The sequence below is a fragment of the Gopherus evgoodei genome, chromosome 12 (genome assembly GCF_007399415.2).
Source record: "Gopherus evgoodei ecotype Sinaloan lineage chromosome 12, rGopEvg1_v1.p, whole genome shotgun sequence".
Lineage (NCBI taxonomy): Eukaryota > Metazoa > Chordata > Testudines > Testudinidae > Gopherus > Gopherus evgoodei.
This window is the reverse complement of record NC_044333.1, coordinates 43,589,365-43,650,312: the sequence shown is the minus strand read 5'-3', so window position 1 is coordinate 43,650,312 and position 60,948 is coordinate 43,589,365. Positions and strand designations below refer to the sequence as shown.

The following is a 60,948-nucleotide window of genomic DNA, read 5'->3' as shown; positions in this document are numbered from 1 at the left end:
CTATCCTTCCTCCAGCTGAATAGTTCTCCTTTCAGCACAGCCTGTTGTCAGGGGAGACCCTTTAGCCAGTTCCTTAGCTACCCTACAAATCTTCTGCTGATCCTCGTATTCTCCAGCTTTACACATTTCCCATGTAGCATCATATCAGATGCTTTACTGAAATCCAAACTGATCCGTTTCCCTTGCCGAGAGAATGTTATTGTCTCAAAGAAAGCTCAGCTTAGTCTGGCACGATCTGCCTTTGGCAAACCCATGGTGCCTTTATCCCCTTTGCTTCATTCATTTAATTGTATTTTTCTTCAAAATTTGTTCTGAAGTTTGCACGCTATGAAGGGAGACTGATGTATCTGTAGTTGCCTGGATCACTTTTTTCGCTTTCTTAAATATAGGTTCTGCGGCTATTATTCTCTAGTGGTATGGTACCTCCCCAAGCGGATAGATTTGTTAACAACCCTTTCTACCAGACATGCCAGTTCTTGTGCCACTTCTTTGGGTATTCTGGGCTGGAGATTATCTGGCACCCATGACTAGACTGCGCTAAGCTCTTCAATGTTGCTTCCCTCCATTTCCACACCCTCATTGCCTTTAGCCATCTTGCCTTTGCCCCTACGGTTCAGCTGGACTGTTCTCAGTGAGCTCCCTTCTAGTAGCCCTGTCCCATGAGCTCTGTCTTTAAAAATCTACCCCCCCCCCCCATGTGAGGCTTTGTGGGTTTGGAGAAACGCCTAGGCTGGGGCTGAGTGTGAAGATGCTGGTAAACATCTGTACGAAGCACAGCCCATGGGCGTGCTCCAGACCTGGGCTGCTGTCACTGCAGGGCTTCCCAGGACAAGAGTAGCTGCTCTGGGGATGCTGTAGAAGTGAATGAGACAGGCCTGGAACAAGCCCTCTCTGGGTCCTGACACTGCAGCACTGTCGGGGGCCCAGGGAATAAGGCTGCTGCCTCCCCACCCTTTTTAAGGAGTGTGATTGCCACCAGCCAGCAGGTCAGACACTTTCAGGCCAGGAGCATAGACAACTAGGTGGCTAGAAAGTGATGGATGTAAAACCAACTACTGCTCCCCGCCAGTGCTGCCTGGCCCCTGCTGATGCTCAGAGGGTGGGGATAGGGTACAGCAGCGCTTTGCAATCTCGGAGATTCAGCTGCTAACAGTTTGTCCGCTGGCCTAGTGCACACCTGAAGTGGAAACATTTGTCACTAGGATGTTCCTACGGCTTCCTTAGGAACAGAACTAAGAGCTGAGACTTTTCAGTGTGGTCTAGAGGCAGAAAGGGTTGGGTAGGCCCATCTTTGTCTAAAATGTGACTGGTGCTTCCCCAGAGGACTAGGAAGGGTTATCAGTTTGGCTGTATGATGCTGTGAACAGCCAGGAACTTTGCAGCTGCTAAATGGTAAATTGACTGTCTCACTAAAGATCAGGAAGTGTAATAGTCAACCAGCTGGGCAAGACGGGGCTCGACCTGTCTGGCCTGGGCCTCTCTCTATATCACCCACAGCCCCTGTTCTCTGGGTGCCAGGTGGACACTTGTAATAGGGGATCCTAGGCAGAGCTGCTGAGTGGCAGAGCTGAGCTGAGCTCCACGAAGGGGAATCTGGTGACCAGGGTTGTAGACATTTAACTTTTACACTATTTATTGGAAATATAACTGTCCTGCTCCTTCATTGCTCCCCTTGGGCCATGCACGGGGAGGGAGCAAACGATTAATCAAGACAACAGCTGAAGTTATGTAGCAGAAACACATCTCTGGGGGATGGAAATGACAGCTGTGGGCTCATGCTTCAGACATGTCCAGCCTTCTCGGCTACTCCAGCCAGCCTGGTCAGCTGCAGGGCCTGCTGCTTAATTCCTAACAGGCCAGAGAGCTTTAGGAGCATCACTTCCATCATGGACTCATCCTTGTTTGCCTGGAAAGGAGGGAGGAAAATAAAAAAGGCTAATCCTCAGCTTGTCAGCAGAGCAAGTGGAGGCAGGGCCAAGCGACAGTCCTTACTGAACTTCGCTGGGTGCTAGGAGCCAGCTGTGCTGAATGTAAACCTTCTGCCTGCTTCTGAGTGAGGCTGCCTCCTGCCCACCCGCCACAGGCCTGGGGGAGAGCTTGGGTATGGAGCCCGAGATCTGTACCTACCCTGGCAGATGCTCGCTCTTCACTGAAGGTTGTCAGCAGGCCAGAAACAAAGAGGTTAATGACCACGTACAGCATGGATATGACACTGGTGGTGATCAGCAAGGACCCCAAGACTGGGTCTAAGTTGATAACCTAGAAGGCGGCAGCACAGAGCCAAAGGATGAAGGGGGCACAGTACAGAGTCATGCTTCCAGCTGGGCCTCTCCTTAGATACACACATGTGGAAGCCTGCACAAGCAGCTGCTCCCCGGGCCTTTTACAGAGGCCGTGTTTAGCTGGGGCACATGTAAATGTTGCCAAACTCTTCCAATCTGCACAAAGGTCTGTGCCTGTAGCACATGGCCCTGCGAAGGTGCATGTTCCAGTGGAGGCTGAGAGCTTCCTGTGGAGGGCCGAGCTGCATGCTCTCTCTGTGGGGAGTGTGCACTTGGCAGCAGCCCTGGGTGAGGAAGTGCCTGGTACCAAACCCGGGGTGCGTAACTGCACAGCTCCACTTCTGTGGGCTCCACCCTCCTGTTTTTCCTGCTACACTTGGATTAGATGGGCAGCAACAGGTCCTTGATTGCACTGAGCCCTGTTCTAGGGGAAACCAGGCTCTGGGCGCTCACCATGTCATAGTTAAAGATCCCGATCAGGAGCCCAACAATGGTCACAGACGAGCTGAAGAAAGTCTTGTAGTTCGCAATGCTCCAGCCAAACAGGAGGTTACACTGCTCAGCAATGAAGGAGGAGGACGGTGAGGGAGGATGGAAAGGGGAGCGTGCAGTGTGAACGTAAGAACGGCCACACGGGGTCAGACCAAAGGTCCATCTAGCCCAGTATCCTGTCTTCTGCCAATGGCCAGTGCCAGGTGCCCCAGAGGGAGTGAACCCAATCAAGTGATCCATCCGCTGTCGCTCATTCCCAGTTTTTGGCAATCAGAGGCTAGGGACATCAGCCCTGCCCATCCTGGCTAATAGCCACTTATGGCCCTATGCCCCAGGAACATATCTAGTTCTGTTCTGACCGGTTACAGTGGGGAATTCATGGCCCTGCTGTTTCTGCCCAGTGGAACATGCTCTAGCCCCCCTGCTTCTCTGTGCTCCCCCCGCCTAGGCCTACGCCAGGGCCAGTGCCAGGCCCCTGCAGAGCAACTTACTGCCATGGAGTAGCCCGCCAGCAGCACCAGCAGCATCAGCAGGAAGCCCAGCACCTCCTGCCAGGCTCGGCGCAGTGTGCTGCTGATCAGGTGCATTCTAGGGTTGAGGCACAGCAGGTTCCACAGCTTCCCCATGGCCAGGGCGACCAGGAAGGCCAGCAGGTAGGTGAGAGCAGAGGCCACTTGCGCTATCTCGTAGTAACTGACAAACCTGCCCCAAAGAGAGCGGAGCCCATCTGCACATGCCCCCAAGTGCGTCCCAGCGTCCCGCAGCCCCTGGCCCACCCAGCAGCAGAGATGGGGCCTCCTATGCCCAGCACCGGGCTGCGTTCCCCACCTGCCCCGGGGGTGGTGCAGTGCTGGTTCCCCTCAGCTGGTGGTTCCTCTGGGAGCAGGTGGATGGTGACTCGTGGGAAGCAGAGGTGCTGTGCAGGGGCTGGGAGTCGGAATACCTGCCCTCTATTCCCTGCTCTGCCGTGGGCCCTGTGAGCTGGCTAAGATGTCTGCCCAGAAGCTGGAGGTGTGGGGTCTAGCCAGGGGCTGGGTATTCGAGCAGAGGGGTGGCTGCAGTGTGAGTGGGATTGTACTAGGGCAGCAGGCTGCACATCTGTTGTAGCACACTAGCCTGATGAGAATTAGCACAGGGACATCCAGCTCCTGTGGGGTGTCCCTCTCAGCGCAGGGGGCCGGGTTATGGGGAGTTGGGATAGTTCAATACGCAATGGCTGTAAGACGGCACGAGAGTCTCTCGATGGCTCCATGTGTAGTTGACAGCTGGTTTCAAGAAGAGTGCCACAAGGGTCGGTCCTGGGGCCGGTTTTGTTCAATATCTTCATTAATGATCTGGAGGATGGCGTGGACTGCACTCTCAGCAAGTTTGCAGCTGACACTAAACTGGGAGGAGTGGTAGATACGCTGGAGGGTAGGGATAGGATATAGAGAGACCTAGACAAATTAGAGGACTGGGCCAAAAGAAACCTGATGAGGTTCAACAAGGACAAGTGCAGAGTCCTGCACTTAGGATGGAAGAATCCCATAGACTGCTACAGACTAGGGACCGAATGGCTAGGAAGCAGTTCTGCAGAAAAGGACCTAGGGGTTACAGAGGACGAGAAGCTGGATATGAGTCGACAGTGTGCCCTTGTTGCCAAGAAGGCTAATGGCATTTTGGGCTGTATAAGTAGGGGCATTGCCAGCAGATCGAGGGATGTGATCATTCCCCTCTATTCAACATTGGTGAGGCCTCATCTGGAGCACTGTGTCCAGTTTTGGGCCTCACACTACAAGATGGATGTGGAAAAATTGGAAAGAGTCCAGCGGAGGGCAACAAAAATGATTAGGGGGCTGGAGCACATGATTATGAGGAGAGGCTGAGGGAACTGGGATGTTTAGGCTGCAGAAGAGAAGAATGAGGGGGGATTTGATAGCTGCTTTCAACTACCTGAAAGGGGGTTTCAAAGAGGATGGATCTAGACTGTTCTCAGTGGTGGCAGATGACAGAACAAGGAGCAATGGTTCAAGTTGCAGTGGGGGAGGGTCTAGGTTGGATATTAGGAAACACTATTTCACTAGGTGGGTGGTGAAGCACTGGAATGGGTTACCTAGGGAGGTGGTGGAATCTCCTTCCTTATAGGTTTTTAAGGTCAGGCTTGACAAAGCCCTGGCTGGGATGATTTAGTTGGGGATTGGTCCTGCTTTGAGCAGGGGGTTGGACTAGATACCTCCTGAGGTCTCTTCAAATCCTGATATTCTATGATTCTATGACTGTAGCAACCCGTACTCCAAGGCTAGAAGGGACCGTTGTGATGCTAGAGTCTGACGGCCTGTACAGCCCAGGCCTGCGGCTTTCCCTCCAGCAATGCTTGCTGGAACCAGACTGTCTCTCCAGTCAGTCATGGGAATTGACACAGCCCCTGGTAAGATGTTCAAATGGTGAATTCCCTTCTTAAATTTTTACACCTTATTTCCAGTCTGAATGTGTCAGTTTCAACTTACAGCCGTTGGATCATGTTAGATCTTTGTCTGCTACACTGGCCCTGTTTTCAAAGCTCTCTTCCCCTGCAGAGACTTAGAAACTAATCCAGTCAGCCCTTAACCTTCTCTTTTCTAGCTAAATACACTGAGCTCTTTGAGTCTCTCACTCTAAGGCAGGTTTTCTGATCCTTCACTCATTCTCCTGGCTCCTCTCTGAACCCTCTCCAATTTACTAACACACTGCTTGAACTGGACACAGTATTCCAGTGCTGACTGCACCACTGCCAAATACAGTGCAGAGCTAAAATAGCCTCCAAGGATTGTATTAGCACTTGTGGCTGCAGTTTCACACCAGAAGCTCATGTTCAGACTGCAAGTCTTTTTCGAGTCCCTGCTTCCCAGGGTAGAGTCCCCCATCCCATAGGTGTTGCCTGCGTTCTGTGCTCCGGAGTGTACTACCTGACATCTGGCATTAGTGAAACACACACGGTTTGCTTGCGCCCAGCCTACCAAGCAATGCAAATTGCTCTGAATCAGTGACCTGTCCTCTTCTTATAGACTCATAGACTTTAAGGTCAGAAGGGACCATCATGATCATCTAGTCTGATCTCCTGCACAATGCAGGCCACAGAATCTCACCCACCCACTCCTGTAACAAACCCCTAACCTATGTTTGAGTTACTGAAGTCCTCAAATTGTGGTTTGAAGACCTCAAGCTGCAGAGAATCCTCCAGCAAGTGACCCGTGCCCCATGCTGCAGAGGAAGGCGAAAAACCTCCAGGGCCTCTGCCAATCTGCCTTGGAGGAAAATTCCTTCCCGACCCCAAATATGGTGATCAGTTAAACCCTAAGCATTTGGGCAAGACTCACCAGCCAGCACCCAGGAAAGAATTCTCTATAGTAACTCAGATGCCATCCCATCTAACATCCCATCACAGACCATGGGCATACTTACCCGTGTGACGTTATTGATATAATCTGGGACCATATAGAACATGGTTGCAACCAAGGTCCTGTAGTGGCACCAAATCTTATGTAAAGGGGGTCATATAAGGTGTCTAAGACCAGGTTATGGGTTGCTGATTATGATTATGCTGTCTGTATGTCTGTATCATTTTGTAGTTGAAGTTATGAGTATTGGATCTATACTGTCTGTATTTCAAACTTGTGCTGTGCTTCTGGGAAACATCCCAGACAAGTTGGTGTTAGCTCTGCCTAGCCTGCTTGATGGCCCATTAAGGACCATCAGCTACACAACTGACCCATTGAGAGGAGGCAGATATGCCTTGTAACTCAGCAGGGTGTGCAGGAACTTGCCTATGTGACTCTAGACTCCATTTTGCTGTAATTTTCCACAGTAAGAACAGAGAAGTGTTCTTACACCTGGAAGAGCCTATATAAGGCTAATGCCTCATCTCCATCTTGTCTTCAATCCTGCTTTTTACCTCTGGAGGGACTTTGCTACGAACTGAAGCTCTGCACAAAGGACTGATGACCCATCCCAGCGGGGGATGTCCTCCAGAGACTTGATTTGAACCTGCAGTTTATTCCATCACTGCTACAAGCCTGAACTAAGAACTTTGTCATTACTGTATGTAATTGATTCCTTTTAACCAATTCTAGCTCTCATCTCTTTTTCCTTTTATGAATAAACCTTTAGATTTTAGATTCTAAAGGATGGCAACAGCGTGATTTGTGGGTAAGATCTGATGTGTATATTGACTGGGTCTGGGGCTTGGTCCTTTAGGATCAAGGGAACCGTTTTCTTTTACTGGGGTGTTGGTTTTCATAACCATTCATCCCCAGGACGGGTGGCACTGGTGGTGATACTGGGAGACTGGAGTGTCTAAGGAAATTGCTTGTGTGACTTGTGGTTAGCCAGTAGGTTGAAACCAAAGTCCTTTTTGTGTGGCTGGTTTGGTTTGCCTTAGAGGTGGAAAAACCCCAGCCTTGGGCCGTAACTGCCCTGTTTAAGCAATTGGCCTGAATTGGCACTCTCAATTGGGTCCCGCCAGAACCGCATCGTCACAAGCTGCTGATAATCAAAGATCAATTGCCGAATTAATTACCAAGATTAGGCTATCCCATCATACCATCCCTTCCATAAACTTATCAAGCTTAATCTTAAAGCCAGATATGTCTTTTGCCCCCACTACTCCCCTTGGAAGGCTGTTCCAAAACTTCACTCCTCTAATGGTTAGAAACCTTCGTCTAATTTCAAGTCTAAACTTCCTAGTGTCCAGTTTATACCCATTTGTTCTTGTGTCCACATTGGTACTGAGTTTAAATAATTCCTCTCCCTCCCTAATATTAATCCCTCTGATATATTTATAAAGAGCAAGCATATTCCCCCCTCAGCCTTCTTTTGGCTAGACTAAACAAGCCAAGCTCTTTGAGTCTCCTTTCATATGACAGGTTTTCCATTCCTCTGATCATCCTAGTAGCCCATCTCTGAAACTGTTCCAGTTTGAATTCATCCTTCTTAAACATGGGAGACCAGAACTGCACACAGTATTCCAGATGAGGTATCATCAGTGCCTTGTATAACGGTACTAAACACCTCCCTATCTTTGCTGGAAATACCTCGTCTGATGCATCCTAAAACTGCATTAGCTTTTTTAACGGCCATATCACACTGGCGGCTCATAATCATCCTGTGATCAACCAATACTCCGAAGTCCTTCTCCTCCTCTGTTACTTCCAACTGATGTGTCCCCAATTATTTACCAGTCCCCCAATTTTGTGTCACCTGCAAACTTTATCAGTCAGGTGTTTGTCTTCTTCCAGGTCACTGATAAAAATATTAAATAGTGTAGGGCCAAGACCACTGAAGTTGCTTCCAGGAACACTCTTGCTCAGGGGGGAGTCCCCTTCACAGTTACATTTGAGAACTGTCAGGTAAAAAGTGTCTCATCCATTTACTGTCTGCCATGTTGATCGCGCATCACTCTAGCTTTTTAATAACACTGTCCTGCAGCACCATGTCAAAGTCTTCACAGACCCTATTACGTCAGCATCATGAATTACCTTTATCAACCAAACCTATAGTGTTGTCCAAAAAGAAAAGCTAGTTTGACAGGCTCCGTCTTCCATCAACTCCTGCTTCTGCAAAGCATGTTCTCTGCTCCTTCTCCCCAGGCTGAGGTGGCAGAGACAGTGGGGGATTATGGGATGGTCCCTGCAGCCCTGCTTGCCTGGTAAGATGGCCTCAGCATGGGGAGAGATGCAGCTGGAGGCCTACTCTGAGCTGTCCTGGGGCCACATTTTCACAGCTCCAGGGCAGAATATGGGGCAAATTCCAGTTGAAACTCATTCAGAGATGATTTTAGTAGCCTCCATCACCCACCTCTGTCCATAGGTGCTGGAAATAGGAGTGGTGCAGCACCTCCTGGCTGGAAGTGGTTTCCATTACATGCAGAGTTTACAGTTCTCAGCACCCCCACTATACACATTGTTCCAACATCCCTGTTTCTGTCTTTGAGGGGGAGAAAGAGCAGAGTCTCTCAGCCAGTCAGGCCTTGTCTGGCTGCCCCATAGCTACTCACATGAAAACATGGCTTCTTTGCAAGGAGGCTGACTGGCCAAAGGGTGAGAGCGGGATGACACCTGCCAGAGGAGGTGAGGCCTCCTCTGTTAGGTTAGAGTATGTTCCTCAGAGCACGGCCCCCGCACGGTGCCCTAGGATCCCCTTGCAGCCTGACTTTGTAAGTGGAGTGGGACATTGGAGGCCTGAGAGCCTGTTGGTGACTGAGCACCCTGCCCTGCAGCAAAGGGCAAGCGGCTGCATTGTGCCAGGCCAGCTGCTCAGGGGCCTGCTGCTCAACCAAGCCCTACTCAGCGGAAGCCAAGCTCCTTTCTTGCGGGAGCAGTAAGTTCAGGGGCAGGTTCTGGGTATGGAAGAGACTTGTCTGGCTTTGTGCTAGACATGACAGCATGTCCGCCCTGCAGGAGCTCCTGGCCCCACCCTGCTCTCTGGACCTTGCTCCCTGCCTCCGCTGGCTCACCTGCTCCGGTCCTGGTGATATTTCTCCATCACACTCTTCTGCAGGAGACGGCACTTGATGTACACACCAAATGCTGCCAGGCTGATGAAAATTATGCTTATGTCCAGCACATTTCTCTGGCTGCCGAAGTATCTCCACTTCTGCTGCTTCAGCCGCCGCCCCTGGACACAGGGGACATGGTCAGGGAGTGCTCTGTGAATCTCTTACTCGGTTGGTGCGAAGGCCCAGTGTGAGGGGCTCCGCTCAGCACAGAGCGAGAGGCCAGGCTCGGGCAGGGCCTGAGACGTGGAGTGGGCAGCCGGCAGAGCGCGCTAACGGCTCTGCGGAGTGGGAGCACTAGGCCCAGCTCAGGGGCTAGACACGGGCCTGTCGGGACACAGCGGGCGGGCCAGTGGCAATGTTTGTGCTGGGAGGACCGCGGGGTGGGGAAGGTCCCCCAGAGTGAAATTAAATGCTGTGCTCTGACCACCAGGGACATGCCACCTACTTGGAGCAAGGCCGGAGGGGCTGGTGAGAGCAGGAAGGCGCACGCCAGCCGGCCCTGCAGACGTCCTCCTGCCCTACCCCCCCGGCTCACCTGCACCCAGGTGTAGAAGAGCAGCAGCAGGACGTAGATGCCTTGTGCGCAGGTCAGCTGGGTCAAGCCGCTGCTGCTGTAGAGGCGGATGCTCTGCAGCTCTGCAGAGGGGAGGAAGGCACCTGAGAGGGACAGAGGCAGCGGGAGATGACAGTGCTCAGCTCTGGAAATCACCTCCTTCCCCTGAATCCCTTGGAGCAGCCCAGCCCCAAGCCTGCTGCCTGGACAGAGGGAGCTGGGCCCTGCTCGCGGCCCATGGGCAGGATAGCGCCTGCAGGGTTGGCTCCTGTTTCTCCTAACTGGTGTCCACTAGCTGTGCCAACTGGACCCTCTGCCAGCGGGAACTGACCCTGCCCTGGCTGCTGAGGGAGGCACCCCGCCGGCAGGCTAAGCTGCTGGAGGAGCTGGGTGCGCGGGGGCTGTTCTGGGCCAGCAGGTGCTCTTCTGGGGTGTGGGCTGCCAGGCCTGGCTTGCTGTGGGGCCACCTACCTGTCCCGGGGGTCTCCAGGAGCAGGGTGACCACACAGAAGAGGTTCACATTGGCGTTATAGACTGTGAACTCCACGAAGATGGCGCAGCTGCATCCATCCAGCCACTGGCTCCGCTCCAGGTGCTGCAGGACACTGCAGGGGCAGGGGGGCTATTAGAGAGAGAGGCTGGGAGCCGGGATGGCAGAACAGTGCCCCAGAGAGCAGCCAGCCTGGAACCAGGCCTGGAAAGAGCAGCAGGCCAGGAGCACTGGGGCAGGTACTAACGGCCAGTGATTCACCACTGATCCCCTCTGCACTGGGGGCCTGCTCCTCCGCCAAGGGGCCGTGTCCCCCACCAGACCCCTGGGCCTGCTCAACTGCCATGAGGCCATCCCCCGCCACTGGGGTCCTGGGGCCATGCCCCCCATCGGAGCCCTGGGCCTGCTCGGTCGCCCTGGGACCGTCCCCCACCAACCGGAGCCCTGGGCCTTCTTGGCTGCCATGGGGCCGTTCCCCACTCCAGACTCTCGGGCCTGCTCAGCCGCCATGGGGCCGTCCTCCCCCCCCCCCCGACCAGAGCCCCGGGCCCGCAAAGCCGCCATGGGGCCGTCCCCCCCACCGGAGCCCCAGGGCCGTCCCCCCACCAGGAGTTCCAGAGCCCTGAAATGCTCCCCACGCTGCCATTCTTTACAGCCCCCTGCCGCTACCATGTTGTGACGAACTGGGAATGTTCTTAATGTTTTCTCTGAATACTGTGTTGGTGCCTCAGTGTCCCCTATGCAGTTCTTAAGTATCTAGGTGGCGGAATAAGGGTGTGTGATTTCTACAGAGCAAACGGCCAGTGCCCCTAAATGCCTGGCACTCTGTCTCCTAGCAACTGATGGCCTGGGCCCCTCCCCTGCAAAGGTGCCAGCTGAAGGTGTTGGAGACAAAGGGATCAGGTGACCTCCTGGCCCGGGAAAGGGGCTGAGGACAGAGGAGGGGCTGGGAGGGGTTGTTAGTCTGGAGCTGGCTGGGGTCAAGGGTGGAGGGCAGACCTGGGGGTCTGGCTCACTGCCCCCCAGAATGGACCCGGCTGAGGGGTCCGGTTCGCTGTACCTACAAGCTCTGTTTTAGACCCTGTTCCTGTCATCGACTAAACCTCTGTGTTACTGGCTGGCTGAGAGTCACGTCTGACTGCAAAGTGGGGGTGCAGAACCCGGTGGCTTCCCCAGGACCCCGCTGGGTGGACTCGCTGTGGAAAGCGCACGGAGGGGCAGAGGATGCTGAATGCTCCAAGGAGAGACCCAGGAGGTGAAGTCGTGTGAGCTTCTTGCCCTGGAGACAGTCTGCTCCAAGGGAGAGGAGGCTCCCCAAAGTCCTGCCTGGCTTTGTGGGGAGCATCGCTCAGGGACTCCATGACACATGTCCCTTCAGTCCCTGGTGCCTGAGGCCCGGGATGGCTGCTCGGCACAGCACAGGGATGCACAGGGGGATTGCAGGGCAGGCCCAGCACCCTGCCAGCCTGGAGAACAGTTTGGTGAGTGTCTGTCCCCACAGCAGGAGGCTGCAGGGATGGCAAAGCGGAGCCAACCAGCTGCTTCTATTCTCACAGGTGGCACAGAGGGCATGAGGGGTGCAAAGGGCAGGCAATTTGGAGGAGTGTGACCCATGCGGGCTCTGCCCCCACCTGTGTGCATGGCTGGAGTTGGTTCCCAGGTGTGCCAGGTAGCCTCCTCCCGGGTAGAGGGACAGCTGCCCCCACACGGGGTATTCCCCCAGGCTCTCTGCGCCGTGGTTTACCCAGATGCTATCCTGTGCCCCCCTGCTCTGGCCAGGGGGACCCCAGCCAGGCCCGTGGCCCCCTGCGTCCTGCTGGCGGCAGGAGCAGAGCTGGTGCTGTGGCTGGGGACGGAGCTGCCGCAGTCGCACGCTGCCGAGGAGGAGGGCGTTTCCGTCTGAGATGAACCCTGCGGCACAAGGCGAAGGTGCCATGGAAAAGGTCTCTGATGAGTACAAGGCGCAGGGGCCTGGAGTGGCTGCTGCAGGCAGGGGGGTGCTGAGACACTGTGCCCCACTGTCTGCCATGGGCCCCATCATCTGAGTCACCCAGGCAGCCCCCCACCCTCAGAGCCTGTGCTGCACGTGCATCGTTCCAGAAAAACGGGTTGGATGGGTGAGTGTAAAGTTGCATCAGCCTGGCGCTAGGGTCACCACCTTTGAACTGAAAACTAATCAGCCCCCTGCCACAAGGCAACTCCGCACCCCACTTCAGCAGCCACTTACAGTATCCAGCAAGGTACACGTGTTGAGAACCTTGCACAGCTCCTCATGCACGCGTGCCTCAAGCCTTCTCGCACGCGTAGCACTGATGTAGTGGTGGTAGACAGCTGCTGTATTTTCGACAGCTCTGATTTGTTATGGCTTAAACTGGGAGGTGGGAACACCGCAGCATCTCGAGCTGGACACAGAAACTTTCCCCATTCGCTACTTCCATGTATTGTGATGAAAATGCAAAGCTTTAGACCCAGGTAAAACCACGGCAGATTAAATGAGTTTTCTGGCAAGTGGCAAATACATATGTAAGCAGAGTCAGGATGAGCACTACCCTGATATCTGGTGGTGAATTGTACCGAGTGTAGAAAGAATTTTAAGAATTTGCATTGGCATCCACCCTGCCCCCACTTAGCATAACCCCACAGCAGCTTGGGATGGGACTGCTTTGTGACAGAAATGACTCAACCTCAGTTGGGTGGTACTTGCTAAACATGGGACATGGGTTCCAAACCCCCATGAATGGAGAGAGGTTGGGGACTGGTGTGTGTACCTGATGGTATGGGCCCTTTTGAGGGCCTGGAACACCAATTGCATATTCTCCTCTCTCCACTGTTAAAGAGTAGAGCTAATTTAAATTCTATTAGGAGTCTATCTAGAGACTGCTGAGCTGAATTCATGTTGAGCCAATGGTGCACCAACACCAGGGCTCCCCTACTAAGAGTTGAAATCACTGAAAGAGCTGAGCTGAGATCACTGAGTGCTGTGTTAACTAGTGGGGGAGCCTGAAGACCTATCGTTAAGCGCCTGGCAGAGCAGAGCAGTTTGCAGCGTGTTGGAACAGCCCATGGAACAGTGAACGGAGTGAAGCGGTTTGCAGAGACAGCTGGAGGAGCGGCACAGCTGGTGTGGTGCAGCTGCTCGTGGTGAAGGCTGCAGCAGAACTCCACAGAGAGGCAGAGCAGTTGGCCCTGGCCCACGTAAGGTGCCGCTTTACACCCTGTGTGGACTTCCCCACCTTTCCACTCAGGCTGGGGGGGTAAAACTCTGCAGATAAATTCTCGAATTCTGGGGTGGCTCTGACCAGAGACTTTTGGGTTGTTGGACTTTGGGGTGATTGGAATTAAGACCCTAAGGGGAAAAGGACATTGCCAAACGTACCTGGGGGTGGGGGTTTTATTTTTTTTTTTTGCTTATGGTTTGTGTTTTAATCCTGTTTGTGGTGTTTCTCCAGTGGGATGCCGCATTGTTTCCTTCCTTTATTAAAAAGATTTTGCTACACTCAGACTCCGTGCTTGCGAGAGGGGAAGTATTGCCTCCTAGAGGTGTCCAGGGGGTGTGGTATGTAAGTGTCCCAGGTTACGGAGTGGGGGCTCGAGCCGGTTATGCATTGTGTTACTGAAACAGAACCCCTGGATACTGAACCCGGCCCTTGTTGCTGCCAATTCAGAGGGGCAGAAGGGTTACACATAAAAAAACGGCCAGGCCAGTCAAATTCCAGCGGGGTGGGAACCCTCCCTCCAGTCCAGTGTTGTTTAATCTTCTATCATTGCAGACCCCTGAAAACCGAGGCCTGGGGCCACGGCCCCCTTTGGAAATCAGAGCTGGTCCGTGGAGCCCTGGCTGAAAGCCGCTGCTCTAGAACAGCCTCAAAGTGGAATCCCCAATGGAGCCTGCAGAGCCCTGAAGAGCCTGGGGGCAAACGGTGCCTGACTATGCTGCTCTCTGGGAGCCCAGCCCCATGGGCCTCACTGCCAATGCCAGGGCAGGCCTGCAGAGGTGAGCAGCAGGGGAGGCACCACCTTGGGGGGCAATGATGGGGAGCAGCCCCTCCCCCCAGCCATGCCCTCGCTCTTCCACACCAAGTTCTATTGTCCTGGGGAGCGAGGCGCTCCCTGCTCCCTGCTCTGCCCATGTCTGCGTCCGCCCCAGGGGCAGGGCAGGCCCTGGTGGGTCCCTGTGGCATGGGTGGGGGAGGCGGCTCTCACCTGGGTGTGGCCCGTCAAGGCTGGGCAGGAGTGTGCCGCGCGCCCAGCCATAGAAGTCCCCCAGGCCGCGGATGCGGTGGAAGTTGGGTGTGATGCTCTTGCGAATGGCCTCATTGAAGTACAGCTCGTGGGGGCTCCGCTCCGTGTAGCACACGACCGTCAGCGAGGCCAGGAGAACGAGTTGTGCTGCCGGGCAGACAGAGGATGGCCGCTCGGAGCCTGCCCAGGCAGGGCCGTCCTTAGGATTTATGGGGCCCTGCGCAGTATTATTAAACTGATGCCCTACATTGGCGCCTCGGCTCTGTAAATACAGCCCCTGCCTTCTGCCTAGGAAGGAGACTGCAGCACACCCGCTCTGACCTGCTGTCATGGTCACAGGCGTGGATGCCATGGGTGGGTGCTCCCACAGGGAAAACTGAGGGGGTGCGGTGCACCCACCGGCACTAAGCCCCCCCCCGTGTCTCTCCCGCATCGGCGGCCCCACGCTTACTAACGCCTCCCGCTCCCTCCTAGCGCCTCTGGAGCGCCGCAAACAGCTGATTTGCGGTGTTCAAGCCCCAGGAGGGAGGGGAGCGCTCGGGGGAGGAGTGGGGGAAGAGGCAGGGTGGAGGTGGAGCAGGGGTGGTAAGAGGTGGGGTGGGGGCTTGGGGAAAGGGATAGAGTGGGGGCAGGGCCAGGAGTAGAGGTGGAGGAATCAAGCACCCCCCGGGAAGATGAGAAGTCAGTGCCTATGGTCCTGGTGATGCAGCCGTGTATGCTGTGCATGCCTGCGGATGGCCCTGTGCCCAAGGGACGCCAGGCCTGACCTGGCCTGCTGGCATAGGCCTGCTGGCATAGAGCAGGCGCGTTCGCTGGGGTGACTGGCACCTCCAGAGCCCGCAGAGGCGTGCCACCCAGGGCCGCCCGGGGGAGGGGGAAGTTTGCCCCAGGCCTTGGGCCCCGCAGGGCCCCTACGAAAGTTTTTTGGGGCCCTTGGAGCAGGGTCCTTCACTTGCTGTGGGGGCCCTGGAAAACTCTCGCGGGGCCCAGGCCCCCAGAGCTTCTTCCGGGACCTGCCGCCAAAGTGCCGGCTCTTCGGCGGTAATTTGGCGGTGGGGAGCCCCCGCCGTGGGTCTTCAGGGCACTTTGGTGGCGAGTCCCAGAGCAGAAGGACCCCCCGCTGCTGAATTACCATCAAAGTGGGGGCCCCCCGCCGCTGAAGACCCCAGGCCCCCTGAATCCTCTGGGTGGCCCAGGTGCCACCTCCACTTCCTTTAGCATCCTGGCGGCAGCCTGACCTAGACCCAGCCCCCGAAGGGGCCCTGGGCTCTGTACTCCCAGCCCAGTCAGACGTGGCCCAGTCCTGCCAGCAGGCTAATTGGGGCACTCCCCATTGCTGCACACCCCAGCCCAGCCCCTAATCTGCACCTCTCTGACCCTGCTGGCTCCCTTTCCCACACACCATGTGTCTAATGGGACCTTGTGTGGCTCGGCTCCCGCCCACTGCCAGCCCTGCCTCAGGCAGCCACCAGCCTCCTGCTCCACGAAACTGGCCCATGCTACCCTGCACCTGGCTCGCTGCACAGCGCCAGCTCACAGCCTTCGTTCCAAGCTTGCTGTAGCTGGGGGGCCCTGGGGTGTTGGGGCCCCTCAGCTCTACCAACAATGCCATGGGATGAGGTGAGGTGGGGGCTCTGGGGCTGGGAGCCATCTCACTGCCCCACGGCACTGGCTGCTGCAGCCTCTCGCCCTTGCTGGGGCCTGGACAGAGCCAGCCCAGCCCTACCTACGATCTCTCCCAGCTGTGTGTACAGCTTCTTCTTCTTCCAGGTCCTCCCCCTTCGAGGGGGCGCTGGTCTTGGGCATGGGGGGTGGTAGACGGGGTCATTCCAGTCTCTTGTCCCAGGCAGCACCAAGTAGGGGCACCTGGCTGCAGAAAGACGTGTCAGGGCTGCAGCACTGGCAGTGGCCCTGAGGGCCTGCCACGGGATGCCCTCCCTGGCGGCTGGGTGGGGCGGCCTCACCCCATAACGCTCCTGGACACAGGCTGGCGAGAGGCTAAGTAACCAGGGCGAGCAAAGGCTGAGCCGATGGCGAGCCCTGGCCTGCAATGTTACCAGCAGGAGTCAAGGGACAGGTATTGGCACCACACCCAGTGCCTAGCTAACAGCCTGCCAAGGGAGAGGGGAATCATTGAGCTCACAAGGCTTCAGTGAAGTCTGATGGGGAACATGACTCTGATGATGGCACCCTCTGGGGCCAAGAGCAGGCACTGCTGCTGGGTGTGTACTTGCCTTGCAGAGTGGGGGCGAGGAGCCCCGCAGTGTACAAAGATCACACAAAATCAGATTTAAAATGGATGGAAGGAAATGTGTTTTGCTCATTACCGCCCAGGCCTGTGGAACTCTCTGCCACAGGATATTAAGGCAGCCAGCTCAGTAAGGCTCCAGTTGAGTCAGAAGGTTCTCTTCCTTCATGCCCAGGGAGCAGTAGTACCAGCTGGTGCATTCTGGGGCACTTATACCTCTATGAGCCCCAAGTGCTGGGCAGGGCCAGCTTGTGGTACCATCAGCCTGTCCTGCTCAGGCAGCTGCTGTTCAGGGGTGTGACGCGAGTGTGGATCCTGCCCCACTGAAGGGCTCTGCAGAGTGCCTGAGACAAAGCCTGGCATGTCTGCCAAGTGCTCTGACTGGCTGCACCTGAACACAGACCAGCCAACATTGCTCTGCGGCAGCTGGGCTCCATTTCAGGCCAGCATCAGGCAGCCAGTGGGGCCAGCCCGCGGCACCGTCCGAGCCTCACAGGGGATGCAACCCTGCAAGAGTCCAGCTTTGTGGTGCTGCAGACCCTGCTGCAGACACTAGGGTGCCCCTGCCCAGTCTGGCAGAGCCCCGTGCAGCCCCGTGGGCCATGCAGCGCCTCCTGCCCTGGGTAGCTGGCTCAGGATTTGCAATGCAAATGGGTCAGAGTTAGCCAGGCTTTGGCTCGGCTGCTGGGCTGCAGTGTGCTTTGCCAGAGCCCTGCCCCATTGCTGCCATCAGCCGGAGCGTCTGGCTAGCTCCTGCACTTACCCAGGAGAGCCAGGCTCCTCTGCAGCTGCTGCTCCTTCCCCTTGTCCTGCCAGAGCATCCTCTTCAGCCCCAGTGAGAAGAGCAGGGTGAGCCCAGCCACCTGTGGGGAGAGGCACAGGCTGTCAGTGCTGGGGCCTCCCCCGGGGGCACCAGCGCAAGGGCATGTTGGGCGAACGGGGCCCACAACTTCACCCTAATCGCCAGTGCCACTGTCCAGGTCACACAAGGTCACAGCAGCCTGTGCCCCCTGCTAGTGAGAGAAGATACACAAGGGAGACAGAGACTGGCGGGTTCCCTGCGAGTCGCAAGGGCTGCGTCACGCAGGGCTGGTAACCAGGAGGTGAGCCGAGCTTGGGCTCTCCGGAAGTGGAGCTAATTGGTGGCCAGGACCATAAGGGGATGCCCATCACCTCTCTTGAGGTAATTAAAGAAAGAGCCTTTGGAGGAAACCAGCAGCTACTAGAGCAGCTTTGCCAGTCTGGCTGCTACCTGACCCTCTCCTGGGACCCTGGGTTTTCATCATCCTGCTCCTGAGAGAGGTCCTGGCCGGTGAGCGGGATCCAGAGAACAGCGCCACCTGCGCCGGCTGAATCCCGAACGCCAGCAGGGCTGGGCTGGCTGTCACCGGCTCAGAGGTTACTGGACTATAAAAGAACCCGTCGTTACCATTACTGGGTGCTGTGGGCTGCCGCACCCCCTGGCTTGATGTGGTTTCCATCACATATGAGGTTACAGTTGGTTCAATGGCTCTCAGCACCCCCCGTACACATTGTTCTAGCCCTGGATGCAAGCCACCAGAGCTCTTGTACCTCTGAGAACAGTGACTCTTTGGTGGGCTGAGGCTGCTGGGAACTGACTGTAGGGGACAGAGTGTATCTTCCTGAAGTTAAGTTTAGTCTTCAAAGTGTATTTTCACTTTTGTTGGTCGCCCTTGTGTGTGTTACCCCTTGTGCCTGCACCATGGGAAATCCTCTCACATCTGCACTGAATACGCTGGTTTGACCTGCTCTCTGAACCAGCCCCCATGCTCTGACTCAGCTAAGAGACAGTTGATGCCAGTTGAGAACAAGCTGCTGGGAGGACAGACGTGTTCCTAAATCCCATGGCTGCAGGTGAGTATAGGTGACACGTTCCCACATCCCAGGGGAGTGACGCGTTCCTGGATCCCAGGGGAGGGTGTGTGGAGGGGTAGTGTGTTCCCAGATCCTGGGGGTTGGGCGTGAGATGCGTTCCTGGATCCCTTGAAGGTGGGGTGACGGGTTCCTGGATCCCGGGGTGTGCATGTGGAGGGGTGGCATGTTCCCAGATCCTGGGGGTTGGGTGTGAGATGCATTCCTAGATCCCACAGAGCGGGGTGGGGGGTGTGGGGTGTGACGAAGTGGGAATGGTCTTGCTGTGTTATGTGAATGCTGAGTGGAGAGTATTGACCTGAGAAGGTTACAGGGAAGTTTTGCTGGGACGGGCTGCCTTGGGGAAGGGAGCATACCTGAGCATGTCACCTGAGAACCAGGAGGGGTGTTGGAGGCCAGGTGACACCTCTGCCGGGAATCTGGACAAAGGCTGGAGGAGGAGCTGAGGGGAGGCTGAGTGAGAGCCTGGAGGGTTTTTTCATTTTGGAGCTGGCTGGCAAATGGAGAGGGATGCCCCGATGGGGCTTGGGCTACCTAGGGGCCCCAGATGGACCTAACTAAAGGGGGTCCTGTTGTCTGTATTGGCAAGATCTGTTTTGGACTATGTTCCTGTCATCTAAATAAACCTCTGTTTTACTGGCTGGCTGAGAGTCACGTCTGACTGCAAAGTGGGGGTGCAGGACCCTGTGGCTTCCCCAGGACCCCGCTGGGGTGGGCTCGCTGTGGGAAGCGCACGGAGGAGCAGAGGATGCTGAATGCTCCAAGGAGAGACCCAGGAGGTGAAGCCGTGTGAGCTTCTTGCCCTATAGACAGTCTGCTCCAAGGGAGAGGATGGTCCCCAAAGTCCTGCCTGGCTTTGTAGGGAGCAGTTCCAGAGCATCGCCTGGGGACTCCGTGACAGGGAGTGTGACGCGTTCCTGGATCCCGGGGTGTGTGTGTGGAGGGGTGGCGTGTTCCCAGATCCTGGGAGTGGGGGGGTTGGAGCGGGTGGCGAGTTCACAGATCCTGGGGGGTTGGGTGTGAGATGCATCCTGGATCTTGAGGGGCGAGAGGGGGCGGGGTGGGATGCATTCTCAGATCACACGACACCAGGTGAGACATTCTCAGCTCCCAGAGCAGGAGAGCGTCAGCCTCTGAACTCTAGAGAAGGTCGGTCTGGCTGCGTCTGGCTGTCAGGTGCTGTAGCTCACATACCCTGTATCTCAGCCATCTCACCTGTACTCTGGTGCCAGACATGCTGATACTGCCTGGGGCTGTAACCTGCCTTCTGGCGGATGCTCCATGCTCCTGCCACTATCAGCCATGGAGCCTCCAGCACCCAGGGGCTGAATTTCCTCTCTGGGCTAGTGCAGCTCCAGGCCTCAGCGAGTCACCCCATGCACAGCGGGGATGGACTGGGGCTCATTGCTGTGTGCTTCTCCCTCCAATGCCACTGATGTGCAGCCACCTCTGGGCAGGAATATGGATGTTTTTTAACAGCAACATGACAGCAGATTAAGCTAGGAAGTGAGGTAGGATTCTGGATCCAATCACAAATGTGGAGGGACCTGCAGCTGGCCGGTAGGATTCCCTGGGCTGGGATGCCTACTATGCTGTGCCTGTGATTGTGCTGTGGGTGGGCTGGGCCCGTGGCTGTGCTGGGCCCATAGTTATGCAGGGCCTGTGGCTGGGCCATGGCTGTCACCCAGTTCTCCCCGGGGCTCCCGCGCTGAGCTCTTTACCTTCAGTGGCTGCATTATGAAGATGTTCTGGAGGAGAGAGAGCAGCATGGAGACGACCCAGCTGGTGGCTCTCTGCCTGTCCAGCTGCAGGCTGAGGAGGATGGTGAAGTAGGCTGAGGCCAGGCTGGTGGCAGCCACGGTGACCCAGCAGATGAACAGAGCCTCTCGCGGGAGCTGGAAGGGGATGGTGGCCTTCTGCCCTCGGGGCTCCGAGATGGGGAAGCTCCTCCCGCCCCTGGAACAAGGGGGGCGGTTAGGCTGAGTGGCTCTGGGCAGCTGAGGGAGAGCAGCAGGCTGGCGCGTGGCTACCTGGCCAGTCCAAGCTCCTGGCGCGGGCCTGGCTGCTCCAGCTGCTCCAGCAGGCTCTGCAGCCGGCCGGCTGCCTGCAGGTAGTCGTGGGGATTGCAGAGCTTGCTCAGGTCCAGGGCTCGGAGCTGGGCCAGCAGCGGCCCCAGCACGCGGCTCAGGTGGCTGCTGAGATGGTGATAAGTCTCTGAAAGAGCAGGTGAGGCAGCGTTAGTCCTGTGGCCCCTGGCCAGCCCCCCGCACTCACAGCGCCCAGCGCAGAACCCGGGAGCCCTCTCATGGGTACAATCCCGCCCCAGGCCTCCATGCCCCATTGCACACAGGTGAGGCAGCGTTAGTCCTGTGGCCCCTGGCCAGCCCCCCGCACTCACAGCGCCCAGCGCAGAACCCGGGAGCCCTCTCATGGGTACAATCCCGCCCCAGGCCTCCATGCCCCATTGCACACAGGTGAGGCAGCGTTAGTCCTGTGGCCCCTGGCCAGCCCCCCGCACTCACAGCGCCCAGCGCAGAACCCGGGAGCCCTCTCATGGGTACAATCCCGCCCCAGGCCTCCGTGCCCCGCTGCACACAGGTGAGGCAGCGTTAGTCCTGTGGCCCCTGGCCAGCCCCCCGCACTCACAGCGCCCAGCGCAGAACCCGGGAGCCCTCTCATGGGTACAATCCCGCCCCAGGCCTCTGTGCCCCATTGCACACAGGTGAGGCAGCGTTAGTCCTGTGGCCCCTGGCCAGCCCCCCGCACTCACAGCGCCCAGCGCAGAACCCGGGAGCCCTCTGGGGTGAGAGAGCTCATGGGTACAATCCCGCCCCAGGCCTCTGTGCCCCGCTGCACACAGGTGAGGCAGCGTTAGTCCTGTGGCCCCTGGCCAGCCCCCCGCACTCACAGCGCCCAGCGCAGAACCCGGGAGCCCTCTCATGGGTACAATCCCGCCCCAGGCCTCCGTGCCCCGCTGCACACAGGTGATGACAGTTCCCGGCCTGCCAGGCGCTGGGACAGATTTGGAGCTGGTCTGAGACAATCTCGACTCCTCTTTGTTGGCCTCATTGCAGGGGTGTCTGCCATGCACTGGGAGGGGGTCTGCAGTGCAAGCGCACGGAGAGGCATCAGGGCACGGGGACACTGGGGGGCACTGGGGAGAGAGCGCACTGGGGCGGGTCTGTGGTGCAAGCGCACGGGGAGACACCAGGGTGTGAGTGCACTAGGGGGGTCTGTGGCGCGAGCGCACTGGGGGGGTTGCGGAGCGAGTGCACTGGGGGGCACTGGGGAGCGAGCGCAGTGGGGGAGTCTGTGGTGCAAGCACACGGGGAGGCACCAGGGTGTGAGCGCACTAGGGAGGTCTGTGGCACAAGCACGCTGGGAGGATCTGCGGTGCGAGTGCATGGGGGGTCTGTGGTGCAAGCGCACAGGGAGGCACCAGGGTGTGAGCGCACTAGGGGGGGTCTGTGGCACAAGCACGCTGGGAGGGTCTGCGGTGCGAGTGCACGGGGGGTCTGTGGTGCAAGCGCACAGGGAGGCACCAGGGTGTGAGCACACTAGGGGGGTCTGTGGTGCAAGTGCACTGGTGGGGTTGTGGAGCGAGCGCACTGGAGGGCACCGGGGAGTGAGCGCACTGGGGGGGGTCTGTGGTGTGAGTGCACTCGGGGGGTCTGTAGTGCGAGCGCACGGGGAGGCACCATGGTGCGAGTGCACGGGGGGTCTGTGGTGCAAGCTCACTGGGAGGGTCTGTGGTGAGAGTGCACGGGAGGGGTCTGTAGTGCAAGTGCACTGGGGAGGACTGGGGGTGGGAGTGCACTTGGGGGCACAGGAGTGCGAGCGGATGGGGGTCTGCAGTGCGAGCGCATGGGGGGTTGCAATGCAAGTGCACAGGGGGGTTGCGGTGCGAGTGCACTGTGGGGTCTGTGGTGCAAGCACACTGGGTGAGCACCTTGGACTGGCAGGAAGCACAGGCAAGGAAGCAGAGATGGCAAACCCTAGAGGGGGGGACAAGACCCAGCTGCTAACTTGGGGGGAGTTGCCTCCCCTCCAGCCAACCTACAAACGGGTTTTGATCAGGGCAGGAAGCCCCCCTCCCTCTCCCTCTCCCCTGCACTAAGGGCTAGATCTGTCCCGTTCTCGGGAGGCGGAGGAGCCCCGCTGGGGACCATGAAGAAGCTCGTCCTGCCCATCGGGGATGGTGAACAGCTGGGTGAGACACAACGTTGGAGGCTGCTGGGTTTAGAACTCTGCTCTATTTGCTGTGTTCCTATTGCTAAAATCCTCCGTGAATGGTGTCAGCCAGCTGGCCCGTCCCTGTCCCCCACCACCCCAGGCTCCCCAAGGGACGAACCACAAGTGGGACCTGCTGGGTCATGGGGCTATAGCCCAGCGCCCAGCCTAAGAGAATCACATGGTTCCACAGCGGGAGAGGCCTGGCACCTGAGAGGCGCACTCAGAGAGAGGGCAGAGGTGCCATGGGCCTGTGGGCAGATGCAGCCTCCGAGCATCCCTGCTCTGGGCCAGGTCCTGGCCCTTTTGGGGACCCCTGTCCCTTTGGCACACAGGAGTCAGCAGGCTTGGCAGTGGCACTGCCGGCTCCCGGAGGCAGGCACATGGGACTGCTGGTAGGATGGCTCCCACCTCCATTGGCCCAGGCAGGCAGAGCGGGGTGGCTCCCAGGAGCAGGCCGTTGGTGTCTGTACCGTTAACCAGGCAGGGCTCCGCTGGCTCCACGCCCCTGCGGAGGTGAGAGCCGACAAGGCAGCAGAGGCTACGCACGAGCTCAGGGACACTGTCCATCTCCTGGGGCAGAGCCTCGTGCTCCAGGCAGAGCTTGGTCCTGGACAGAAACCCCACTGTCGCCTTCAGCTCCTGGATGGGGACAAACGCCAGGGACATGGCTGGCCCTGCCCAGCACCACAGCCTCAGGCTTGGGCGCACACGATCTATAGGGGTAGGGCTGGCCCATATCCAATCACCAAGGGCCCAATAAGCAGGGCCAGGCAGAGCTGGTCCAGGTGGCAGGAGACTGCCAGGAGCCAAGGCAGCTGTGAGTCCTAAGCTGTTCCTGGCTCGCAGGGGCCCTGATCCTGAAGCTCCCCATGGCTCCCCCCAGCCTGCAGCTGCCCCCAGGCCAGACAGAGCATTTTGCCATATTGTGTCCCTCATCCCATGCTCTGTGGGACCAGGAAGAGACGATGTGACAAAGTGGGGCTGTTCTTAACGTTTCTTCTGAATACTGTGTGGGTGCCTCAGTTTCCCCTATGCATTTCTTAAGTCTCCAGTGTGCATAAATGGCCGACACTCTGTATCGTGGCAACAAATGGCCAGGGCCCTTCCCCCCTGGCAAGGGGATGCTAAAGGTGAATAAAGAGATCAGGTGACCTCCTGGCCTGGAAAAGACAAAGGCCAGAAAGGAGGGGCTGGGAGGGGTGTTCAGTTTGGAGCTGGCTGGGGATGGGAAATGAGGGCAGACGGGGTGTCTGGCTCACTGGGCCCCAGAATGGACCCGGCTGAGGGATCCCGTTCTCTGTACCTACAAGCTCTGTTTTAGACCGTGTTCCTGTCATCTAATAAACCTCTGTTTTACTGGCTGGCTGAGAGTCACGTCTGACTGCGAAGTGGGGGTGCAGGACCCTCTGGCTTCCCCAGGACCCCGCCTGGGCAGACTCGCTGTGGGAAGCGCACGGAGGGGCAGAGGATGCTGAATGCTCCAAGGAGAGACGCAGGAGGTGAAGCCGTGTGAGCTTCTTGCCCTGCAGACAGTCTGCTCCGAGGGAGAGGAGGCTCCCCACAGTCCTGCTCTGGCTTGGTGGGGAGCAGTTCCAGAGCATCGCCTGGGGACTCCATGGCAGACTCCCACTCCTTCACTGGGCCGGAAAGGAACCCCTTGCTCTGCACTCACCTGCGTGATGCGCTTGAGGGAGGACACCTCCTGGGGAGGTGCAGAGGCCCGCGGGAGCCGGATGCCTATGGGGGGCAGCGGCAGTTCCTGCGGTGGGACCAGCTGGAAGATTTGCCCAACGACCAGGTTGATAGGGAGCAGGATGAGCGCAGTCTGCACGCTGGTAACAAGCTCCTGCCAGGTGAGCAGGACACGCCCTGCTACAGGGAGAGACGGCCGTTAGCCCAGGATGTGGCACGTGGGACTGCGCAGTGCAGGGAGAAACCCAGACACTCACCAGGGCGTTGGCAGCTGTTCTGGGGGCCACAGGGGCGTGGCCCTGAGTGGAACCCCCCACACCCTCAACTTCCAGTCCAACCCTTTGAAGCAGGGCACAGGGAGGGCGGGCTCTCCTTCAGGTGTCCATGCTGCCCTGAGGCACCTGGCACCCGCAGGGCATGCCGGACAGCTGAGTGCCCTGGCTTGGAGCAGGCAGGTGCCCTGAGCCTCCAGGCAGGAATGGGGTTCGCACAACCTGTGTGGGACTGGAGATGCAGGAGTGGGAGCCCCGGCCCTGCCGCTGCCTCCGCCCTGGCGGGGGGATCCCCGGCTCACCTGGCTGCAGGGCCTCCGGCGGGTCTCTCCAGAACATGATGTTGATGACCATGGTGCAGAGCAGGAGTGTCAGGCAGCAGGCCAGGCGTTGGAGCCGTGTGAAGGGGTCCCAGGGGCAGTGGGTCAGCACCGACAGCCACAGGTGGTCGTGTGTCACCTTCTCCACAAGCGCCGAGCAGAACAGATGCCTGAGAGAAGGGGGGTGCCAGGCAGTCAGAGGCCACCTGCCCCGCCCAGCACGGCCCAGTGCAGGCCTGCTTTGGCTGTGGCTGCCCCCAGCGGTGGGCGGGTGTGGAGTGCACAGAGAGCTGGGCTCTGGGGTGCTTACCTGGAGGAGAGTAGCTCGCTCCTGGAGGCTGCTGGGAAGACCCGATCGAGCTGGCAGTCACCCAGGTCCGCAGCCAGCCAGGCGCTGCAGAGGAAATGCCACTTCCTCCTGGCTGTCACATCGCTGACCACCACCTGCCTGACGTACCTGGGGAGAGGGCAGTGGCTCACCTGCTGCCTGTTCATGCAGCACCAGCCCCATGGGGACACACTCCAGGGGTCTCCCCTCCCCTGACAACAGGAGCTGGTGCCCCCTCCCTGACCCCCTGGCTCACTCCACGGGCATTACCAGGAGGGGCTGGAGCCAGAATTGTCGTGCCAGAGCCTGATGTTGTGCAGCTCCCCCAGGGAGCTCCAGGTGGTTACGAGGAAGACGTCCAGCCCACCACGTTCAAACACAGGCTTGTGGGGGTCCCGCAGGCAGTGCGGCTCGCTCCGTCCCTCTGTCCCATACAGGGTGAGCACGACCTGCAGCCACAAGGGAGAGCGTCTGGCCATGCACGGCGCTGCACAGAGCTCCCTGCCTGGCGCTCCTCCCTCCCCACCCTGCTTGGGTCCTGCGCCTTCTGCGCTGCCTGGCGCTCCTCCCTCCCCACCCTGCCGGCTGCGCCTTCTGCGCTGCCCGGCGCTCCTCCCTCCCCACCCTGCCGGGTCCTGCGCCTTCTGCGCTGCCCGGCGCTCCTCCCTCCCCACCCTGTCCGAGTCCTGTGCCTTCTGCGCTGCCCGGCGCTCCTCCCTCCCCACCTGGCCTGGGTCCTGTGCCTTCTGCGCTGCCCTGCGCTCCTCCCTCCCCACCCTGCCGGGTCCTGTGCCTTCTGCGCTGCCCGGCGCTCCTCCCTCCCCACCTGGCCTGGGTCCTGTGCCTTCTGCGCTGCCCGGCGCTCCTCCCTCCCCACCCTGCCGGATCCTGCGCCTTCTGTGCTGCCCTGCGCTCCTCCCTCCCCACCTGGCCTGGGTCCTGCGCCTTCTGCGCTGCCCTGCGCTCCTCCCTCCCCACCCTGCTGGGTCCTGTGCCTTCTGCGCTGCCCGGCGCTCCTCCCTCCCCACCTGGCCTGGGTCCTGCACCTTCTGCGCTGCCCGGCGCTCCTCCCTCCCCACCTGGCCTGGGTCCTGCGCCTTCTGCGCTGCCCGGCGCTCCTCCCTCCCCACCTGGCCTGGGTCCTGCGCCTTCTGCGCTGCCCGGCGCTCCTCCCTCCCCACCTGGCCTGGGTCCTGCGCCTTCTGCGCTGCCCGGCGCTCCTCCCTCCCCACCTGGCCTGGGTCCTGCGCCTTCTGCGCTGCCCGGCGCTCCTCCCTCCCCACCCTGCCCGGTCCTGTGCCTTCTGCGCTGCCCGGCGCTCCTCCCTCCCCACCTGGCCTGGGTCCTGCGCCTTCTGCGCTGCCCGGCGCTCCTCCCTCCCCACCCTGCCAGGTCCTGCGCCTTCTGCGCTGCCCGGCGCTCCTCCCTCCCCACCTTGCCCGGTCCTGCGCCTTCTGCGCTGCCCTGCGCTCCTCCCTCCCCACCCTGCCGGGTCCTGCGCCTTCTGCGCTGCCCTGCGCTCCTCCCTCCCCACCCTGCCGGGTCCTGCGCTTTCTGCGCTGCCCGGCGCTCCTCGCTCCTCACCTGGCCTGGGTCCTGCGCCTTCTGCGCTGCCCGGCGCTCCTCCGTCCCCACCCTGCCGGGTCCTGCGCCTTCTGCGCTGCCCTGCGCTCCTCCCTCCCCACCCTGCCGGATCCTGCGCCTTCTGCGCTGCCCGGCGCTCCTCCCTCCCCACCTGGCCTGGGTCCTGCGCCTTCTGCGCTGCCCGGCGCTCCTCCCTCCCCATCCTGCCAGGTCCTGTGCCTTCTGCGCTGCCCGGCGCTCCTCCCTCCCCACCTGGCCTGGGTCCTGCGCCTTCTGCGCTGCCCGGCGCTCCTCCCTCCCCACCCTGCCGGGTCCTGCGCCTTCTGCGCTGCCCGGCGCTCCTCCCTCCCCACCCTGCCCGGTCCTGCACCTTCTGCGCTGCCCGGCGCTCCTCCCTCCCCACCCTGCCAGGTCCTGCGCCTTCTGCGCTGCCCTGCGCTCCTCCCTCCCCACCCTGCCCGGTCCTGCGCCTTCTGCGCTGCCCTGCGCTCCTCCCTCCCCACCCTGCCGGGTCCTGCGCTTTCTGCGCTGCCCGGCGCTCCTCGCTCCTCACCTGGCATGGGTCCTGCGCCTTCTGCGCTGCCCGGCGCTCCTCCCTCCCCACCCTGCCAGGTCCTGTGCCTTCTGCGCTGCCCGGCGCTCCTCCCTCCCCACCTGGCCTGGGTCCTGCGCCTTCTGCGCTGCCCGGCGCTCCTCCCTCCCCACCCTGATGGGTCCTGTGCTTTCTGCGCTGCCCTGCGCTCCTCCCTCCCCACCCTGCCGGGTCCTGCGCCTTCTGCGCTGCCCGGCGCTCCTCCCTCCCCACCCTGTCTGAGTCCTATGCCTTCTGCGCTGCCCTGCGCTCCTCCCTCCCCACCCCGCCCGGTCCTGCACCTTCTGCGCTGCCCTGCGCTCCTCCCTCCCCACCCTGTCCGAGTCCTGCGCCTTCTGCGCTGCCCTGCGCTCCTCCCTCCCCACCCTGCCGGGTCCTGCGCCTTCTGCGCTGCCCGGTGCTCCTCCCTCCCCACCCCGCCCGGTCCTGCACCTTCTGCGCTGCCCTGCGCTCCTTCCTCCCCACCCTGTCCGAGTCCTGCGCCTTCTGCGCTGCCCTGCGCTCCTCCCTCCCCACCCTGCCGGGTCCTGCGCCTTCTGCGCTGCCCGGCGCTCCTCCCTCCCCACCCTGTCCGAGTCCTGCGCCTTCTGCGCTGCCCTGCGCTCCTCCCTCCCCACCCTGCCGGGTTCTGTGCCTTCTGCGCTGCCCGGTGCTCCTCCCTCCCCACCCTGCCGGGTCCTGTGCCTTCTGCGCTGCCCGGCGCTCCTCCCTCCCCACCCTGCCGGGTCCTGCGCCTTCTGTGCTGCCCTGCGCTCCTCCCTCCCCACCTGGCCTGGGTCCTGCGCCTTCTGCGCTGCCCTGCGCTCCTCCCTCCCCACCCTGCCGGGTCCTGCGCCTTCTGTGCTGCCCGGTGCTCCTCCCTCCCCACCCTGCCCGGTCCTGCGCCTTCTGCGCTGCCCGGTGCTCCTCCCTCCCCACCCTGCCCGGTCCTGCGCCTTCTGCGCTGCCCTGCGCTCCTCCCTCCCCACCCTGTCCGAGTCCTGCGCCTTCTGCGCTGCCCTGCGCTCCTCCCTCCCCACCCTGCCGGGTCCTGCGCCTTCTGCGCTGCCCTGTGCTCCTCCCTCCCCACCTTGCCCGGTCCTGCGCCTTCTGCGCTGCCCGGTGCTCCTCCCTCCCCACCCTGTCTGAGTCCTATGCCTCCCTGCACTGCATGGGTCCTGCGATACCCTGTGTCAGCTGCACAGAGCTCCCTGCCCAGCATTCCTCCCCACCCATGCAGCCTGGATCTTGTTCCTCCCTGGTCCTGTGCCTCCCTTCGTCAACCACACAGAGCTCTCTGTCTGGCCTCCTCCCTGCCCATGCCACACGGGTCCTGCGCCACCCTGTGTCAGCTGCACAGAGCTCCCCATCTGGCTACACCACACCATGCACTGCACAGATGCTGCACCACCCCATGCGGCATGTCTCCTGTGCCTCCCTGCACTGCACAGGTTCTGTGCTGCACAGGTCTGATGTTGTGGTGGAGTAGGGGCTGTCTGCATGGGGGATGGGAGAGCAGGGGAGGACTGTAGGGGATGGACAATACCTGAGCCTGTAACCTGAGCTAGGTGGGGGGGAGGGGAGATCAACACTTTTGCCCGGGAAGCTAGACGAAGGAAGGGGCCGGATGGAGGGGGTTAGTTTGAGTTTCGGTTTTGGGCTGGGTGGTGGGAATTCAGGGAATCCTAAGCTGGGATCCAAGCACCCTGAACCCTGAGAAGGACTCAGTTGAGGGTGTCATAAACAGATAGTTAAGGGTTAATGTCTCTTTTACCTGCAAAGGGTTAACAAACAGGAAACCCAACACCTGGCCAGGGGACCAATCAGGAGACAAAATACTTTCAAATCTCGGTGGAGGGAAGCCTTTGTTTGTGTTTTTTGGGTTTGGCTTTGTTCCCTCTGGGTCCTGAAAGGGACTAGACGTGCAACCAGTTTTCTTGCCAGTCTCCCTGCTACAGTCTCCTATATATTCAGAATAGTGAGTATTAAGGAACAGGCGGTTTAGTCTTTTTCACTGGTTTTCTTTATTTGCAAATGTGTATCTGGCTGGTAGAGTTTTAATGTGTATTTGGCTGGAAGTATTTTAAATTGTATTTCTGCTGGAGGAGGCTTTTTCTCCAGTTTCTATAAGCTGACAGACCCTGTAACTTTTACTCTTTTTATTAAAAGTTTTGTGTTTAAGACCTGTTTGATTTTTTCCCCTTGTTAAGGCTCAAGGGAATTGAGTCTGTACTTAACAGGGAAGGGAAAGGGAGGGGAAAGGGGGAATCCCGTTGTTTTATATTCACGAAGCTTGAATCTGTATTGCCTCTGGGTGAGGGAGAAAGGGGAGGGGGGGAAGGGACATTCCTCCCTGTTTTAAAATTCAAGGAGTTTGAATCACGGTAATCTTCCAGGGTAACCCCGGGAGGGAAATCCTAGGAAAGGCAATGGTGAGGAAAAGGGTTTACTTTCCTTGTGTTAAAATCCAGGGGGTCTGGGTCTTGGGGGTCCCCAGGGAAGGTTTTGGGGGGACCAAAGTGTATCAGGCACTGAAATTCCTGATTGGTGGCAGCTTATCAAATCTAAGCAGGTAATTAAGCTTAAAGGAATTCATGCTGGTACCCCAACTTTTAAACTCTAAGGTTCAGATTGGGGAAAGATACTATGACGGAGGGGTCCTGACTGTGCCAACAAGCTCTGCTGTAACCTGCATTCCTCTTGTCCAGTAAACCTTCTGTTTTACTGGCTGGCTGAGAGTCACTGTTGGGTCCCAGGAAGAGGGGTGCAGGTCTGGATTCCCCCACACTCCGTGACAACTGGTGGCAGCGGCGGGATATACTGCACCCCATGGACGGCGCTTCCTGCCGTGAGTGACTGGGGAGCAGTAAAACGAAGGGACAATTGTAGGGGTGATTAACCCCTGGGAGTGTGTGCCCAGTGAGAAGGACTTTGCAGTAACAGGGTTCCCCGGGGGATTGCAGCGAGCGGTCCCAGGGGCGGAGGAGTCTGCAGCTCGACCCTGGCAGAGAGGTGGTGACCTCAAGAAGGGCTGGTGCGCTAGGGGTCCCCCTGAAAACCATGGGGAGCGGCGAGCACCCCGGCCTGTGAGTGGCCAGCAGGAAGATGTATGCCAAGCGGCGCGAGTGCGACCTGCTGGAGCTGTGCAAGCAGAGGGGGCTGCGCCCGGGGAGGCTCAGCAAGGACCAGCTGATTGCCCAGCTGGAGGAGGGAGACGGCTTGAATGGACGGAGCCCTGTCTCTGAGGGAAGCAGCCGGGCAGATGCAGTGCAGGCCCCAGTGTCTGTCTCTTCTGGGAGTGGTCAGCCGGCGGACGAGGGCTTCCCGAGACCCCCCCTTCCTATGCCTACGGGAAGGGCGGGGAGGAGCCCAGTGTATACCGAGGGCACCGTGACACCCCCGGCCAGCAGGGGAGCCTCCTGATGAAGCTCACCCCCAGCAGGGGATCCTCCCGGCAACGCTCGGCATCCGTGGAGCGGATGCGGCTGGAATATGAAAGGGAGCTGAGACAGGAAGAGCTCGAGTTAAGGGGGCAAGAACTGAAGGAGTGGGAGAACCAGCGTAAACATGAACTGGAGGAGAAGGAGAAACAGCATCAGCATGAGTTGGAGGAGAAGGAGAAACAGCGTGAACATGAGGAGAACCAGCGCCAGCGTGAGCGGGAGGAGAAGGAGAACCAGCGTAAACATGAGCTGGACCTGGCCCAGCTGAGGAGCAGTGAGGCTCCGGCTGCGGTGAGTGAGGGGGGGCCCAAGCCTACAAAGAGCTTTGATAAGCACTTGCTGCCCCGGCGTAAGGAGGGGGAGGACATAGATACCTTCCTGACGGCCTTTGAGAATGCCTGCGAGCTGCACCGGGTTGACCCTGCAGACAGGATTGCAGTTCTCACCCCCTTACTGGACTCCACAGCCATGGAGGTGTACAGCCGACTGAAAGGGGCGGAGGCAGGGGACTACGAACTGTTCAAACAGGCCCTGCTCCGCGAGTTTGGGCTGACTCCTGAGATGTACCGGAAAAGGTTCTGGAGTCAGCGTAAAACCCGTGAGGTCACATACCTACAACTGGTCAACCGGGCGCAGGGGTATGCCCGCAAGTGGACAGCTGGGGCCCAAACTAAAGAGGACCTGCTTGACCTATTCATACTGGAGCACCTGTACGAACAGTGCCTGTCTGACCTGAGGCTGTGGTTGATAGACCAGAAGCCGGAGAACCCGCAGCACGCAGGCCAGCTGGCCGACCAATTTGTGGACAGTCGGGCAGGGGATAACAGGGAGAGGTCTCGAAGGAGCAGACCTGCCTCAACGCAGAGAGAGAGTCATCATGGGACCTCCCAGTGGGGGCCTATGGAGAACCCCCACCAAAGGGGAACATCCAGCGTCAGGTCCATCCGACCCACTCGAGGGGACCCACGAGACATGGGCTGCTATCGCTGTGGCCAACGAGGCCACATATGGGCCCAGTGCCCCAAGCCCAGGGACAGACCGAGCAGACCCAACCCGCAGAGGGTTGACTGGGTAAAGACCCAGTCGGATGAGGGGCAGCATTCCCAGGAAAGGGGGGCTGGCAGCGTACCACCTGTGAAGGAGGGAGGAGGTCCCCAGGTCAGCTCCTCTGGGGGGCTGGATGCTCCAGGCTCTGGGTTTTTGGTTTATAGGGTGGGCGCAGGGCTGCCCCTCCGGAAAGAGTGCCTTGTTTCCCTGGAGGTAGATGGGAGGAAGGTCACTGGGTACTGGGACACGGGCACGGAGGTGACGCTCGCCCAGCCCAAGGTGGTGGCCTCAGATCGGATGGTGCCCGACACCTACCTGACCCTGATGGGTGTGGGCGGGACCCCATTCAAGGTGCCCGTGGCGAGGGTAAACCTGAAGTGGGGGGCCAAGGAGGGCCCCAAGGACGTGGGGGTACACCCACATTTGCCCATGGAGGTGTTAATGGGGAGCGGGACCTGGAGGTCTGGCCAAGCAACGCCCGGGGTGCCCTGGTCATGATTCGTAGTCAGAGTCAGCGCAGGGCACTGCACCCTGACAACGGAGAAGGTACTCTGCCCGAGGCGCAGGACTCTAACCTGGTGGGGAGGGAACGCCCAGAGACACGGCTCAGAGAGGCTGCGGCCTCAGACCCAGCCAGCAAGAGAGAGCAGGTCCCCATCCCTGTCCCAGCTGCTGAGTTCCAGGCCGAGTTGCAGAAAGATCCCTCCTTGCGGAAGCACAGGGACCGGGCTGACCTTAGTGCGGTACAGACCATGAGGAGAGGTTGCAAGGAGAGGTTCCTGTGGGAGAAGGGGTTCCTGTACCGACAATGGGCTCCCCCAGGCGAAACAGAGTCATAGGGGATCAGGAGGCAGCTGGTGGTTCCCCAGAAGTTTCGCCACAAGCTACTGTACCTGGCCCATGACATCCCTCTCGCAGGGCACCAGGGAATCCGGCACACCAGGCAGAGGCTGCTACAGAACTTTTACTGGCCTGGGGTCTTTACCCATGTCCGACAATACTGCCAATCCTGTGACCCCTGCCAGAGGGTGGGGAAGGCCTGGGACAAGGGGAAAGCGGCTTTTTGAGGCCTTTACCCATCATAGAAGAACCTTTTCAGAAGGTGGCCATGGACATAGCGGGACCTCTCAGCAAGACGACCCGGTCGGGGAAAAAATACATTCTGGTGGTGGTAGATTTCGCCACTCGCTACCCCGAAGCGGTGGCCTTGTCCTCTATTGAAGCAAACACCGTGGCAGATGCGCTGCTAACCATTTTCAGCTGGGTGGGGTTCCCTAAGGAAGTCTTAACGGACCAGGGGTCCAACTTCATGTCGGCCCTGCTCCGGTCCTTATGGCAGAAATGTGGGGTCCAGCACAACTGGGCCTCAGCGTATCACCCCCAGTCCAACGGGCTGGTGGAAAGGTTCAACGGGACGCTAAAAATGATGCTAAAAACATTTATGAACCAGCACCCGCAGGATTGGGACAAGTACTTACCTCACTTGCTGTTCGCGTACAGGGAGGTACCCCAGGAATCTATCGGGTTTTCACCTTTCGAACTGATGTATGGAAGGCGGGTAAGGGGGCCCCTAGACCTGCTGAGAGACAAATGGGAGGGGAAGGCCACTCCCGATGGAGAGTCGGTGGTGGAGTATGTCCTGACCTTCCGGGAAAGACTGGCCGAGCTCATGGGCCTGGCCAGGGAGAACCTGGCCCGAGCCCAGAGGAAGCAGAAGATCTGGTATGACCGCATGGCACGGGCCCGTGCCTTCGCCACCGGGGATCAGGTGATAGTTCTCATCCCCGTGAGGAAAAACAAACTCCAGGCAGCCTGGGAAGGGCCCTTCAAGGTGATCAAGCAACTAAATGAGGTAAACTATGTGGTAGAGCTGTCGAACCAGGCACATCACCGTCGGGTGTACCATGTGAATATGATGAAGCCATACTATGACAGGGGGAATGTGGTGTTGGCCGTGTGTGGACATTGGGAGGAGCAGGGAGATGACCCTTTAGTGGATCTATTCCCTGGGACAAAAGCTGGTTCCCCCCTGGAGGCGATTCCCCTCTCTGAGCAACTGACCCTGGGCCAGCACGCTGAGATCAGAGGGGTGCTGCATCTGTACCGACAGCTGTTTTCCAACCAGCCTGGACGCACTAATTTGACTGTTCACCGGGTGGAGACCGGGTCACGTCCTCCTATAAGATGCTCCCCTTTTTGGGTCACTGGGAAAACTTCCCAAGACCTAGAAAGAGGTCAGGGACATGCTGGCTTTGTGGGTGATCCAGCCGTCTTCCAGCCCTTGGGCCTCGCCAGTGGTGCTAGTCCCCAAGAAGGATGGGTCAATCCGGTTCTGTGTGGACTATCAAAAGCTCAATGCCATCACCGTGTCTGATGCCTACGCCATGCCCAGGCCTGACGAGCTCCTAGACAAGCTGGGAGGCGCTTGGTACCTCACCACCATGGATCTTACCAAGGGCTACTGGCAAGTGCTGCTGGACGCAGATGCCTGGCTGAAATTGGCCTTTATCACCCCTCTGGGGCTCTACGCGTTTCTGACCCTGCCCTTCGGCCTCAAGGGAGCACCGGCCACCTTCCAGCGCCTGGTGGATCAGCTACTGAGGGGGATGGAGAGTTTTGCCGTGGCGTATATTGACGACATCTGCGTCTTCAGCCAGACCTGGGAGGACCACATGTCCCAGGTTAAACAAGTGCTGGACCGACTCCGGAAGGCTGGGTTAACCATAAAGGCTGAGAAGTGCAAGGTGGGGATGGCTGAAGCATCTTACCTGGGCCAGCGGGTGGGGAGCGGCTGCCTAAAGTCGGAACCAGCCAAGGTGGAGGTGATCAAAGACTGGCCCGCTCCCCAAACCAAAAAGCAGGTCCAGGCCTTTATTGGGATGGCGGGGTACTATTGAAGGTTCGTGCCCCACTTTAGCGCTATAGCCGCCCCCATCACTGTGCTGTGCAAGAAGGGGAAGCCAGACAAGGTGATCTGGACCGAGCAGTGCCAGCAGGCTCTCCGGGCGCTGAAGGAGGCTCTGGTTAGTGGCACAGTTCTGGCAAACCCAGATTTTGACAAGCCCTTTATGGTGTTCACTGATGCCTCAGACATGGAACTGGGGGCAGTGTTAATGCAGGAGGATGAAAAGGGGGAGAGACACCCCATCGTGTACCTGAGTAAAAATCTGCTACCTCGGGAGCAGAACTACGCTCCATCGAGAAGGAATGCCTGGCCATGGTGTGGGCCCTTAAGAAACTGGAGCCATATCTCTTTGGGCGACACTTCACCATGTACACCGACCACTCTCCCCTGACCTGGCTGCACCAGATGAAAGGAGCCAACGCCAAGCTCCTGAGGTGGAACCTGCTCCTGCAGGACTATGACATGGACGTGGTCCATGTGAAGGGAAGTGCCAACCTGATAGTGGACGCCTTGTCCCGGAGGGGGGGCCCTGAACTTCCCCAGGTCACCGGGCAGAGTGACCCCGCTCAGTTCAGTCTCAAAGGGGGGAGAGATGTGATGGAGTAGGGGCTGTCTGCATGGGGGATGGGAGAGCAGGGGAGGACTTTAGGGGATGGGCAATACCTGAGCCTGTAACCTGAGCTAGGTGGGGGGGAGGGGAGATCAACACTTTTGCCCGGGAAGCTAGAGGAAGGAAGGGGCCGGCTGGAGGGGGTTAGTTTCAGTTTCGGGCTGGGTGGTGGGAATTCAGGGAATCCTAAGCTGGGATCCAAGCACCCTGAACCCCAAGAAGGACTCGATTGAGGGGTCCTGGCTGTGCCTACAAGCTCTGCTGTAACCTCCATTCCTGTTGTCCAATAAACCTTCTGTGTTACTGGCTGGCTGAGAGTAACTGAGAGTCCCAAGAAGAGGGGTGCAGGACCGGACTCCCCCACACTCCGTGACAGATGTTATGAGTGTGATATAATCTCTCATTGAAAGGTGACAGGGCCAGAAAGAGTTAATTACCTTCCAGACTGACCTGACCCATGGCTGAAATTTAGAGACTGGTTAGGAAGATATGTAAATGAACAGAGCTGTGAAATGCAAGTCTGCATTGTTAGAAGTAGAAGGGTAGATGTTTGCTCAGGGCTTGTGATGTAAGCAAACAAGTTTTGTCTATTGCTATAGCTTTGAGTCAAAGATCAAAAAAGGAATATTAATATTTAGGAAGATACTTAAGTGCAATAGTATTATTGTCTCTATGTCTCCTTGTAGGTTGTGGTAACCTGTATCGAACGGTTTAATGGATAAATTATCCTGTGCTAATTGCCAGGATGTTTGGGAGGAGAGTTAAGCCTATTGTTTTCTCAGGCCAAAAGGCTGCTGGAAATGTATAAAAACCCCGGGACACGATCCTCCTTCATCTCAGATCTGCTTTGGGTTTCAAGAGGGGGAAAACTTAAGCAAGAAGGATTGAGATCCCCAGTCACTGACTAGAGTCACCCTGAATATGGACCTTGGACTATAACCTCTGGACTATTTCTAAAAGGACTTTTGGCAACTACAAGCTCATCTCTGCTGTGTATCTGAACCTCAAGAGTTGAATTCAAGTCTGTCTGTATAATGATCTTTTAACAAACACTCTATCTCTCTTTTTTTTTTTAAATAAATTTTAGTTTAGTTAACAAGAATTGATTATAGTGTGTATTTTGGGTAAGATCTAAGTTATCATTTGACCTGTGTCTGGGACTTGGTCCTCTAAGATCAGGAGAACTTTCTCTTTTATATGATGAGATAAGATTTTCTGTCATCATCATCATATCTGACAGGTGTGTCTGGATGGAGGCCTGAGCCTGGGAACTTTAAGAGAACTGCAGTGTTTGGACTTCTGATTAACTGGTGAGGTAATACGGAAGCTGTTTTGTGCTGGCTTGGTAAACCTAGGTATTGGAATATCCACCAGCTTTTGGGGTTTGTCTGCCCCGTTCTGTTTGCAGTTCACCCTGATTGAGTGACCTCAGCTGGCTTCCACAGGCAGCATCATCACAACGGGTCCTGCACCACCCCATGCTGCATGGGTCCTGTGCCTCCCTGCACCAGCTCACAGAGCTTCACACACTGCTGCTGCCTGCAGCTCATGCTACCTCCCCTGCTGCACAAAACTCTCTCTCCCTGGCCCAGGCACATGGAGTTCAACCCCCGGCTGGCTGGAAGGTGTTGGGCTGCATCTGACGTGGGCTCCAGGAGGTGGATGTGCTGATGATATGTCGTAGAAGCTCCGTGTATCTGTTCTGCTGGTCCCGTGCGCAATAGCACCCCAGAGTGCAGCCTGCTGGGAGGGGCAGTGAGCGTACCCAAGGGGGTCATGCACAGCAGCTTGCCTACCTTTGCTGTTGTGGCTGCTCCCCTGCGGTATCCAGTGAAGACCTGGACCACATACCGGACGTGAGCCCTGGGGTCGTTGTCTGCCAGGACTGTGACCTTCACCTGCAGCCACAGGAGAGAGCATGGCTGGGAACACCGTGAGTGCCCACCCCTGAGCAGGGGAGAGAGGCAGGCCTGGCCCCAGCATCCCCATGAGCAGCGTGAGGCAGCAGCCTCTGGCTCAGGCAGTAAGGCCTTTGCCAGGCCCTGGCATGACCCGCAAGGGGGACCTGTTCCTGTGTGAGCCCGGCTGGCCATACTGGGGCTGCCTGTGGGTAAGTGGGCGGGGATGCTGGGGCCATGCTTACCCCGGCCCAGCCAGCTGTGTTTTCAGCATCCCGGGGCCCCTAGCTGTGTGTTGTGGCACACAATGCCTGTGGAGCTGGAGCAAGCACCCAAGGCAGGGGGTACCAGCACCGGCTGAGTTCTGGGGTCCGAAACACACCTGTGGCCTCCAGATGCTCCCCAATTTGGGGTTCCACTCCTCGGCTGTGCTGACCATTCTCCACACCTGTGTAGCCATGGCTCCCTTTGGCCCAGTCACCTTACCTTTCTCACATCCACCTGGTCTCTCCTCCACGCCCACATGCCAACAACACCATGGAGCACCAGCAGGCTGGCCAGCAAGGCCACCCCAATCGGGTTGCTGGCCACCTTGCTTAGGAGCTTGCCTGTGTCCTGAATGTTCACCGTCCGGGGCACAACGAAGAAGGAGCTGCCAAAGACGCTGAGGTGGTTGCACAGGCACTGGATGCTGCTGACTGTGCTCTGAGGTCCCACCTGCAAAACAGGCCCCTTGAATAGTGAAGGCCAGCTAGCCAGACCGACCCCGGTGCACGACGCTGAGACGGCGCCCCAAGGAGTCCAGGGCTGGGCCACGGCTCCACCCTGCCTCGCTGCAGAGAACAGCACTTCCTGCAGGACCTGGGAGAGAGGCGTCCCTGAACCCTGCTGGGAGAGCGAACTGCTTGCATACCCTAGCCCCAGGCCTAGCCGGAGGAGGAGATCATCCTGTGCTGCTGGCCCAGGTGGTGAAGCTCAGCATGGCCTCCTGTTCTTTAGGCATCGCTCTGCGGTGCAGTCTTGGGAAGGCTTTGGCTGCACCAACCCTGGGGCTGCCAGAGCTGTGCCAGCTCCTCTCCAAAGGCTGCCAGCGCCACGCCGTGCCATGCCTGTGGGTGCCAGCGCCCCGCCCTGCCGGCCCTCAGCTGATGGGGCAGCCCCCTGTCTGCCAGACTTTGCTCTTTCACTCGTGATGCAAGGTGGTGACAGTGGGTTTGGCACCGTCCGTCTCTCACTTTCCTACACAAGCGCCAGTGCTCAGAACTTGTGCGCCCGGCATGTGCTCACGGAGACAGGGCTGGTGGAAAACTTGCCTGCACAATAGCATTTCCCAGGTGGCCCTGCTCTCCAGGCCCGCCCCCGCTCCCCAGCCCCGGCTTCTGGCCCCGCTCCCCAGCCTCGGCCCCGCTTCCCAGCCCCGGCCCCGCTCCCCAGCCCCAGCTCTCTGCCCCGCTTCTCAGCCCCGCTCCCCAGCCCCCTCTTCCCAGCCCCAGCTCCCGGCCCCACTCCCCAGCCTTGTCCCCGCTTCCCAGCCCTGGCCCTGCTCCTCAGCCCTGGCTCCGCTCCCCAGCCCCAGCTCCTGGCCCCGCTCCCCAGCCCTGGCTCCTGGCCCCACTCCCCAGACCCCCGCCCCCTCTTCCCAGCCCCAGCTCCCGGCCCCGCTCCCCAGCCTCGGCCCCACTCCCCAGTCCTGGCTCCCAGCCCTGCTTCCCAGCCCCAGCTCCTAGCCCTGCTCCTCAGGCCTGCCCCCTCTTCCCAGCCCTGGCTCCTGGCCCTGCTCCCCAGCCCCAGCTCCCTGCCCCGCTCCCTGCCCCGCTCCCCAGCTCCTGACTCCGCTCCCCAACCTTGGCCCCACTTCCCAGCCCCGGCTCCCGGCCCCATTCCCCAGCCCTGGCTCCTGGCCCCACTCCCCAGCCCCACCCCCACTCCCCAGCCTCGCCCCCGCTCCCCAGCCCCCTCTTCCCAGCCCCAGCTCCCGGCCCCACTCCCCAGCCTTGTCCCCGCTTCCCAGCCCTCGCCCTGCTCCTCAGCCCTGGCTCCGCTCCCCAGCCCCAGCTCCCGGCCCCGCTCCCCAGCCTCGGCCCCACTCCCCAGTCCTGGCTCCCAGCCCTGCTTCCCAGCCCCAGCTCCTAGCCCTGCTCCTCAGGCCTGCCCCCTCTTCCCAGCCCTGGCTCCTGGCCCTGCTCCCCAGCTCCGGCCCTGCTCCCCAGCCCCAGCTCCCTGCCCCGCTCCCCAGCTCCTGACTCCGCTCCCCAACCTTGGCCCCACTTCCCAGCCCCGGCTCCCGGCCCCATTCCCCAGCCCTGGCTCCTGGCCCCACTCCCCAGCCCCACCCCCACTCCCCAGCCTCGCCCCCTCTTCCCAGCCCCAGATCCTGCCCCCCGCTCCCCAGCCCCACCCTTGACCTTGCTTCCCGGCCCCACTCCCCAGCCCCAGCTCCCGGCCCCGCTCCCCAGTCCCAGCTCCCAGCTCCGCCTCCTGGCCCCACACCCCAGCCCCAGTCCCGGCTCCCAATCCTGCTCCCAGCCCCAGCTCCCGGCCCCTCTCCCCAGCCCCACTCCCCAGTCCTGGCTCCCAGCCCCGGCTCCTGCCCTCGCTCCCCAGTCCCACTCCCTAGTCCTAGCTCCCAGCCCCACTCCCCAGCCCCAGCTCCTGCCCCCGCTCCTCAGCCCTGGCTCCTGCCCCCGCTCCCCAGCCCCAGCTCCCAGCCCCGCTCCCCAATCCCAGCTCCCAGCCCTGCTCCCCAGCCCGATTCCCCAATCCTGGCTTCCAGCCCTGGCTCCTGCCCCCGCTCCCCAGCCCCAGCTCCCAGCCCCAGCTCCCCAGCCCGATTCCCCAGTCCTGGCTCCCAGCCCCGCTCCCCAGCCCTGGCTACGTCCCTCAACCCTGCCCCCCAGCCCTGCACTGAGGCGACTGGCACCCGGTTCCCCACCTGGCAGCCATCCTGTCTCCAGGCCTTCCTGCGGTGGTCCCAGAAGTGGCACTGCGTGGCGATGGTGGTGATCGTGTATGTCACGTGGCTTGGCAGCTCTTGCTCTGGGCTCTGCCTTACCATGGCCGTTATATGGTAGGGGCCTGGGCCAAGCTGCAGCATCGCTGGACGCAGCACCCAAGTGTAGTTGTCACCTTGGGACAAAGCATCAGTCGCCCAGCTGGGTGGTAAAGACCCCAGCAGGAGGAGGGGCCCATGCCATTTCCGGGCTGGAAAGGAGGGAGCAGCAGAGGCCAGGGACGGGCGGAGAGAGGGAACAGTGGGGGCCCGCACCAGAGAGGCGGGGGGCAGTGGCAGTGGCAGTGGCAGGGGCCCGTACCAGGGTGGATGGGGGGGCAGTGGCAGGGGGCTCGTGCCAGGGCCGGGCGGAGAGCAGGAGCAGCGGGGGCCTGCACCAGGGAGGTGGGGGGCAGGGGCAGTGGCAGGGGCCCGTACCAGGGTGGATGGGGGGGGCAGTGGCAGTCGGTCCGTGCCAGGGCCGGGCGGAGAGTGGGAGCAGCGGGGACCCGCACCAGAGAGGTGGGAGGCAGTGGCAGTGGCAGGGGCCCGTACCAGGGTGGATGGGGGGGGCAGTGGCAGGGGGCTCGTGCTAGGGCTGGGCGGAGGGCGGGAGCAGCAGGGACCCGCACCAGAGAGGTGGTGGGCAGTGGCAGGAAGCTCCTGCCAGGGCCAGGCGGAGGGCAGAAGCAGTGGGGGCCTGCACCAGGGAGGTGGGGGGCAGTGGCAGGGGCTCGTGCCAGGGCCGGGCGGAGAGCAGGAGCAGCGGGGGCCTGCACCAGGGAGGTGGAGGGCAGGGGCAGTGGCAGTCGGTCCGTGCCAGGGCTGGGCGAAGAGTGGGAGCAGCAGGGACCAGCACCAGAGAGGTGGGGGGCAGTGGCAGGGGCTCGTGCCAGGGCCAGGTGGAGGGCAGAAGCAGCAGGGGCCTGCACCAGGGAGGTGGGGGGCAGTGGCAGTGGCAGGAGCCCGTACCAGGGTGGATGGGGGGGCAGTGGCAGTGGGCCTGTGCCAGGGCCAGGCGGAGAGCAGGAGCAGCGGAGGCCCACACCAGAGAGGCGGAGGACAGTGGCAGGGGCTCGTGCCAGGGCTGGGTGGAGGGCAGTGGCAGGTGGCTCGCAGCAGGGCCAGGTGGAGGGCAGGAGCAGTGAGGGCACAACTGTGAGGGGCTGGGCCATTGGGGGTCTTACCAGAATGCTGCCCATGGCCGGTGGGCAGGGTGGTGTTGAGGAGAGAATGGGAGCCGTTGACTGGGTGCTGGTAGCCCAGGTAGAGCTCGATGGGCAGGGGAATGTCAGGAAGCACACGGAGGATCAGGGCGTCTTCCATGGACGTGATGTTCACCTTGATCACAAACTCCTCTGTGCTGATGTTGAGGCCAGTGGGATATGTCTCTGCGCTCTCGTCTCTCCACAGCCGGATCTGCAGAGAGTGCAGAAGCCTCAGGGCTCTCGGCAGCGGGCGCTTCCCGGGCTCGCTCTCAGGGCCCCGGGCCGGGGGGATGCAGGCTCTGCATGTCTCTGAGCTGGGCCCCGGCTTGCAGCCGGTGTACTCCACACACTGCCAGGTGGTGCTGGGCCTGGGCAACTGCAGCCCATGGGCAGGGCAGGGCAATGGCCAAATGAGCTGGAGACTAAAGGCACAGGCTGGCTTGGGGTGAGTTCAGCCCGTGGGGCGGCCGTACCCTGGGGCCATTTGGCAATGCAAGGCGGTGCCAGTGGGTTTGGCAACGTCTATCTTGCACATTCCTACACAAGTGCCAGCGCTCAGAACTCACGCGACCATAGGGTGGCCAGGTGTCTGGTTTTCAACTGGAAAGTCCAGTTGAAAAGGGGACCTGACAGTGTCTGGTCAGATCTACTGACTGAACACCCGAAGTCCAGTCACTGTGGGTGGGGAGACGAGGCGGTGCTGGGTCATCACCCGCGCCAGCCCCTACTCAGCCGGGGCCATCTCATCCCTGCTTTGGGTGGCTGCAGCTCCCAGTCCTGGCTCCCCAGGCAAGGGGGGACGGGAAGCAGTGAGCAACAGGGGGAGGGGCAAAGGGGGGGATGGGAACTTGGGGGGAAGAGGTGAGGCAGTGGTGAGGTCTCAGGGGGAAGAGGCAGGGGAGATTCCAGCACTCCTGCTGGAGTGTTGACTGGTTTTTAAATATTACCAACCCTACATGCCTGGCGTGTGCTCATGGAGACAGGGCTGTTGGAAAACCTGCCTGCACAATAGCATTTCCCAGGTGGCTCTTCTCGTCAGATCTTGGCCCCGCTACCCGGTTCCCAGCCCCACTCCCCAGCCCCAATCCATGGTCCCCACTTTCAGCCCCACTCCCCGGCTCTGTCCCGCTCCCCGGCTCCCAGCCCCACTCTCCAACCCTGGCTCTTGGCCCCGGCCCCAGCTTTCGACCCCACTCCATGGCCCTGGTTCCCAGCCCTGCTCCCCAGCCTTAGCTCCCAGCCCTGCACAGATGACTAGCTGCCCAGCTGAAATGCACCTCTATGTCCTCGGGTAAGTCCTGCACCTGGATAGATTCCTTGTTGGCGGTGAGGAAGATGTTCCCAACGCTCCTGATCTCCTTCCTGTCCAGGTGCTTGAAGGGGTTGACTGCCAGGACTGTTACCTAGAGCACCAAGAGCCTGAGCTGCTGGCCCCATTGCCGCAGGACTTACAGCCCCGGGACAGCCCTTCCTCTGGGTTTGAAGGCAAATGTGAGCAGTGGGCCACACCAGGGGCCACACCGGGACTCCAGCCCAGATCAGCAGGTCAGGAGGCTGGGGACCTGCCCAAGGAGTGCGCTCCAGGCAGATCTGTAGCCACACATTCCCTCTGGGGCACCTGACAGTGGCCACTGTTGGAAGACAGGATACTGGGCTAGATGGCCCATTGGTCTGACCCAGCGTGGCCACTCCTATGTTCTGTTCACACAGACACACTGGGCAGGGCACCAGGCTATGCAGGATGCCTGCAGAGGACTCTGGGACCCAGCAGCTGAAGTATGTGTGTGTGTGTGTGTGTGGGGGGGGTTTAGGGAGACATTGGCAGGCCAGGTGCCAGCTCTCGCCAGGCTCCCAGGGTCTCAGTTGAACTCTGGCAAGTTCCCAGCTGGGATTAGCCTGGCTCCCCGGGCAGTACAGGGATCAGAATGGGTTTAGTGTTTAGACTCGGTTTGTCGATTAAACACAGTTAATGCACACGATTAACTCAAAAAAATTAATCACGATTAAAAACATTAATCACAGTTTTATTCACACTCTTAAATAATAGAATACCAATTGAAATTTATTAAATATTTTTTGATGTTCTTCTACTTTTTCAAATATATTGATTTCAGTTGCAGCACAGAATACAAAGTGTACAGTGCTCACTTTATATTATTATTTTTATTACAAATATTTGTATTGTAAAAATGATAAACAAAAGAAATAGTATTATTCAGTTCACCTCATACAAGTACTGTAGTGCAATCTCTTTATCATGAAGGTGCAACTTACAAATGTAGATCTTTTTTGTTACATAACTGCACTCAAAAACAAAACACTTTGAAACTTCAGCACCTACAAGTCCACTCAGTCCTACTTCTTGTTCAGCCAATCACTAAGACAAACAAGTTTGTTTACATTTACAGGCAGGGGTGGCTCTAGGCATTTTGTCGCCCCAAGCACGGCAGGCAGGCTGCCTTCGGCAGCTTGCCTGCAGAGAGTCCGCTGGTCCCGCGGCTTCGGTGGACCTCCCGCAGGCGTGCCTGCGGGAGGTCTTCAGAAGCCGCGGGACCAGTGCACCCTCCGCAGGCATGCCTGTGGGAGGTCCTCTGAAGCCGCGGGACCAACAGACCCTCCGCAGGCAAGCCGACGAAGGCAGCCTACCTGCTGCCCTCGCGGTGCCGGCAGAGCGCCCCCAGTGGCTTGCCGCCCCAAGCACACGCTTGGCATGCTGGGGCCTGGAGCCACCCCTGTTTACAGGAGATAATGCTGCCCACTTCTTATTTACAATGTCACCTGAAAGTGAGAACAGGCATTCATATGACACTTTTGTAGCTGGCATTGTAAGGTATTTGTGTGCCAGATATGCTAAACATTCATCTGCCCCTTCATGCTTTGGCCACCATTCCAGAGGACATGCTTCCATGCTGATGATGCTCGTTAGAAAAATAATGCATTAATTAAATTTGTGACTGAACTTCTTGGGGGAAAACTGTATGTCTCCAGCTCTATTTTACCTGCATTCTGCCATATATGTAATGTTATAGCATTCTCAGTTGATGACTCAGCACATTGTTCATTTTAAGAACACTTTCACTGCAGATTTGACAAAACACAAAGAAGGTACCAATGTGAAATTTCTAAAGGTAGCTACAGCACTCGACCCAAGGTTTCAGAATCTGAAGTGCCTTCCAAAATCGGAGAGGGACAAGATGTGGAGCATGCGTTCAGGAGTCTTAAAAGAGCAATACTTCAGTGCAGAAACTACAGAACCTGAACCACAAAAAAAATAAAAAAATAAAAAAATCAACCTTCTGCGGTGGCATCTGACTCAGATGATGAAAATGAACATGCGTAGATCCGCACTACTCTGGATTGTTATCGAGCAAAACCTGTCATCTGCATGGACACATGACTCTTGGAATGGTAGTTGAAGGGACATATGAATTTTTAGCGCATCTGGCATGTAAATATCTTGTGACGCCGGCTGCAAAAGTGGCATGAAAATGCCTGTTCTCACTTTCAGGTAATATTGTGAACAAGAAGTGGGCAGCATTATCTCCTGCAAACATAACCAAACTTGTTCATCTGAGCGATCGGCTGAACAGAAATAGGACTCAGTGAACTTGTAGACTCTAAAGATTTACATTGTTTTATTTTCAAAAGCAGTTTTTTTTGGTTTGTAAATTCAACATTCATGATAAAGAGATTGCACTACAGTACTTGCATTAGGTGAACTGAAAAATACTATTTCTTTTGTTTTTTTACAATGGAAATATCTGTAATCAAAAATAAATATAAAGTGAGCACTGTACACTTTGTATTCTGTGATACAATTGAAATCAATATATTTGAAAATGTAGAAAACATGCATAAAGATTTAAATAAATGGTATTCTCTTACTGTTTAACAGTCTGATTAATCGCAATTAATTTTTTTAATCGCTTGACAGCCCGAGTTTAGCCTTTACTGAATGCTTGTGAGCAGACGCCTGCATCAGGGCTCCTCTCCACGTACAGCACTGCACTAGCACTCAGCGAAGACGTGACCTACGCTGACGGGCCAGCTTCTCCACCTCCCCAAGAGGCGCTGGGAGGGTGGCTGGGAGAAGCCCTCCCACCCACATCCTGCTGGCTGCGTGTGATGTTATGAGTGTGATATAATATCTAACTGGAAGGTGATAGGGCCAGAAAGAGTACATTTACTCACAGACTGACCCTACCATGGCAGAACTTTAGAAACTGATTAGGAAGATCTGTAAATGAACAGAGCTTTGAAATGCAAGTCTGCATTGTTAGAGGTAGAAGGGGAGGTGTTTGCTCAGGTCTTGGGATGTCAGCAAACGTGTCTTGTCTATTGCTATAGCTTTGATTCAAAGATCAAAAAAGGAATATTAACATTTAGGAAGATACTTGAGTGCAATACTATTACTGTCTCTATGTCTTTTTGTAGGTTGTGGTAACCTGTATCTGAACTGTTTAATGGATAAATCATCCTGTGCTAATTGCCAGGATGTTTGGGAGGAGAGTTAAGCCTATTGTTTTCTCAGGCCAAAAGGCTGCTGGAAATGTGTAAGAATCCTGGGACATGATCCTGCTTCATCTCAGATCTGCTTTGGGTTTTAAGAGGAGGAAACGTTAAGCCAGAAGGATTGAGATCCCCAGTCACTGACTAGAGTCACCCTGAATATGGACCTTGGACTATAACCTCTGGACTATTTCCAAAAGGACTTTTGGTAACTACAAACTCATCTCTGCTGTGTATCTGAACCTCAAAAATTGAATTCAAGTCTGTGTGTATATTGATCTTTTAACCAACTCTCTCGCTCTCTCTTCTTTTTTAATAAATTTTAGCATAGTTAAGAAGAATTGGCTATAGTGTGTATTTTGGGTAAGATGTAAGTTATAATTGGACCGGGGCATGTGGCTGATCCTTTGGGATTGGAAGAACCTTTTCTTTTATATGATGAGATAAGATTTTCAGTAACCATCATTATATCTGACGTGTGTGTCTGGACGGAGGCCTGAGGCTGGGCACTTTAAGGGAACTGCGGTGTTTGTACTTCTGAGTAACCAGTGAGGTACTATAGAAGCTGTTCTGTGCTGGCTGGTAAATCTAAGTATTGGAATAACCACCAGCTTCTGGGGTTTGTTTGCCCGTTTTGTTTGCAGTTCACCCTGATTGAGTGACCTCAGCTGGCTCCCACGGGCAGCACCATCACACTGCACCTGGGGTTAGGTCGGGGTAATGATGTCGCTCAAGGGTGTGGATTTTCCACACCCCTGAGTGCCGTAGCTAAGTCTGTAGTGTAAAGCAGGGCTAAATCTCACTTATACCAGCTGTATCCCACATGGTAAGGGACTATTTGAGTAGTTGTATTGTGAGCCTCTGTGACTGTGTAAACAGAGACATTACTTAGGGTTTGGCTACACTTGCAGCTGTACAGCGCTGGGAGTTACAGCTGTCTTCGTACAGCTGTGTAGGGCCAGCGCTGCAGTGTGGCCACACTGACAGCTACCAGCGCTGCAGGGTGGCCACATTTGCAGCATTTGCAGCGCTGTTGGGAGTGGCTGAACAGGCATTCTGGGATACCTCCGAATACCTTGGAGGCCAATTACAGCGCTTTTGGTGGCCACACATGTGGAGCAGCGCTGCATCACCAGCGCTGCAATCCTTATACCCCAGGCAGAGCAGGAGTACAGCCAGCGCTGCAGCCATGGAGATGCAGCGCTGTATGTGCCTTGCAAGCGTGGACGGTGAGTAAGTTGCAGCACTGTAAACCCATCACCAGCGCTGCAACTCTCCAGTGTAGCCAAGCCCTTTGGGTGAACGGCTCAGAAAGTGTTACGCCTTGCCCAGAAAGAATAGTCCATGGATACCAGATGGACCGTTGAGGGATTGGTACAGTCAACAAGAGGACAAAAGACTTTTGTTGCTATTCTAGCTCCTCCCTGTGAAGATGAGTCATGGAAGGGACTCCTCATGTCAGCTGAGCTTTGCAGCCAAAAGCATGTGGGAAGAAGAGACTGAAACCTGTAACAAGATCTGATGATCTCTCTGCTGCCTGGACTCTGGGAGCAGGAGTGGCTCCAGGCCCCAGCATGCCAAGTGCGTGCTTGGGGCGGCAAGCCACGGGGCACGCTCTGCAGGCGCAGCGAGGGCGGCAGGCAGGCTGCCTTCGGTGGCTTGCCTGCGGAGGGTCCACTGGTCCAGCCTGCCTGCTGTGCTTGGGGCGGCAAAATGCCTAGAGCCGCCCCTGTCTGGGAGGAAGGTTTCTAAGCATATGCAAGAGATTCCCCAAGGCTTAGGGCAGCTTAGCCCTAAGGACATATGGATCTTGCTGATTTTAGAATCTTCAATTGCCTTTTGAAACTGAAGATTGTAACTTGTGTGCATCTCTGCTGACCCTGCTTTAACCTTGTAAATAACCCTCTCGTTTCCTTTGCCTGTTTAATAAAGCTTCATATAGCTTATGACAGGATTGGCTACAGGCTCTGTCTTTGCTGTGAGATCTGAGGTGCAATTGACCTGGGGAGAGTGACTGGTCCTTTGGGACTGGCAAGAGCTTGAATCTTGCTGTGATTCTTGATGGAAGGGACCAGCCATCACAAAGGAGTGCTCAGGGGACTGTCTGTGACCCCATGGTAAGGCTGTGCTGGTGCCTGAGGAAATCATCCTTGATACTTGGCTGGTGAAAGCTAAGCACAGACCTCACAGCCAGTTTGTGCCCTGGTTCCTAGCAAGCTGCCCTGAGGTTGGCATGTGGCAGCATCACAGGGAACTCAGCACAATGAGCAGACAGAGGCTCTAACCCTGGGCAGATCCTTGCTGGGGAGGGCAGGGCAGCACTGCAGTCTCTTTGGGACTGCCCTGCAGACCAGGTTGTGTTGCTTTGGGCTGTAAGGGTTCAGAGGAGCCCAGACAGTGCTTTCTGCAGCTAGCTGCCCTCTCTGTGCCCAGCAGGGCCTGCCTAGCACCCAGCTGGGCCCGACGAGGGGAGCTGGAGCAGTCAACACTGCCTGCTCACTTACCCGGACCTGCACGCGGGGGTGTTTGCTCAGCAGCACTCCCCAGGCAGAGGCTGATGGGAAGGCCAGCGTCAGAGGCATTGGCTGAGCCAGATGGTACGAGCTCTGGGGCAAAGTGGAGGCGTTGCGGCTAGGGAAAGGGAGGGACAGGGTTAATACATTGCAGCTGCCCTTGCCCCCTAGGCGCAGAGACGTTCGGCCCGTTACCTGAGTTACCTGCTCAGCATTGTGCTGGCCACAGGAGAGGTCACTGTTACAGACGACTCCACAGCACAGCTGCCCTCCCAGAGCACCGTCTGTATCCCTGTGAGCGCAGCCATGGTGTTCTCCAGAGCCTCCGTCAGCTGCAGCAGACAGGGCATGTCACCACAGGCCCAATGGGACAAGGGGCTTCTGCTGCTCCCCGAGGGCAGAAGTGCCCCCATGGCTGTTCCCCACAGAGCATGGTTTCCAGCACAGTGAGGGCAGCCTGGCAGCATGCCCTGGGGCTTAGGGCTGACTGCAGGGAGGCCAGGGCAGAGGCAATCCTGCCGCGGGGACAAGCCTGAGAAATGCAGAGCCCGAGAATGGAGCTGGAGAGGGACCGAGCACCGTAGGCTCCGGCTCATGCAATGGGGGTGAGGGCTGCCTCAATTAGGGTTGCCAGGTGTCCAGTTTTTGCCCAGAAAGTCCAGTTGAAAGGGGACCAGTGCAGTGTCCGGTCAGTATTGCTGACTGGACAGCAAATGTCCAGTTACCATAGTGACCACAATTGGCCTCTGCCACCAGGAGGGCAGGAGGAGCAGCTGCTGCTAAAGGAGGAGGGATCCGGACAGCGTACGGGGCTGGCAGCTGGGCGTGCTGCCCATGACAGCCCATCCCAACTTCTCAGTGTCCGGGACTCTAGTTCTCTCCAGCCCCTCGCTCCAGAGACACACATGCCTGCCCCGCTGCACCCCAGTTGGGCAGGCAGGCAGGCTCCGCATCAGCTCCTCCCACCCCGGCTCTGCAGGTGGCAAGTGAGTCCCCGGGGAGGGGAGAGTAAGCGACAGGGGGCCTGTAGTGTTCAGTTTTGAAAAAAATAGGAAGTTGGCAACCCTACACCCAATGCAGGAGCCAGAACCGGAAGCAGTGGCACATCCGGCCCCTGCTCTGACCCTCTTCCCCTTCCCCAGACCCTTGAGGTGTCTTTCTGCCCAGGCCAGGTGTGCCCTCCGCGCCTTCCCAGAGACCCTGCCTCCAGGCCCAGGCTGACCCGAGTCCCACCTGGTTCCGGGCCCAGTGCGACGTGGGTGCGCTGCTGTCCATGGCCGTCAGGAGGTGGCTGAAGGACTGGAAGAGCGAGGTGGCTGCGGGTGTGCGGGCGGAGCCACTGCTGTTGCTGGGGAGCGGTGCCTGCAGGAGCTGAGTGCTCAGGAACAGGAGCGACTCACTGGCCTCTCTCTGGGGATATCAAGCCCTGGAGAAGTCAGTGGGCTGCCAGGCGAGGGAGAGAGGAGCTCACGGTGTGACCTGCCTGGCCTGGGCATTCCTGACGCCTCTCCCCACGGGCAGCTTTGAGCGCCCGACCTGAGCAGCAGAGTGGTGGGGACAGTGCTCAGCCCGGCCAGTGTGGGGCCGTCGCCCTACTCAGCTAGGAGACAACGCTGCTGCTAGAGCAGTTCTGGCGCTCAGACAATCCCCAGGGGCCGCAGGCACTGCATGGCAGCCTACCCCTTCCCGCTCGAGAGTGCACATCCTTCCTGGCCACCCTTGCCACCTGTCTCTGCTCTTCCCCTCTAGCTGTCCAGCTGCCCGGCCCGCCCTCTGGCTACCTGGGCTGCCTCTGAGAGCAGGCTGGTGCCCTCCGTCAGGCGCTGGATGGTGTGGCAGGCTCTCTGCAGCGCTGGCAGATGGTGGATAGTTCGGATGGCCTGGTTGAATTGTCTCATTGTGTCCTCCATGGCCTGTGAGGAAGTGAGTGTGTGATCAAAGCTGGCACCAGGAGCCCCCTGCTCCCTGCTGCGGGGGGACGCAGGCTCTGCCCTTGGGGTGGGACCCTGGGCAAGCTTGGAAGGGAGCTCAGCTCCAGGTCTGCTGCTGCCCACAGCGCTTAATTTAAAGGTCACAGCAGGATCAGCAGCTCTTACGTCTGGGTGTCTTGGGAGCAAAGAATGAGCTGAGAAAAGCTGCTGCCATGAGCCCAAAGCTCAGCTCCATGGTGCCCATGGAGCTCTGGGGCCTGGGAACAGGTGTCACAAGGCATGGGGCAGGCAGCCCCAGGCAGTCTCTGGGCCAGGAGAGGGTGTGATCTGTCTAGGGCTGGCTGGACTCTGCAGAGCCCCAGCAGGGCGGGTGGCAGATGCAACCAGGCCCAGCCCATCTACCTAGCAAGGGGCTCGGCTGATTTTGGCTAGTGATGCTGCTAGGCAGAGCCAGTGCACAGGTGCCAGAGCTCCATGGCGAGGCACAGCTGGCCTGGTCAGCATGAGCGGTGCATGGAATCCAAGAACTGGAATGAGGGGCAGCTCCCGTTCAGTGTGCCTGGGTGTGTCCAGGCTTGTGTTTGAGGTAGGGTTACCGAGTGTCCAGTTTTCAACTGGAACACCCGGTGGAAAAGGGACCCTGGCGGCTCTGGTCACCACTGCTGACCGAGCTGTCAAAAGTCCGGTCAGCAGCACAGCGGAGCTAAGGCAGGCTCCCTGCCTGCTCGGGATCTGCACAGCTCCCAGAAGTGGCAACATGTCCCTACGGCCCCTAGGTGCAGGGGCCAGGGAGGCTTCACGTGCTGGCCCCGCCCTGATCACTGAAGGCACCACAGCCAATGGGAGCTGCAGGGGTGGCACCTGCAGGCATGGGCAGCACGCACCGTGCAGAGCCACCTGGCCAGGGGTGGCTCCAGGCACCAGCACACCAAGCGTGTGCCTGGGTTGGCAAGCCACGGGGGGCGCTCTGCTGGTCGCTGCGAGGGCGGCAAGCCACGGGGGGGAGGGCTCTGCCAGTTGCTGCGAGGGCAGCGGGCAGGTTGCCTTTGGCGGCATGCCTGTGGAGGGTCCGCTGGTCCTGCGGCTTCGTCGGACCTCCCGCAGGCTGCCGCCGAATCCACAGGACCGGGGACCTCCCGCAGGCAAGCCACCAAAGGCAGCCTGCCTGCCGTGCTTGGAGCGGCAAAATATCTAGAGCCGCCCCTGCACCTGGCTGTGCCTCCGCCTAGCGGCAGGACATGCTGGACGCTTCCAAGAGCAGCACTGAGCCAGGGCAGGCAGGGAGCCTGCCTTAGCCCCAGTGCATTGCTGCCCAGGAGCTGCCTGAGTTAAGTGCTGCCTGGCTGGAGCCTGCACCCTGCACCCCTTCCTGCACCTCGAACCCCCTGCCCCCCTGAGCCCCCTCCTGCATTCCAAACTCCTCATCCATGGCCCCACCCCAGAGGCTGCACCCCTAGCTACAGCCCACACCCCCTCCCACACCCCAACCCTTTGCCCCAGCCCAGTGAAAGTGAGTGAGGTTGGGGCTGGGGAGAGCAAGCAACAGAGGGGCTGGAGCGAGTGGGGGCGAGGCCTCAGAGAAGGGACGGGGCCTCAGAGAAGGGACAGGGCAGGGGTGTTTGGTTTTGTGCAATTAGAAAGTTGGCAACCCTAGTTTGAGGAGAAACTGACCGGTCCCCTGAGCCTCGGGCTCCATGGGGCTGCTCTGCTCTTGAAGGGACCAGGCCAACGCATCAAAGCCAACACCCCACACTTCAGTTCCTGGGAGCGCAAATGCACCTCCCGCATCTCAGGCCACTCCACTTTCATTTCCAGAGCAGCGAGTGACAACATGCTCCCAGCAGCCCGCAGAGACCTTTGCAGCTGAGAGAGCCGGTCCAGTAAGTGCCTTGTCAGGAGAACCCCACATTTCCAGCGTCAGCTGGACTGTGCAAAGGATAGAGACTGGCAGCCTGCTAGCGCCCTACAGCCAGGAGAGGGGGGATGTTAAATGACCCAAGCCCCCAGCACCCCTTGAGGGCCCACAGAAACAGAGCGAGTGCCCCAGGAGCCTGGCTTGCCCTCTCACCTGAAGGGCCCTGTCCGAGGAGGCTTCCTGGAGCAATGTCCAAGAGTTCACTGTAAATGGGTCCAGGTTAGGGTCCTGCAGGGTGGTGACTGTTCCTGTGGAGAGTGGCTGCAGAGGGGGCCGCAGAGTGGCTGGCTGCGTGGCAGGCCCCGGCATGGCTGGCTGTATGGCAAGTCCCAACGTGGCTGGTTGCGTGGCAGGCCTCGGTGTGATTGGCTGTGTGGCAGGCTCCTGCATGGCAGGGCCCTGTGTGGCAGGCTGCGTGGCAGGTCCCGGTGTGATTTGCTGTGTGGCTGCCTGCATGCCAGGCCCTCGAGTGGCTGCCTGCATAACAGGTCCCAGCATAGTAGAACCCAATGTGGCTGGCTGCGTGGCAGGCCCCAGCACTGCGGATCCCAGTGTGGCTGGCTGCGTGGCAGGCCCCTGCATGGCAGGCCCCAGCATGGCAGGCTGCGTGGCCGTTCTCCATGTGACTGGCTGAGTGGCAGGCCCCAGCACTGCGGATCCCAGTGTGGCTGGCTGCGTGGCAGGTCCCTGCGTGGCAGGCCCCAGCATGGCAGGCTGCGTGGCCGTTCTCCATGTGACTGGCTGAGCGGCAGGCCCCAGCACTGCAGATCCCAGTGTGGCTGGCTGCACAGCAGGCTCTGCCTTGGCTGGCTGTGTGGCTGTCTGCATGGCAGGTGCTGTTGTACCTGCGGTCGTCTGGGTTCCGTTGCACATATTTTTCCTGCAGGAATGCATCTGTTCGGAGGCAGAGAAGAGGTTACTGGGCTACAACGTGTCTCTTGTTGAAAAGCAGGCACTGCCTCCTTGGGGCTGTTAGCTTCCCTCACCCCTCACCCCCCCCCCAGCACAGCCATCACCAGCACAGGGGGGAGGGGCGTGCGATCCTGTACCCCCCACACACCTGCCCGTTCACATAGCCCAGCAATCCCAATGTCAGGCACCGGGAGCTGACTACTCACCGGCCAGGCCGTGGCTGCATCTCTGCGCTGCACGAGGTGCCCTGCTGAGGAAAGAAGGAAGCTCAAACAGAATCAAGCCAGTTTCCCTCCAGCTAAGCTCCCAAAACCAGGGCGGGTCGAACACCCAACCTGGAGCTGTGCCCCCAGCTCTTGAGTGTGCACCCATCTGTGTGTGTGGCAGGAGGAGGTGGCCGCGGGATCTGACTGCTCACTGCTGGGCCTTCACATGCCTGCACGTGTTGTTCTGGACATCCTGGCCCCGGGGCTAGAGCACTGGGCCCGGGGCTTAGCTTGGGGCAGCCAGAGCTCTGCATAGGATGGTGGGGGAGGCTCTCAGCTCACTGCTAGACCCTCACAGAGGCCTGCACTGGAGACATGTTGGCTCACCCTGTCTGGGCGCCATGGGCCTGGCTTGACACGCCCAGCACAGCTCGCCGGGTGTGCACTTAGTAGCAAAGCCCCTGGGGTGCTTCAGACAGGGAGGACTGGGTGGAAATTTGCAGTGTTTGCTCCCCTGCAGCTGCCATGCCTGCCACAGGATGGGCAAGGGTCCCCTGGCTGTGTCACGAGCACAGAGCCGGCTGGCACCAGTCAGAGACCCAGTCCAGTACAGACCCCCTGAGAGCTGACGGGGCTCCTGTGCCTGGCAGTCTCCAGCACCCAGCCCAAAGACCAGCCCTCATGCACCATGGCCAGTGCCACCCATGGGCACAAGCAGCCGAGCCCACACCCTAGAGTCTTCTTGCTGAGGCCATTCCTCGCTGAGTCCCAGCAGACATGGCCGTGGGGCGATGGCCTTCGAGACAGACTGTCCCAGTGGCTTGGGCAAAAATGTCCTTACCAGCAGCTGGCCTGGTGTCTGTGCCGGTCCCCGCAGCTGGTCTGCTGTCTGTGCCGGTCCCCACGGCCAGTCTGGTGCCTGTGCCAGTCCCAGCGGCGGGTGTGGTGTCTGTGCCGATCTCTGCGGCCTGTCTGGTGTCTGTGCCGGTCCCCATGGCTCGTCTGGTGTCTGTGCCGTTCTCCACGGCCGGCCTGGTGTCTGTGCTGGTCCCTGCAGCTGGTCTGCTGTCTGTGCCGGTCCCCACGGCAGGTCTGGTGTCTGTGCTGGTCCCTGCAGTAGGTCTGGTGCCTGTGCCAGTCCCAGCGGCGGGTGTGGTGTCTGTGCTGATCTCTGCGGCCTGTCTGGTGTCTGTGCCGGTCCCCATGGCTCGTCTGGTGTCTGTGCCCGTCCGCGCGGTGGGTATGGTGTCTGTGCCGGTGCCCGCGGTGGGTCTGGTGTCTCTGCCAGTTCCCGTGGCTGGTCTGGTGTCTGTGCCAGTCCCCGCAGCCAGCCTGGTGTCTGTGCCAGTTCCCACGGCCGGTATGGTGTCTGTGCTGGTCCCCACAGCCTGTCTGGTGTCTGTGCCGATCCCCGCAGCAGGTGTGGTGTCTGTGCCGATCCCCGCGGTGGGTCTGGTGTCTGTGCCGGTCCCCGCAGCCGGTCTGGTGTCTGTGCCGGTCTGCGCGGCAGGTGTGGTGTCTGTGCCGGTCCCCACGGTGGGTCTGCTGTCTGTGCCGGTCCCCACAGCTGGCCTGGTGTCTGTGCCGGTCCCTGCGGCCGGCCTGGTGTCCCCTTGTGAGGTTTCTCTCTCGATCTCCCCAGTCTGGTGAGCGGCGCGCGAGTTCCTCTCAGGGGAGGTATCTGTGGAGAGCTCAGCGTAGAGATGAGGTTGAACGTGGCCTGCACCACCCTAGCCCAGCTGTAAGTCTGGGGCTCTGGGCCTCTGGCCCCGTTTCTGTAGCTAATTGCTGAGTTGTTTAGTATTTGGCCCTGGGAGCCTTTCGACAGCCAACACTGAATAAACACTAAACCCACCGTCCTCCGGGCAAGGCCTCCAGGCACCATGGCAAGGCCTTGAGGGGACCACAGGGCAAACCGGCCATTCCCAGCCTGCTCCATGGCGCCTCCTCGGGGAACGGGAATCTCCTGGGGGCAGGGGGCCTGGCTTCTCTGCCCAGCCCGTCTCTTTGCTGCCAGGAGCTGATGGGAGCTGGTTACTGGGCTGCTGTGGAGCTGGGGTGGGAGTGGGGAGAGGAGATGGAAGCAGGAGCACCAGGTGTGTGGCAATGCCGCAGACATGTCCCGGCCATGGTGGGTGAGTCTCTATCGATTGGGATATTTCGGTGGGACTCCCTCCCCAACCAGGCTCTGGCTTATTTCCTAGCTGCCCTGTACTGGTCAGACCTGACCAGGCCCACAGGGGGAAGCCAAGGGCCCCACCCATGTGCACTTTCCCCACCCTCCTTGCAGCACAGGCGAGCCAGCCAGGCACTGCACGGGGCAGCACAGGACCCTGGCAGGCTACTGCCCCTCACTCCCATGACGCCACAGGGAGGGGGCCTGTCCCAGGCCATCACACCCTCCCCACCCCTCTCAGGCCCACTTGCGTAACAGTGGCCTGGGGCGTGTGCATCAGCCCCTCACGTAATGCCCGGGGTGTCCGGCTCAGCCCCGCTCATGTAACGCCCGGGGCGTCCGGCTCAGCCCTGCTCATGTAACGCCCGGGCTGTCTGGCTCAGCCCCGCTCACGTAATGCCCGGGCTATCTGGCATAGCCCCGCTCACGTAACGCCTGGGGCATCCGGCTCATCCCCACTCACGTAACGCCCGGGCTGTCCGGCTCAGCCCCGCTCACGTAACGCCCAGGCTGTCTGGCTCAGCCCTGCTCACGTAATGCCCGGGCTGTCCGGCTCATCCCCACTCACAATAATGCCTGAGCTATCCGGCTCAGCCCCACTCACGTAACGCCTGGGGCGTCCGGCTCATCCCCACTCACGTAATGCCCGGGCTGTCTGGCTCATCCCCACTTACGTAACGCCCGGGCTGTCCAGCTCAGCCCCGCTCACATAACGCCCGGGGCGTCCGGCTCAGCCCCACTCACAATAACGCCTGAGCTATCCGGCTCAGCCCCGCTCACGTAACGCCTGGGGCGTCCGGCTCATCCCCACTCACGTAACGCCCGGGCTGTCCAGCTCAGCCCCGCTCACATAACGCCCGGGGCGTCCGGCTCAGCCCCACTCACAATAACGCCTGAGCTATCCGGCTCAGCCCCACTCACGTAACGCCTGGGGCGTCCGGCTCATCCCCACTCACGTAACGCCCGGGCTGTCCGGCTCAGCCCCGCTCATGTAACGCCTGGGGCGTGTGGCTCAGCCCCAGCTCCCAGCCAGCACTCACTGAACTGGCAGATGAAATATAGCTCCTGCACACATGTGTCCCTCCTGGAGCTGATGGTGCCTGAGTCCCTGGTGATGTAACTGCACCCGGCAGGGAAGGGGGTCACAGCTGCGTCCGCCCCGTGGGCAGAGAAGCCTGTGGGAGAGACACGGGGAGCAGTGATCCTGGGGCGGGCGGCCCTGCGGGGAATTATCTCTGGTGCAGGGATCCAGGTGCGCTCTGCATCGCCCAGCTGTGGGCACCATGCATGGCTGCAGAGCTCAGCCTGCGCGAGGCAAGCGCCCAGTGAGCGGGCTGGCAGGCAGGGCAGGGCCTGGTGTTTCCCCAGTGAGCAGTGCTGGCCCCACCTACCAGCACGGCCTCAAGCTGCCCCATGTCACGGCAGGCAGGGTGCTCCCGGGAATCCCTGGCTGTCTACACAGCCAGCAGCAGCCCACAGCCCTGAGTGTTAGAGCCCAGCTCAGCAGACTCAGGCTCGTGCTACACGCAGAAGCTAGCCAGGTGGACAGTGCTTTGTCTCAGGCAGGAGCTCGAGCTCTGAAACCCAGGCTCTAGGCCGCAGCCAAATGTCTGCACAGCTGTGTCTAGCGCTGGTGCGTCGGCCCGAGTCTGCTGCCCAGCTGCAGGTGGTGTGAACGTCCCCATGAAAGCCTGGGGCTGCCGTGACCCCTGCTGGACCGCTCGGCCGGACAGAGGGCATTGTGACTGAGCACTGCTGGGGCTGGCCAGCCTTCTGGAACAGCAAGGGAGAGGGTTAAGGGGGGCCCAGGATGAGCCCCCACAAAGCCCTCCTCCCAGCACAGAGAGGGGCAGCAAGTCCCAGGACCCCTCGCCCTCACCTGGATGCTCTCGCAGGCCGACCCACCACTTCTCTCCTTCCACCAGGCAGTGGTTCAGGAGGGCCTGCGTCTCTGGGTTCCAGGAGTGCACCAGGCGCCCGCCATTGGCCTGGCACCAGGCCTGGGCTCCCCAGAAGCTGTTCTGGAGCCGGATGAACTTGTAGCAGATGTCTCCCATGCGTTGTTGGTGCCAGGGGCACCTCGAGGCAGGCCCAGCTTGGGTAACACTTGCCAAACAGAACCAAAGCCACATCCCTGATGGTGGTCGCATGGTGCCAGTGGCTCCGGCTGCCCATCCTGCCCTTTATACAAGTCTGGTGCTTTTGTCCCAGGTCCAAGCTGAGCACTGAAACAAACCCGCCCAGTTCGGATTCCCATCCCAGGGCAGCTGAGCAAACAGAGAGAGGCGAGTGCATCCCACCAGCCTGCCCAGGCTGTGCCATTGAGAGCGGGGGCTGTTTGCAGAGAAGGGTGGGGCAATTGCTGGCTCCCAGCATGGCTGTGGGACACAAAGGAGAGTGGAGGATGCAATGTTCCCATGCAGGGCACAGGGAGCTGAACACCTGCTGGGGCTGGACTAGCAGCCTGCCCTTGGAGAGGGAACCTGCAGGGTGGCGGGGAGGAGGATGGGCCCAGCGTTTCTATGGCGCGATGTGAGATTCACACATAGGGACCATGGTTCCCACTCTGGCTGACTGCCTGAGTGACAAGGCCAGAGGGGCTGCGCCCCACGCCCCCAGGATGCCAACACTGAGCCCCTGCCTGGGTCTGAGCTGGAAGCATCTCATCGAGAAAGACACAGCCTTGATTTAGGAACCCAATGAGGTCTTTGCAATGAGAATCGGGGAGCCCCACACTGGGCTGGGTCTGGGGGTGCTGGGACTGCTGCCTGCCCAGCTGGGAGTGTGTGAGAACTGGAGGGCACTTTTTGAACTAGGGCTGGGCTGGGGATCCCTGGGGCCAGGCTGCAGGCAGGGATGGGCTGGGGGCATTGGGGACAGGCTGGGCTGCAGACAGGGCTGGGGGGTCCCTGAGGCTGGGCTGGGGGCACTGGAGCTGGGCTGGGGGTCCTGGGGCTGGGCTTCAGGCAGGATTGGGCTGGGCTCAGGGTCCCTGGGGCTAGGCCGGGGGCATTGGGGCCGGGCTGGGGTCCTGGGGCTGGGCCAGGGTCTCTGGGGCTGGACTACGGGCAAGGCTGGGCCAGGGGCATGGGGCTGGGCTGCAGGCAGGACTGAGCTGGGCTGGGGGCACTGGGGCCTGTCTGGGCTGGGGGTTCCTGGGGCTGGGCTGGGGGCATTGGGGCTGGGCTGCAGGCAGGACTGGGCTGGGCTGGGGGCACTGGGGCCTGTCTGGGCTGGGGGTTCCTGGGGCTGGGCCAGGCATTGGGGCTGGGCTGCAGGCAGGACTGGGCTGGGCTGGGGGCACTGGGGCCTGTCTGGGCTGGGGGTTCCTGGGGCTGGGCTGGGGGCATTGGGGCTGGGCTGCAGGCAGGACTGGACTGGGGGCACTGGGGCCTGTCTGGGCTGGGGGTTCCTGGGGCTAGGCTGGGGGCATTGGGGCTGGGCTGCAGGCAGGACTGGGCTGGGCTGGGGGCACTGGGGCTGGGCCGGGCATTGGGGCTGGGCTGCAGGCAGGACTGGGCTGGGCGGGGGCTCTGTGGCTGGGCTACGGGTGGGGCTGGGCAGCAGGAGCTCAGTCAGTCGGCTGTGGAACGGGGACAGTTACTGCCAGACTATTGAACCATTTTAGCTAATCCTCTTGGATCCTGGGGCCACCCACTGAGGCCAGCTTCACGCTGCGGGCATGATTCATCTCAGCCTGTTATGCAGCATACTCAGTGTAAATACAGAGCTCTGCCCAGGGATCTCTGCCAGCTGTGCCCACCTGGCATGTGGGGAGCCCCATGTTCCTGCACTTTGCTGGGACAGAGCTGCCTGTGCCCTAAACGTGCCAGCTTGAGCCAGACCCACACCCCCAAAAGGGAGTCACAACCTGGCTGGGCAGCACGCGGGGCCGCTTGCCATGGGAGTGCCCCCCTAAAGGCTGGTGTGTGCTCCAGGGCTCTCCAGCACAGCCAGGCTCAGCACAGGTGGGCACTGCTCCTAGGCTGGCTTTTCTAGAGGTTCAGGGCTTGGCTATGGGCCTCTGGCCCCAGGACTATGCCAGGCGTGTGTTCAAACCAGTGGCCCCCAGCAGAGTCACCTTGGTGTGGGAGTGGCTTGTGGCAGCACAGTTACACCTGCTCATGGTTTGGTGTGCAGGCTGCCCTGAGGCTACAGTGGGGAGAGAGGACTCCCCCCCAGCTCTCTCTTCCCGCCACGGCAGCTCCGGGGCTGGACCTGCAGGATGGACGCCTCTCCCCCAGCCACAGCAGTCTGGGCTTAATAAACTGCTGCGTGGCCACGCAACTTAGAGGGAACTTAAGTCCTGGTGTAACATTATTGACATGAACTGTGACCATATAGATCACTGTTGCAACCAAGGTCCTATAGTGGCACCAAATCTTGTACAAAGGAGGTCAAATAAGGTGTCTATTAGAAGGTTACGATTTGCTGGTTATGATTATGCTGTCTGTACGCATGTATCGTTGTATTTAAAGTTATAAGTATTGGCTCTATACTGTCTGTATGTCAGATGTGTGCTATGCTTCTGGGTGACACCCCAGACAATTTGGTGTCATCACTGCCTAGCCTGCTTGATGGCCCATTAAGGACCATCAGCTACAACTGAGCCATTGAGAAAAGGCAGATACACCTTGTGACTCTGCAAGGCATGCAGGGACCTGCCTATGGACAAAACTCTACGGTTTTGTCCATGCCCTGTGCTGGGTAGCTTGTTTTTGGAACAAAGGAAGCACTGGCCACCTGGCAACAGACTATAAAAGGCAACTGCAGGGCTGAGGAGGACGTGTGTGGGGTGGGGAGGGAGGGAGGGGGAGTGGCAGAGGGAAAAGCTATTCTCCTGCGAAGTGCAGGGAACTGACACCAGGAACCTGCAGCTGGGCATGGCCTTTCCCTGAAGGATCCTGTGTCCCCGCATCACGGGGAGCTGGGTTCCTGGATCCACATGGAGAAGGCTCCATAGCCCACTAGGAAA

The 60,948-nt window shown here is 59.3% G+C and overlaps 1 protein-coding gene and 1 long non-coding RNA gene across 2 annotated transcripts; both read right to left on the bottom strand.

Annotated features, from left to right (window-relative positions):
• Positions 1-339: 339 nt before the first annotated feature.
• PKD1L3 (polycystin 1 like 3, transient receptor potential channel interacting) lies at positions 340-58,030 on the bottom strand. Its single transcript, XM_030582001.1, has 32 exons — positions 57,853-58,030; positions 57,014-57,148; positions 54,639-55,478; positions 53,157-53,573; positions 52,833-52,927; positions 50,615-50,746; positions 50,067-50,243; positions 49,038-49,165; positions 48,825-48,951; positions 43,089-43,214; positions 41,791-42,022; positions 40,547-40,740; positions 38,101-38,331; positions 37,513-37,614; positions 25,827-26,005; positions 25,539-25,685; positions 25,211-25,398; positions 24,617-24,816; positions 23,415-23,583; positions 20,742-20,925; positions 20,433-20,667; positions 17,582-17,681; positions 14,532-14,717; positions 11,960-12,239; positions 10,310-10,443; positions 9,821-9,942; positions 9,244-9,404; positions 3,266-3,476; positions 2,674-2,837; positions 2,362-2,380; positions 2,134-2,259; positions 340-1,906 (listed from the first exon to the last, which is right to left on the bottom strand). Exons 1-32 carry the CDS (start codon positions 58,028-58,030, stop codon positions 1,781-1,783), a joined length of 6,045 nt encoding a protein of 2,014 aa, XP_030437861.1. The 3' UTR covers positions 340-1,780.
• LOC115660625 lies at positions 29,247-35,954 on the bottom strand. Its single transcript, XR_004002859.1, has 3 exons — positions 35,923-35,954; positions 30,425-30,427; positions 29,247-29,401 (listed from the first exon to the last, which is right to left on the bottom strand). It is a non-coding gene; the product is annotated as an uncharacterized LOC115660625 (long non-coding RNA).
• Positions 58,031-60,948: the final 2,918 nt, after the last annotated feature.

Excerpts from the sequence above, each read along its gene's own strand:
- PKD1L3 (XM_030582001.1), bottom strand. The coding sequence starts at position 58,030 with ATGGGAGACATCTGCTACAAGTTCATCCGGCTCCAGAACAGCTTCTGG. Across the intron at positions 25,686-25,826 it reads TCTGGCTCCAGCCCCTCCTG|GTACGTCAGGCAGGTGGTGG; the intron begins GTAATGCCCGTG and ends CCCTCTCCCCAG. Across the intron at positions 9,405-9,820 it reads TCTTCTACACCTGGGTGCAG|GGGCGGCGGCTGAAGCAGCA; the intron begins GTGAGCCGGGGG and ends CCCTGTGTCCAG.